Here is a 72089-nt window from a genome sequence, read left to right on the forward strand (position 1 = left end):
CATCACACATACTCCCTTTTACACATACTCATATGCAAGCACTTCACACATACACCCTTTTGCACATACTCATTTGCAAGCAGATCACACATGCACACACTCAAATGCACGCCCATCACACATACACACACTCAAATGCACGCCCATCACACATACACCTATTTGCACACACTCATATGCAAGCACATCACACATACACCCTTTTGCACACACTCATATGCATGTACATCACACATATGCCCTTTTACACACTCTTTTATGCACGCACATCAGAGCTATGGAAAGAAAACAGTAGCATGTTAAAGGGTCATACATTTTCAACAATTATAAGTATGATGGTGACACTCCAGCCTCTATGAAGAAAATGGACCCACCACAATTCTCAGAGGCATTTAACAGGACACAAGGTTTTTATATATAATTTAACCAAAACAAAATAATTAATACAAAATGAATGCATATATATATATATATATATATATATATATATATATATTTGTGCTTATATATGTTTGTGGGGGGGAGATTTGCTGCCCCAAAGAGAAAAGCACAGATGATTTAATTCCAGGTTATTATCTATCAGACACATGAGCAAGTGAATGTAAGTTAATCATAATTTTTGTTGTATTTTAACTTCTAATTGTAAAGACTTTTTTCCTCAATGCCTGCCATTTAAACACAAGAAAGCTTTGATTGAGCACTTTAATAAAATGCACAGAGTGGGGTTAAAAACTGTTAGAGCCTAAGAAAGATTTAGTTCAGAGATACAGGACCCTTGGCAGAAGAGTGGTGATATAGTTGGCCAGAGCTTAGGGAGATTGAGGCTGGGAGTGTACTCGACCACTCATGCATGCAGCTCACAATATAATAAAAATGTCAAATTAGAACTGACAAAACACAGCTACCGCTGCCCCCTTACTGTAGATCATCTTTTCTCTACTATATCTTCCTGACTGTAAATTAGCTGTGTGCTGTCTCAAGTAGAGAAATACATTATTGACAGGCTCAGCACCGCACGCGCGGGAAAAAAAGTAGGGGAGGGGATGGAAGGGAGGGAAGTAAAACATTTCAGGCTGTTAGTCAGACTGTTTAAAGGAGCAGTGTTGCCTGAGACTGCACCACCGCTCTGAAGTAACTGTGCTGCTGCACCCCAGGAAACAGCCCTGTCAACTAGTCAATTAAGATTAAAAAAAAGTGTTCACCTTTGAACAAAATTTCCAAAATCCTTAATTGATGGCTCTGAGACAGGGACTTTCACTCAACTGCTCTTTAAAATCACTGGTTCTCACAATACCTGCTCTCTTCCCCAGTGGTGCCACGATGTCTGCGTGGACTGCAGAGGTTGTGATTACTGGCTGCATCACATGTTGTGTGCAGCAGTGGGGGATTTTAAGAGCTGGCCCCGGTACTAAAAAGGGGCACTTATTATATGAGATTGCAGAGTGTGAGTAATAAACAGATGGGCGGGGCTATGGCAGCCAGCGGCCCACCGGGCATTTGTCCGGTATGATCGATGGACAGTCCGGGCCTGGCTGAATGTAGTCACCAATAGGCAAGTGCTATTCAGTGGGCTGAACCTAAAATGGGCCGGGTCCTAAGCTTTACATTCCTGCTTTTTAAATAAAGATAGCAAGAGAACAAAGATAAAAGGATAATAGGAGTAAATTAGAAAGTTGATAAAAGTTGCATGCTCTATCTGAATCATGAAAGAAAAATTTTGGATTTAGTATGCCTTTAAAAAAAAGAATAAAAAAATGTATAACCTTGTACCACAAACAATGACTCCTTTTCTTCACAAAACAACAGGTCGGTTAAATTTAGATAGTTGTGTTGTGATTATGTCACCAGTTAAAACTAGAATAATACTAATACATGACATTAAGATATTTCCTATATTATAAAAGGCCAAGTATGTTTGTCTGATGAAGTCATGCTCAGTAGAGACTACAGCGCGAGACAAACATACTTGGCCTTAACCCCTCAAGGACGGCACTGGTCGTTAAGCCCTGGGCCTCACTAAAAGTAGGGAGATTGCGCTATTTCTGCATGTCCCACGAGTGGGGCAGTGCAGAAATAAACGGGCAGAGGTACCGATGCAGAGAGGGTCTGTGTCCGATTGTTGGTGGCGTGGGAGGGTTAGGAGGGAGGCAGGTGGGGGTTATATATATTTTAAAAAAAAAGCGCCCGTGTGTGTCTCAACAAAAAAATTATTGTTACAGGGATCACAGGTACTTACATTTGTGAATAGCACTCTCATGTGCTAGTAGAAGCATGCTGATACTTCATAGCATATCAGCTTGCTGTCTCCCAGTGCCCAGGAACTCCAAACTTCCAGGATCCAAACTAAGATGGTGTGTTCTTGCGGCATCAGTATATCGAATATGTGGCACAAGTCGTAAGTTGTAAAAACGGTTTATTAAAAACAAACATACAAATAAAATACTATTGACATGTGATAACAGGGTATTATAATCATGTACACCCCTGTTGTATGCAACGTGTTTCTCAGCGATTAGATCCACCTTTTCATCAGGCATAACTGGCCATGTAACATGTGGTCTAATATTCAAAACACACTGCTAATCACAAATTGATTAATCACAAAGGGAGCGTATTTGGTCACGTACCAAAAAATTAGTGCCAGATTAGTCAGCCCTCATCTGTATATCACAAGAGGTTAATAACGCCATGTGACTGTAGGGCATGTCCGCCACACTCCATATAATCTGCTGTTGCGGCTGATCCACACCCCTGCAACATCACCCCCAAACCATAAACATTGCAGTCAGCTCAGCTTAACACAGTATCAGTCAAAGGCAATGTAACAGGTAAGCTATATAACCAGTCTAAGAGAGAAAAATATATATATTTAGCCTCTACAGCAGGTCATGTAAACAAAACACAACACAATATTCATCCGTCCCCTACAAATGTTAAACAATTATTGATATTATAAATAATATTGTTTTGTTTACATGACCTGCTGTAGAGCGAGTGGAGTCTAACACACCCTGCACTATAAATCATTATTAATAGTGCAGGGTGTGTTAGCCTCCACTTGGTCTTGTGCAAAGAATAATGCACAATTTGGTATACAAGTGGATGATTAAATATTTTAAACAAACCATCTTAACAAGGTAGAAATGTGAGCAGCACCCTATACTTTCAATGGAAAATACTATTAGTGTTCTCATTGTGCTTGTATTACAAGTGATGAGGTAAATATTGCGCATAAGCACAGTCATTCTATTGATATTATTTGTTGAAGGAGAACAATGTTCTACTGGGAGCTAGATGAACACATTGGGTGAGCCAATGACAAGCAGCTAGTAGTGCATTGCTCGTGAGCCTAATTATGTATGCTTTCCAACAATGGATACCAAAAGAATGAAACAAATTAAATAGAAGAAAATTGGAAAGTTGCTTAACATTGCATATTTTATCTGAATCATTAAAGTTTAATTTTGACTTTACTGTCCCTTTAATGCCATTGCTACCCTGCAAATATATGAACACAGAATCAACTCTTACTAAGTGTGAACAAGCTCAATGAACAGAAGATTGTTTGGAGTGGAATAGATCTGCACAAGGACCTAAGTGTGAGGAGGGAGAGACAAGCAGTAAAAATGAAACATAATGTTATTGTTTTAGTTAAATAAAGCTATTTACATTTTTATTATCTAAGTAATCATAATTTTTTTCTTTCCAATAAAGAACAGCTGAAAGGTTGATCAAATATGAACCTATTAAACTAGAGTTAGTTCACTTCCCAATAATTTCCTTATTTTAATGATCTATATATGAATTTCTAATGGTATAAAACTAAATCATTATTTTCCTGATAACTGGAAAAATAATCTGAATTATTATTATTATTATTATTCTAAAAATATATATAAAACACACACACATACATGCATATGCTTTAAAGAGCTCAAATTATTCTGCAGGATATGTGGAGACACGAAGAACTGGCATACGCGCAGGAAAGGTTGTGATGAGTCATTTAATCTGGCAAAACGATTTGCTGTTATTATTTATCATTTTAAAAATGGTAACATTATTTGCTGGAATAGTGTCCCTGAATAGTTCTAATACTGGTTTTGAAATTACAGATCATTAAAAAAAATAACAACAACAATTTCTGGGAACAATAAATCATTATAATAATGTACGCATTTAATATAATAACTAAGACAGAAAACAAAAAAATGAAAAAATGTTCCTTGTAATATTGGTATAAAAGAAATGATTTAAAGCATTTAACTTTAGATTATTGTTTAGCTTTAAAAGGAAACCATTATCTATAAAGTATATACTTTTTAAATTACTATTAACAAGTTATCACAGTCTACTTATTCATCATGTTGTGCCTTTATTGTAAGACAAACAATTATGAGTTTATCTGTATAATGCTATAGCTCTGTCTTCAGCCTATTAGGTACCGAAACTTTTGTTTACATCAGGTCCACGTGCAGATTAAGGGCTAGATTACAAATGGATTGCCAAATATCACATTTGCGAAAACGATATTTGTGCTCCACTTAGTAATACCAGCGCACGCAAATGTGTGCTTGTATTACAAGTTATGTGCTATGCAAACGTGACCTCACGTGCACATTGTACAAAAGCATTGTGCTAAAGAGAGCGCACTTCTATAGGCTCCAATGGGAGACTCATTCTCATGCCGTCAGACACAGGATGAGAACCTAGTGCAGCAATGGGTAGCAAATTGTTAAATTTATATGTATATGAATATATGAATATATATTTATTTGTTAATATGTGTATATACACATATTAACACATAAATATATATGTACTTTAGCATATACATATATATATATATACAGTATATATATATATATACAGTATATATATATATATATATATATATATATATATATATACAGTATATATATATATATATATATATATACTGTATGTATATATATATATATATATATATATATATATATATATATATATATATATACATATATTTACAGGGAACACACAGTTCCCATAGAGCGCAATATAAAGGCACCCCACACCTGCCAATGTTAAACCCTAAAAACTGCTTAGTGCAGTTTTTTTTTTTTTTTTTAAAAAGTAAAGATGCTATTTTTTTTTTTTTTTTTCATTTTAAATAAAAATATATACTAAGGTTTGGAGGCAAATTGGGCACTTTTGAAAAATAACCAGAGATCTCTAGTTAATTTTCGAAAAGTGCTAATTGCTACCGCGAGTACGCTATATTAAAAGTGTCCTGCTACCTTGATGTGGGGTTGTGCCTTTTCTTCTGTTTTCTACATAGATATTTTTAATGTGAGAGCATAATCAACACGCCCAGAGGAAGAGACAGCAGAGGAATTAGTCTACTGATTGATATGATTCCATTTTGAAGGATTCTTCGTTTGAATTTGACTCGTTACACATTTGGAGGACTGGTAACAGATACATATTTGTTACTGGATGTAACTGTTAGTGGTCTATTAGTTACCTCAGTGGGTTTTTTGGACTCAGACGCCTTGATTTAGAGTTCTGCGTTAGCCGTCAAAACCAGCGTTAAGGGGTCCTAATGCTGGTTTTGTCCGCCCGCTGGTATTTAGAGTCAGTCAGGAAAGGGTCTAACGCTCACTTTCCAGCCGCAACTTTTCCATACCGCAGATCCCCTTACGTCAATTGCGTATCCTATCTTTTCAATGGGATCTTTCTAACGCTGGTATTTAGAGTCTTGGCTGAAGTGAGCGTTAGTACTCTAACGATAAGACTCCAGCCGCAGAAAAAAGTCAGGAGTTAAGAGCTTTATGGGCTAACGCCGGTTCATAAAGCTCTTAACTACTGTACTCTAAAGTACACTAACACCCATAAACTACCTATGTACCCCTAAACCGAGGTCCCCCCACATCGCCGCCACTCTAATAAATTTTTTTAACCCCTAATCTGCCGACTGCACACCGCGGTATCCCTAATCTGCTGCCCCTAAAATCGCCGACACCTACATAATATTTATTAACCCCTAATCTGCCCCCACCAGCGTCGCCGCTACCTACCTACACTTATTAACCCCTAATCTGCCAACCGGACCTCGCCGCTACTCTAATACTCTAATAAATGTATTAACCCCTAAAGCTAAGTCTAACCCTAACACTAACACCCCCCTAAGTTAAATTTAATTTAAATCTAACGAAATAAAATAAATCTTATTAAATTAATCCTATTTAAAGCTAAATACTTGCCTGTAAAATAAACCCTAATATAGCTACAATATAACGAATAATTACATTGTAGCTATTTTAGCATTTATATTTATTTTACAGGCAACTTTGTATTTATTTTAACTAGGTACTATAACTAGGTTAATAACTATTTAATAGCTACCTAGTTAAAATAAGTACAAAATTACCTGTAAAATAAATCCTAACCTAAGTTACAATTAAACCTAACACTACACTATCAATAAATTAATTAACTAAACTATCTACAATTATCTACAATTAAATCAACTAAACTAAATTACAAAAAAAACACTAAATTACAAAAAATAAAAAAAGATTACAAGAATTTTAAACTAATTACAGCTACTCTAAGCCCTCTAAAAAAATAACAAAGCCCCCAAAATAAAAAAATGCCCTACCCTATTCTAAAATAAAAAGTTAACAGCTCTTTTACCTTACCAGCCCTTAAAAGGGCATTTTGCGGGGCATGCCCCAAAGAAAACAGCTCTTTTGCATTTAAAAAAAACATTAAATACCCCCCCGCAACATTACAACCCACCACCCATATACCCCTAATCTAACCCAAACCCCCCTTAAAAAATCTAACACTAAGCCCCTGAAGATCTCCCTACCTTATCTTCACCACGCCGGGAATCACCGATCTGTCCAGAAGAGGGTCTGAAGTCTTCATCCTATCCGTCAAGAAGAGGACATCCAGACCGGTAGACATGTTCATCCAGGCGGCGTCTTCTATCTTCATCCATCTGGAGCGGGACCATCTTGAAGCAGCCGATGCGGATCCATCCTCTTCTTCCGGCGACTCCCGACGAATGAAGGTTCCTTTAAGTGACGTCATCCAAGATGGCGTCCCTCGAATTCCAATTGGCTGATAGGATTCTATCAGCCAATCGGAATTAAGATAGGAAAAATCTGATTGACTGATTGAATCAGCCAATCAGATTCAAGTTCAATCGGATTGGCTGATTGGATCAGCCAATCAGATTGAGCTTGCATTCTATTGGCTGATTGGAACAGCCAATAGAATGCAAGCTCAATGTGATTGGCTGATTGGATCAGCCAATCCGATTGAACTTGAATCTGATTGGCTGATTCAATCAGCCAATCAGATTTTTCCTACCTTAATTCCGATTGGCTGACAGAATCCTATCAGCCAATCGGAATTCGAGGGACGCCATCTTGGATGATGTCACTTAAAGGAACCTTCATTCGTTGGGAGTCGCCGGAAAAAGAGGATGGATCCGCGTCGGCTGCTTCAAGATGGTCCCGCTCCACGCCGGATGGATGAAGATAGAAGACGCCGCCTGGATGAACATGTCTACTGGTCCGGATGTCCTCTTCTTGCCGGATAGGATGAAGACTTCGGACCCTCTTCTGGACGGATCAGTGATACCCGGCGTGGTGAAGATAAGGTAGCTTCAGGGGCTTAGTGTTAGGTTTTTTAAGGGGGGTTTGGGTTAGATTAGGGGTATGTGGGTGGTGGGTTGTAATGTTGGGGGGGGGGGGGTATTGTATTCTTTTTTTTAAATGCAAAAGAGCTGTTTTCTTTGGGGCATGCCCCACAAAAGGTCCTTTTAAGGGCTGGTAAGGTAAAAGAGCTGTTAACTTTTTATTTTAGACTAGGGTAGGGCATTTTTTTATTTTGGAGGTCTTTGTTATTTTTTTAGGGGGCTTAGAGTAGGTGTAATTAGTTTAAAATTCTTGTAATCTTTTTTTATTTTTTTGTAATTTAGTGTTTGTTTGTTTTTGTAATTTAGTTTAGTTGTTTTATTAGTAGATAATTGTAGATAGTTTAGTTAATTAATTTATTGATAGTGTAGTGTTAGGTTTAATTGTAACTTAGGTTAGGATTTATTTTACAGGTAATTTTGTACATATTTTAACTAGGTAGCTATTAAATAGTTATTAACTATTTAATAGCTATTGTACCTAGTTAAAATAAATACAAAGTTGCCTGTAAAATAAATATAAATGCTAAAATAGCTACAATGTAATTATTCGTTATATTGTAGCTATATTAGGGTTTATTTTACAGGTAAGTATTTAGCTTTAAATAGGATTAATTTATTTAATAAGATTTATTTTATTTCGTTAGATTTAAATTAATTTTAACTTAGGGGGGTGTTAGTGTTAGGGTTAGACTTAGCTTTAGGGGTTAATACATTTATTAGAGTAGCGGCGAGGTCCGGTCGGCAGATTAGGGGTTAATACTTGAAGTTAGGTGTCGGCGATGTTAGGGAGGGAAGATTAGGGGTTAATACTATTTATTATAGGGTTTTTGAGGCGGGAGTGAGGCGGTTTAGGGGTTAATACATTTATTATAGTGGGGGCGAGGTCCGGACGGCAGATTAGTGGTTAATAAAGTAATTAGGTAGCGACGACGTTGGGGGGGGGCAGATTAGGGGTTAATAAATATAATATAGGGGTCAGCAATGTTAGGGGCAGCAGATTAGGGGTACATAGCTATAATGTAGGTTGTGGCGGTGTACAGAGTGGCAGATTAGGGGTTAATAATAAAATGCAGGGGTCAGCGATAGCAGGGCGGCAGATTAGGGGTTAATAAGTGTAAGGTTAGGGGTGTTTAGACTCAGGGTACATGTTAGGGTGTTAGGTGCAGACTTAGGAAGTGTTTCCCCATAGGAAACAATGGGGCTGCGTTAGGAGCTGAACGCTGCTTTTTTGCAGGTGTTAGGTTTTATTTTCAGCTCAAACTGCCCCATTGTTACCTATGGGGATATCGTGCACGAGCATGTTTTTGAAGCTGGCCGCGTCCGTAAGCAATGCTGGTATTTAGAGTTGAAGTGGCGGTAAATTATGCTCTACGCTCCCTTTTTGGAGCCTAACGCAGCCCTTCAGAGAACTCTAAATACCAGCGTTGTTTAAAAGGTGCGGGCGGAAAAAAACATGCGTAGCTAACGCACCCCTTCTAACGCAAAACTCTAAATCTAGGTGAGAGAGTGGGACATTTTATCTTATACCTTTTCTGTATTTATTTTATTCTGTTTTCCATTTTTGAGTTCTCCATACTCTATCTGTAGGTCTAGCCAGCGCTGCAGATTGAGTTGTGTGTATATAAGAATTAGAAATACAGTAACATAGTATAAAGTAGAGGATTCATGTTTTCGTTGTGAGTGTAAGTGAGCTGCAATTATACAAAACTAGTAAAGAACTATAACATAAGCAACTAAACACTATTATACAGATTTTATTTAATTATACAGAACTAGTAAAGAACTATAACATAAGCAACTAAACACTATTATAGCCAGATTTTTCCTTAAGGTATAATATAGAGTGTTAAAACATGTTAGGTCATACAATAATTATAATAGCACACTCCCTATATTTAAAGGCTTATAAATCCATTATGCAGAGTGTATAGGCCAGAGGGTAGCTCATATCAGTCCTTGAAAAAATGTGGTAATGCAAAGAGACGCTTTAACAACAGTGTGAAATAATGGATTTGTCCCATCAATACAGTCTTGTCAAGAGAAAAAGGAGTCTACATGCAAAAGTCCACAGGTTCACTTAACTGAAACGTGTAGCAGCAAAACAGTGCCAAATGCTTGTAGAAGTCCACATGAGACTAATAATAAAAAAAAAAAAACTGTGTGAAACAGGGAAACCAATGTCAGGGTAAAATACAGTACATCTTGTGATAGTCAGTGACACTAAGAGGTTGATATGAAGCCGTCTATATATACTGTATATATATATAGAATCGGTGTGGAAACGGCACACTTAACATCAGCAATCACCTGGTGCACTGCCATAAGCACATGCAGCAACGAGTAGTGAAGAGTCCAAATGGATGGGATCCGTCTCCAGAGAAACCTCACAAAGCAGGCACAACAGGAATTTGAAATCCGTTTTAATGTGTACAAAAAAACAAACGTTTCAGCCCTCACATGGGCTTTTGTCAATGGTAGTCAGAAGCCAGGACGGACATAACACACAATACTACCCTCCACCTCTAAATACCCACCTCCCCTATGTCTCAACCAATCAGAACACCCAAGCAACACACCCACATGTAATGTGCGGCCGAGACAGCTATTTTGAGGCACTAATTCTCTAGAATCCAGGGCACTAGTATCTTCTCTATGTAAATAACTTTGGGACAATTTTGGGAGATTTTGGCAAAAGCCATAACCAGTGAATGCTCCAGTGTAGTATAAATAATGATTTTGTCCGTTGTAGATAAATGTATTGTTTATTCATTTGTAAAATGTCTCTTCTTTGAATATATGTATTTTATGCAAGTAGATAATTCTGTGATACATATATTTCACATTTCCACTAGGTAGCACTATATATGTGTAATTCATGTACTTATAGGTAGGTGGGGATGGGACTTATAATGGTATTTAAAGGTGATGTCATTACAAGTAAAATCTTGTCTTTGTTGAATTGTTTGGGGTCAACGTGCATAATCCCTATAGTGTGCACACCTGTTGTAATCTTTTACAGGTGCTGGATATTCTGGATTTGCCAGTGTAGTAAAATGATTGTCAAGGATCTGTAGGATTTTCTCCTCCCACTCACCTCTCTGCATTATTATAAAACAGGTCAATTATTAGATAGTTTATGAATGAAAGGTAGAGTCGTAGTATGCTCTTCTTAAGGAAACGTTAGGCAGATACATAACAATGCAGGCAGTGATTTGCAAGAAAACATTACTAGTAACAACAGAGACATGAAGGCACTCTGCCGGGGGTCAATTAGGAGGCCTCAACCTCTGAAGTTTTCCAGAAGGCTGAAACTAGCTCCACATTTGCAAAAAATAACTTTGTTCTAGAGAGTATTCTCCATTGTAAAATATATGGATGATAAAGATTAATTTTTGTGAAAATTATGTCCAAAGTCTGGAGCAGCAAACAATCATGCGACCTGTCATGGCCGCCACCCGGAAGTTACCCCGCCAATTATTGTTTTAATCAAGGGGTATGTCATTATGCTTTTAATATATAATTGTGTGTTCCTGTTAACCTATGACAGTGGTCCCCAAACACTGAAACTAGAGAGGAAATACCTATAGGGAATATTTTTTTTGCTATGCACAAATTGTGTTTTCAACTTAGCCAATAGACATGTGCAGAATTTAGATTATTGCCATTTGTCTTAGAAACTAATGCGTAATATGGCCACGGACTGTGGCATTCAACTATTTTCTGTGCCAAATTTATTTTTATAAAAGTGCAACAAACAAATATCTAGATTTGCACAGGTATTTTACATTTATAAATCCGGTGCCAAAAATTGCCAAATTAGAAATTTTTCTCTAAAATGAATGTTGGATAACAAATTTATGTCTTTTGGCAACTAATTAAAGATCAGTTTAATTTCTTACCTGGGCTGTCCATGTTATTTTGTTGTTAAATAACGCCTAGATTTAGAGTTTGGCGGTAGCCATCAAAACCAGCGTTAGAGGCTCCTAACGCTGGTTTTTACCGCCCGCTGGTATTTGGAGTCAGTCAGGAAAGGGTCTAATGCTCACTTTCCAGCCGCGACTTTTCCATACCTCAGATCCCCTTACGTCAATTGCATATCCTATCTTTTCAATGGGATCTTTCTAATGCCGGTATTTAGAGTCTTGGCTGAAGTGAGCGTTAGAAATCTAATGACAAGACTCCAGGCGCAGAAAAAAGTCAGAAGTTAAGAGCTTTCTGGGCTAACGCCGGTTCATAAAGCTCTTAACTACTGTGCTCTAAAGTACACTAACACCCATAAACTACCTATGTACCCCTAAACCGAGGTCCCCCCACATCGCCGCCACTCTATTAAAAAATTTTAACCGCTAAACTGCCGACCACACACCTCCGCCACCTATGTTATCCCTATGTACCCCTAATCTGCTGCCCCTAATACCGCCGACCCCTATATTATATTTATTAACCCCTAATCTGCCGCCCCCAACGTCGCCTCCACCTACCTACCTACAATTATTAACCCCTAATCTGCTGACCGGACCTCACCGCTACTATAATAAATGTATTAACCCCTAATCCGCCTCACTCCCGCCTCAATAACCATATAATAAATAGTATTAACCCCTAATCTTCCCTCCCTAATATCGCCGACACCTAACTTCAAGCATTAACCCCTAATCTGCCGACCGGACCTCACCGCTACTCTAATAAATTTTTTAACCCCTAAAGCTAATTCTAAACCTAACCCTAACACCCCCCTAAGTTAAATATAATTTAAATCTAACTAAATAAATTAACTATTATTAAATAAATTATTCCTATTTAAAGCTAAATACTTACCTGTAAAATAAACCTTAATATAGCTACAATATAAATTATAATTATATTGTAGCTATTTTAGGATTAATATTTATTTTACAGGCAGCTTTGTATTTATTTTAACCAGGTACAATAGCTATTAAATAGTTAATAACTAACCTAAGTTACAATTAAACCTAACACTACACTATCAATAAATAAATTAAATAAACTACCTACAATTATCTACAATTAAACCTAACACTACACTATCAATAAATTAATTAAATACAATACCTACAAATAAATACAATGAAATAAACTAACTAAAGTACAAAAAATTAAAAAAGAACTAAGTTACAAAAAATAAAAAAATATTTACAAACATTAGAAAAATATTACAACAATTTTAAACTAATTACACCTACTCTAAGCCCCCTAATAAAATAACAAAGACCCCAAAATAAGCCCCTGAAGATCTCCCTACCTTGTCTTCACCACGTCGGGTTCACTGATTGATCCAGAAGAGCCTCCAATGTCTTGATCCAAGCCCAAGCGGGGGGCTGAAGATGTCCATGATCCGGCTGAAGTCTTCATCCAAGCGGGAGCTGAAGAGGTCCATGATCCGACTGAAGTCTTCTATCAAGCGGCATCTTCAATCTTCTTTCTTCCGGATCCATGTAGTTCATCCCGCCGACGCGGAACATCCATCTTCCTTTAAGGGACGTCATCCAAGATGGCGTCCCTTGAATTCCGATTGGCTGATAGGATTCTATCAGCCAATCGGAATTAAGGTAGGAATTTTCTGATTGGCTGATGGAATCAGCCAATCAGAATCTAGTTCAATCCGATTGGCTGATCCAATCAGCCAATCAGATTGAGCTCGCATTCTATTGGCTGTTCCGATCAGCCAATAGAATGCGAGCTCAATCTGATTGGCTGATTGGCTGATCCAATCAACCAATCAGATTGAGCTCGCATTCTATTGGCTGTTCCGATCAGCCAATAGAATGCAAGCTCAATCTGATTGGCTGATCGGATCAGCCAATTGGATTGAACTTGAATCTGATTGGCTGATTCCATCAGCCAATCAGAATTTTCCTACCTTAATTCCGATTGGCTGATAGAATCCTATCAGCCAATCGGAATTCTAGGGACGCCATCTTGGATGACGTCCCTTAAAGGAACCGTCATTCGTCGGGAAGTCGTCAATGAAGATGGATGTTCCGCGTCGGCGGGATGAACTACATGGATCTGGAAGAAAGAAGATTGAAGATGCCGCTTGATAGAAGACTTCAGTCGGATCATGGACCTCTTCAGCTCCCGCTTGGATAAAGACTTCAGCCGGATCATGGACATCTTCAGCCCCCCGCTTGGGCTTGGATCAAGACATCGGAGGCTCTTCTGGATCGATCAGTGAACCCGGCGTGGTGAAGACAAGGTAGGGAGATCTTCAGGGGCTTAGTGTTAGGTTTATTTAAGGGGGGTTTGGGTTAGATTAGGGGTATGTGGGTGGTGGGTTGTAATGTTGGGGGGGTATTGTATGTTTATTTTTTGTAACTTAGTTCTTTTTTATTTTTTGTACTTTAGTTAGTTTATTTCATTGTATTTATTTGTAGGTATTGTATTTAATTAATTTATTGATAGTGTAGTGTTAGGTTTAATTGTAGATAATTGTAGGTAGTTTATTTAATTTATTTATTGATAGTGTAGTGTTAGGTTTAATTGTAACTTAGGTTAGGATTTCTTTTACAGGTAATTTTGTAATTATTTTAACTAGGTAACTATTAAATAGTTATTAACTATTTAATAGCTATTGTACCTGGTTAAAATAATTACAAAAGTTGCCTGTAAAATAAATATTAATCCTAAAATAGCTACAATTATCTAATAAAATTATTTTTTTTTTAAATATTGCACAAAAAAATTATCAGGTGTTAGAAAAAAGGACTGCAAAGGGTTTTAACATAGAGATACATACATACACATGTTATTTATTATTATTATCAGGTATTTTTAGATTGAAATAGTTGTTATTGAAAAAATAATTCAACAATGTACATACAGTATAATGCAAACCTATTTCATTCTCAATACTTTGGAAGTAAAGGCATTAAATCCATACACATTGTAATTTATAAACCATTTATGATGAATACCTTTATAGATTCTCACTCTTTCTGGTGTGGAATTGATACTTCTATCTTATTTTCCAATTAACATTTGACAATATTTTCACATGAGAGATTAACATAATTTTTGTTATGAGTTGTAATAAAACTAAACAAATCTAACCTAAAACAAAGTAAAAAGAAAACCGTGTCACCAAACTATACATAGGCATATACTTATCAAGCCGTCAAGCGCATATACGCTGGAATTCCGCAGCGTATTTGTGTGGAGCCTGATTCGCCTTAGTTATCAAACCCTACAAACTGGCAAAAGTAGAATTTAGTGACGTAACATACGATCCGCCGGACTCAGTCCGACACAGATTGATGCTTACGTCACTCCAGATGTTCCGAATGCAAGTTCGGCACTATCTGACTACTTTTGCTAGTTATCAAATAACTAGCAGGTACGCTCGGCACTATTCCGGCCCAGCGACCAGTGTACCTGGTTTTGAATCCTCCCCCTGGAGGCGGCGGATGCTATAGGAATCAATGGGAGTCTGAAAGCAGCGAAAGCTCATGTTCGCTGCTGCCTGATATCCCATTGATTCCTATGGTAATGTTTACACCTAACACCCTAACATGTACCCTGAGTCTAAACACCCTTGATCTGCCCCTCCTACACCGCCGCCACCTACATTATACTTATTAACCCCTAAACCGCCACTCCCGGAGCCCACCGCCACTCGAATAAACTTATTAACCCCTAAACCGCCGCCCCCAGACCCTGCCGCAACTAAATAAAGTGTTTAACCCCTAAACCGCCGCTCCTGGAGCCCACCGCCACCTATATTATATGTATTAACCCCTAATCTGCCCCCCTACACCGCCGCCACCTACATTACATTTATTAACCCCTAATCTGCCCCCTACACCGCCGCCACCTACATTATATTTATTAACCCCTAATCTGCCCCCCTACACCACCGCCACTATATTACATTTATTAACCCCTAAACCTAAGTATAACCTTAACACCCCCTAACTTAAATATCATTTAAATAAATCTAAATAAATATTCCTAGCATTAACTAAATTATTCCTATTTAAAACTAAATACTTTACAAAGATATATATAGGAGCGCCAAAGGCTAAGGTATACAACAGGTTAATACTTCAACAACGCCACTGGAAAATCTATATGTGTGGAATAATTACAATATAATCCACCAAAAGTTATATAGGTAATAATTTAATTCATATTTAACAAACCATTAAAAACATTACATACAATATAAGAAACAGTTTATAAAACTAGATGTACAGATCTATCTGGATGGGATAGGAATCAAACTTATATATAAACTTATATATCAAACTTATATATATATATATATATATATATATATATATATTTATATATATGATCAATATGAGGTTCAGATAATTATTACTATCTCAGAGAATGGTCACAACAATAATATAAATCTTACAATGGTGATCAAAAACAAAGTGTAGATCAAGTGAAAGCGCAAATGTAGGTCAAAGCATGAGTATGATTGTGAAAAATGATAAATTGAAATAACAAATTTAAACGATGTATAAAAAATAGTGTATTAAAAATTGGTGAATAAAAATAGTGAACAATTCAAATAAGGTCAGGAAAAAACTATACCTAACCCAAAATGGGATCAAATACCGGTATGATCAAAAAAATTGAGAAGTAAAAATGTGTTCAAGTGTGACACCACTATAACATTGTATATCACAATCCTAGTAGTGACAGTGTTGTCTCCAATAGATAACTAAAAACTAATCAAAGAAATCTCATAAAATTCCCTATTGGATATAGGATGAACAAAGTAAAAGTGTTCAAGTGTGAAACCGCTACAAAACTGTATATCACATTCTAGTAATGACAATATAATCCCTAAAATATATATAAATACTAAACAAAGAGATCTCTTACAAATCCCTATTAACAGATAAAATGGACAATGATATCTATACAATCGGTCTAACAATATTAAAAATGAACAAGTAATGACAAGGATATCGATACAATTGATGTCACAATATTAGATTAGCATCTGCAAGATTTATGGGTGATAGGTATCAATCCAACACTGTTCCCCAAAAAAATCAAATTGATTAGCGCATAAGTTCCCAAATTAGTCCTATATTAATCTGGGGAATAGCTGTTAATCTTGAAGATGAATAGATATGGTCCTGGATTCCCAATCCGTTAAAAACAAATTCCTGTGGAAAAAACAAAGTGCACTAAATACAGAGGCCTATGGGGACTGGTCTATTGGTACATAGACTTACTCAAGTGCCGTGGTCCTAGGAGTATATGAGCCTCGCAAATCTGCTTCAAATCGTCTACGCGTTTCAGCCCTTAGATAGGGCCTTTTTCAAGACATGCTGAGGCTCAATACTAACTAACCTTAAATACCTGGTATTGTGGGAGTTTCTGGCGAAAAAAGGGCGCCAAACTGGGTCTGTTGTGATCAAGTGAGCCGTCATTGTCTGCCACACTTCCGTTACTCTAACTGGAAGTTGATTTGTCCGGTGTTTCCGGTTCATCACTTCCGGTTGTTGCAACTCCATTTTGTTATAGGGCGTATTCGGGGCAAGTATGGGCAGGCGGTGGGGGCCAATATATCATTTATTTGTTATATATGTATTTTAATAGATGACAATTGGGATGGTTATAGTTAACTCTTGGATCCAAGAAAAAACTTGAAAAAACTTGAGAAATATTTCCAAGATAATTGTAAACAGTGGTGATAGTCTCTAAATTGACTATGCGAAAAAATAGAATAAAATAAAATAAATAAAGGATTATTTATCCAAATGTGCAGATTTATCTTCACTAAAGAGTAAATCTTTTGTTACAGATATGTGTCAACTCATATATGTTGACAATATCAACTCATCAATTTGTATCTATTGTGATGTTTTGGTATGGTTAACTCTTTTAGATTTTAAGCTCATATACTCCAGGACTTACATATTTTCAAATACATATATAAATAAGTGATCGATAGAAACAACCTTGTATAAAAAATACCCTTTATGGGGATATGTTAAAAGACATGTTAAAATATATATATATATTAAACCCATAGTTAGAGTTATGAATACATTAAAATGATGCGTTAAAATGATGGATTATATTCCGAAATGGATACTGGCTCCAATATGAAATACTTATATGTATTTAATATAAGCCGTTAATTATATAAGCAGCAGAAATAGCGCAAAGGATACATATAAAATACTTGTATGAATTCAATATAAGCAGTTAGTTGTATATGTAGCAATAATCACGCAAAGGGTACATATCTGACTAATTACAATCTTAGTTTAGGGTAAATGTAAAGAGATTTCTAATATGGCATGTCCCTGACAGCTGGTTATAAAATTTGGCAGCTAACAGCTGATACTAGAATTTTGGACACATTTCTGACAACTGGCAACAAGATACCTCCTACGTGTATGTATTTTGATGGAGGTAGTATCTTAAATTTCTCTCGAGGATATTAGAGTTACTAGGGAGGTTTCTTTCCAAATCTTAGACATATGGAATATAATTTAATGGTGCTAAAATAGATGTACCATTTCAAAGTTGGCATTAAGCCCTTTAGGATGGATACAATCCAAGTTGAAGATCCATTTGGATTCAGTTTTTAACATTCTTAATTCCATATCGCCTCCCCTCCAATCTTTATAGTTAATTTACATATCCCCATGTATTTGAGGCTTTTGTCACTACCTCCATGCACTTCTTTGAAGTGTTTATATAGGGGTAGATCTACTTTTTTCCACTTGATCTGTAGTAAGTGTTCATGGATCCTATCTCTTAATTTCCGTGTAGTCTGACCCACATACTGTAAACCACAGCCGCATTCGATCAGATATACAACAAATTGATCAGTACATCTTATGGTCTGTTTAATGTTGATTTCTTTGTTAGAAACCTTAGACTTGAAGACGTCAGTTCTCATCCCGTGGGTGCAAGCTTTACATAAATGGCATGGGTAAAAGCCATGCAGCTTCTTCCCCAAGACTCCTATAGGATTTGTGGATGTTTTATTCTTTGGGATGCTGGGGGCCAGGATTGACTTTAGGTTGTTGGCCTAAACAATCTTGGCCTAAACAATCTTCGGTATTGAAGACCAGATTCCTTGAAAGAGGTTATGATGAATCACTTATTGATAAGACCATCAAAGAGATAAGCAACATAAAAATAGACACCCTCCTGACTTACAAATCAAAATACGACAAGATCAATGATGGCCCTGAAGGTCTAATGGTTCCTTTCATTACCCAATATAGTGAAAGAAAAAAATCCATTGAGGGCATAATAAAAAGATACTGGCATCTCCTCAAACACGATGATATCTTGGGTGAACATCTCACAGTACATCCACGTTTCATTTATAGGAAGGCCAACAACCTAAAGTCAATCCTGGCCCCCAGCATCCCAAAGAATAAAACATCCACAAATCCTATAGGAGTCTTGGGGAAGAAGTTGCATGGCTTCTACCCATGCCATTTATGTAAAGCTTGCACCCACGGGATGAGAACTGACGTCTCCAAGTCTACGGTTTCTAACGAAGAATTCAACATTAAACAGACCATAAGATGTACTGATCAATTTGTTGTATATCTGATCAAATGTGGCTGTGGTTTACAGTATGTGGGTCAGACTACATGGAAATTAAGAGATAGGATCCGTGAACACTTACTACAGATCAAGTGGAAAAAAGTAGATCTACCCCTATATTAACACTTCAAAGAAGTGCATGGAGGTAGTGACAAAAGCCTCAAATACATGGGGATATGTAAATTAACTAAAAATTGGAGGGGAGGCGATATGGAATTAAGAATGTTAAAAACAGAATCCAAATTGATCTTCAACTTGGATTGTATCCATCCTAAAGGGCTTAATGCCAACTTTGAAATGGTACATCTATTTTAGTACCATTAAATTATATTCCATATGTCTAAGATTTGGAAAGAAACCTCCCTAGTAACTCAAATATCCTCGAGGAAAATGTAAGATACTACCTCCATCAAAATACATACACGTAGGAGGTATCTTGTTGCCAGTTGTCAGAAATGTGTCCCAAATTCTAGTATCAGCTGTCAGCTGCCAAATTTTATAACTAGCTGTCAGGGACATGCCATATTAGAAATCTCTTTACATTTACCCTAAACTAAGATTGTAATTAGTCAGATATGTACCCTTTGCATGATTATCGCTACTTATACAACTAACTGCTTATATTGAATACATACAAGTATTTTATATGTATCCTTTGCGCTATTTCTGCGGCTTATATAATTAACGGCTTATATTAAATACATATAAGTATTTCATATTGGAGCAAGTATCCATTTCGAAATATAATCCATCATTTTAACGCATCATTTTAATGTATTCATAACTCTAACTATGGGTTTAAGGTTGTTTATATTGATCACTTATTTATATCTGTATTTGAAAATATGTAAGTCCTGGAGTATATGAGCTTAAAATCTAAAAGAGTTAACCATCCCAAAACATCACAATAGATACAAATCGATGAGTTGATAATGTCAACATATATGAGTTGACACATATCTGTAACAAAAGATTTACTCTTTAGTGAAGATAAATCTGCACATTTGGATAAATAATCCTTTATTTATTTTATTTTATTCTATTTTTTCGCATAGTCAATTTAGAGACTATAACCACTGTTTACAATTATCTTGGAAATATTTCTCAAGTTTTTTCAAGTTTTTTCTTGGATCCAAGAGTTAACTATAACCATCCCAATTGTCATCTATTGAAATACATATATAACAAATAGTGATGTCCCGAACTGTTCGACCGCGAATGGTTCCCAGCGAACATAGCTTGTTCGCTTTCGCTGCTGCAGGCGAACACATGACGATGTTCAATCCGCCCCTATGTGTCATCATTGAGGAAACTTTGACCCTGTACGTCACAGCCGTCTGACACATTAGAGCCAATCAACATCAGACCCTCCCCCACACAGACCCTCCCAGCTACTCGGAAGCTGCCATTTTAGACTCATAACGACCTTGCTTTCTTAGTGAGAGGACGTGTTGTGTTTGTGCTCCTGACATTATAGGGAAATACATAGCTAGGCTAGTGTATTTAGTGTCCACTACAGTCCAGAAGAACTCCACTCATCTCTGCTGCAAGGACAGCACCCCAAAAAGCCCTTTTTAGGGCTATATTTCGTGCCGTTTTTTTTTTTTCCCGTATTTTTATTAGCATTTGCCTGGCTTTCAGTCTGTGTGTTTAAGGCTCACAGCATATGCTGTGATTACTGCCACCACTGATATCTCCCTAACAACATTAGTTTAAATTTAACTAACCAAAAATTTTAATAATTTTGCTAGTGTAATTTTTTTTCATTTTCTATCAGGCCTGTGTCACACAGCATATACTCTGGTTCATTGCTCTGTGCCAGCCACCTTTGTTAATATCCGTTTATAACATTATTTTAAATTTAAAAAAAAATAAAATAATAATTTTGCTAGTGTAATCTAATTACATTTTCTATCAGGCCTGTGTCTGTCAGGTTCACTCAGCATTAATATACCTAATTTTTTTTCAGTCTTTTGGTTAATTGGTCTGTGCCAGGCAGCCACCACTCATATCTTCTTCACCTTAATTTAAATATAAAAAAAAAAAGTTTAAATTTTTTTGATAGTGTAATCTAATATCATTTTCTATCAGGCCTGTGTGTTTTACTGACATACAGAGCCTACTGTGTTTACTTGCTGCCCTCCCTAGTCTATGAGCCACTACTTATATGTGTTTAACCTTTTTTTAATTTCCCCCCCAAAAAAATAATTTAAATCATTTTTCTAGTGTAATCTAATAGTATTTTCTATCAGGCGTGTGTGTATCTGACTTACAGAGCCTACTGTTTTTAATAGCTGCCCTTCCAAGGCTATCAGCCACGACTCATATGTATGTGCTTAACCTTTTTCTTTAAATTCCCAAAAAATTCTTTAAATCATTATGCTAGTGTAATCTAATTTTATTTTCTATCAGGCCTGTGTCTAACTGTCTATCTGACTTACACAGCATACTGTTGTTAATTGCTGCCATACGTAGCAGCCAGCCAGTGCGACCACTCATATGTGCATTGCACTTCTTAACATAATTTTAATATTAAAATCTAAAATTTTAAAATATTTTGCTAGTGTAATCTAACTTAATTTTCTATCAGGCCTGTGTTTTTGTCACTTACACAGCATACTGTGTTAAATTGCTGCCCTACCTACCATCCACGACTCATATCTGCCAGCCTGTGTGCCAGGCCCAACTAGTCAATTAGTGGCACCAATCATAATTCTTGTAACAGTATCAAAAAAATTAAAATTCATAATTTTTTGTACTGCAAATATTCAGTCTACTAGTGCCATTGAATTGCAGTTTCCTCCTGCCTGGCAGCCTGTGTGCCAGGCACAAACTAGCCAATTAGTGCCACCAATCCTAGTTGTTGTAAAAGTATTGTTAATCTTTAAAATTCCAAATTGATCGCTTGTGATTCATCAGAATTGCACTTTCCTCCTGCCTGCCAGTGTGTTTTCCAGGCCCAACTAGCCAATTAGTGGAACCAATCATAATTCTTGTAACAGTATATAAAAAAATAAAAATCATAATTTTTTGGACTGCAAATATTCAGTCTCCTAGTGCCATTGAATTGCATTTTCCTCCTGCCTGCCAGCCTGTGTGCCAGGCCGACTTTCAAAATATTTACACCAATCATATTTGTTTTCACAGTATTCTTAATAATTAACAATTACAATTTTTGGTAATTGTTTTTCTGAATCCTCAGTTTGCTCGTGCCATTGAATTGCACTTTCCTCCTGCCTTGCAGCCTGTGTGCCAGGCCCACCTAGCCAATTATTCCCAGCAATCATATTTCTTTTAACAGTATTGCAAAAATTGTCAATCATCACTGTTTTGACTGTCAGTATTCAGTCTCCTAGTGTCCTTGAATTGCATTTACCTCCTGCCTGCCAGCCTGTGTGCCAGGCCGTCTTGCCAACTATTTACACCAATCATAATTGTTGTCACAGCATTGTTACTAATTAAAATTAAAAGTTTTTTGATTGTTGTTCTTAATCCTCAGTTTGCTCGTGCCATTGAATTGCACTTTTCTCCTGCCTGCCAGCCTGTGTGCCAGGCCGACTTTCAAAATATTTACACCAATCATATATGTTGTCACAGTATTCTTAATAATTAAAAATTAAAATTTTTGGTAATAGTTGTTCTGAATCCTCAGTTTGCTCGTGCCATTGAATTGCACTTTCCTCCTGCCTTGCAGCCTGTGTGCCAGGCCAACCTAGCCAATTATTCCCAGCAATCATATTTCTTTTAACAGTATTGCAAAAATTGTCAATGATCACTTTTTTGACTGTCAGTATTCAGTCTCCTAGTGTCCTTGAATTGCATTTACCTCCTGCCTGCCAGCCTGTGTGCCAGGCCGTCTTGCCAACTATTTACACCCATCATAATTGTTGTCACAGTATTGTTACTAATTAAAATTAAAAAAAATTTGATTGTTGATCTTAATCCTCAGTTTGCTCGTGCCATTGAATTGCACTTTTCTCCTGCCTGCCAGCCTGTGTGCCAGGCCTACTTTCAAAATATTTACACCAATCATATTTGTTGTCACAGTATTCTTAATAATTAAAAATAAAATGTTTTGGTAATTTTTGTTCTGAATCCTCAGCTTGCTCGTGCCATTGAATTGCAATTTCCTCCTGCCTTGCAGCCTGTGTGCCAGGCCCACCTAGCCAATTTTTCCCAGCAATCATATTTCTTTTAACAGTATTGCAAAAATTGTCAATGATCACTTTTTTTACTGTCAGTATTCAGTCTCCTAGCGTCCTTGAATTGCATTTACCTCCTGCCTGCCAGCCTGTGTGCCAGGCCGTCTTGCCAACTATTTACACCCATCATAATTGTTGTCACAGTATTGTTACTAATTAAAATTAAAAAAAAATTGATTGTTGATCTTAATCCTCAGTTTGCTCATGCCATTGAATTGCACTTTTCTCCTGCCTGCCAGCCTGTGTGCCAGGCCGACTTTCAAAATATTTACACCAATCATATTTGTTGTCACAGTATTCTTAATAATTAAAAATAAAAAATGTTGGTAATTTTTGTTCTGAATCCTCAGTTTGCTCGTGCCATTGAATTGCACTTTCCTCCTGCCTTGCAGCCTGTGTGCCAGGCCCACCTAGCCAATTATTCCCAGCAATCATATTTCTTTTAACAGTATTGCAAAAATTGTCAATTATCACTGTTTTGACTGTCAGTATTCATTCTCCTAGTGTCCTTGAATTGCATTTACCTCCTGCCTGCCAGCCTTTTGGGTCAGGCCATCTTGCCAACTATTCACACCAATCATAATTGTTGTCACAGTATAGTTACTGATTAAAATTAAACGTTTTTTGATTGTTGATCTTAATCCTCAGTTTGCTTGTGCCATTGAATTGCACTTTTCTCCTGCCTGCCAGCCTGTGTGCCAGGCCTACTTTCAAAATATTTACACCAATCATATTTGTTGTCACAGTATTCTTAATAATTAAAAATTAAAATGTTTGGTAATTGTTGTTCTGAATCCTCAGTTTGCTTGTGCCATTGAATTGCACTTTCCTCCTGCCTTGCAGCCTGTGTGCCAGGCCCACCTAGCCAATTATTCCCAGCAATCATATTTCTTTTAACAGTATTGCAAAAATTGTCAATCATCACTGTTTTGACTGTCAGTATTCAGTCTCCTAGTGTCCTTGAATTGCATTTACCTCCTTCCTGCCAGCCTGTGTGCCAGGCCGTCTTGCCAACTATTTATACCAATCATAATTGTTGTCACAGTATTGTTACTAATTAAAATTAAAAGTTTTTTGATTCTTGTTTTTAATCCTCAGTTTGCTCGTGCCATTGAATTGCACTTTTCTCCTGCCTGCCAGCCTGTGTGCCAGGCCTACTTTCAAAATATTTACACCAATCATATTTGTTGTCACAGTATTCTTAATAATTAAAAATTAAAATTTTATAAGAACAGAACTACCAAAATACAGCCAATGAAAAGCCTTATGAAGACAGAGCCAAGGTTGTATTGTAGTATTTGGTTTGGCTAATCATGATGGCCATGTAGACCACCACCGAGAGTCCTGGAAGTAACAGGGATGACATGAAAGTGCTAAGAATAGTACTGCTTGAAACAACCGAGTTAGCCATGGGTGTTAATCCAAGACCTCTTGGCTTTATTTTTGTTTTGGGTGCGGCTAATCATGCAGGCCATATAGAGCTGCCACCATTCTCTGTTGTATCAGCTATTAAACTAATAAGAACAGTACTACCAAAATACAGCCAATGAAGGGCCTTATGAAGACTGAGCCAAGTTTGGATTGTAGTATTTGGTTAGGCTAATCATGATGGCCATGTAGACCACCACCGAGAGTCCTGGAAGTAACAGGGATGATGAGATGAAAGTGCTAAGAATAGTACTACTTGAAACAACCGAGTTAGCCATGGGTGTTAATCCAAGACCGCTTGGCTTTTTTTTGGGTTTGGGTGTTTGAAGGCCAGATAGACATGCCACCATTCGGTGTTGTAACAGGTATTAAACTGCTAAGAACAGTACTACTGAACACAACCTAGTTAGTTACCATGGGTCCCAGAGCATATGTTTTGTTATTATATTTTGTAAGGGTAATCATGCAGGCCATATAGAACTCCACCAATAGGGTGAGTAACAGGTATTGAAATGCTAAGAACAGTACTACTTAACACAAAGTTATCATGGGTCCTAGAGCATATGTCTTATTATTATATTTTGTTAGGGTAATCATGCAGGCCATATAGACCTCCCCCGATAGGGTGAGTAACAGGTATTAAAATGCTAAGAAGAGTACTACTTTACACAACCTAGTTACCATGGGTGCCAGACCGCATGCCTTGTTATTCTATTTTGTAAGGGTAATCATGCAGGCCATATAGACCTCCCCAGATAGGGTGAGTAACAGGTATTAAAATGCTAAGAACAGTACTAATTAACACAAGCTAGTTATCATGGGTCCCACACCGCGTGTCTTGTTGTTATACTTTGTCAGGGTAATGATGCAGGCCATATAGACCTCCCCCAAAAGGGTGTAACAGGTATTAAAATGCTAAGAACAGTACAAATTAACACAACCTAGTTACCATGGGTCACAGACCCAGAGCAGATGTCTTATGATATTTTGTATGGGTAATCATGCAGGCCGTATAGACCTCCCACGATAGGGTGAGTAACAGGTATTAAAATGCTAAGAAGAGTAATACTTAACACAACCTAGTTACCATGGGTCCCAGACCGCATGTTTTGTTATTATATTTTGTAAGGGTAATCATGCAGGCCATATAGACCTCCCGTAACAGGTATTGAAATGCAAAGGAAATTACTACTTAACACAAACTAGTTACCATGGGTCCCAGACCGCATGTTTTGTTATTAAATTTTGTAAGGGTAATCATGCAGGCCATATAGACCGCCACCGATAGGATGAGTAACAGCTATTAAAATGCTAAGGACATTACTACTTAACACAACATAGTTACTATGGGTCCAAGACCCAGAGCAGATGTCTTATTATTATATTTTGTATGGGTAATCATCCAGGCCGTATAGACCTCCCCAAATAGGGGGAGTTACAGAGATTAAAGTGCTAAGAATGGTACTACTTAAAACACAACCTAGTTAACATGGGTCCCAGACCGCATGTCTTATTATTATATTTTTTTCAGGGTAATCAGGCAGGCCATATAGACCTCCCCCGATAGGGGGGGGGGGGGGGGTAACAGGTATTAAAGTGCTAAGAAAATTACTAATTAACACAAGCTAGTTACCATGGGTCCAACACCGTGTGTCTTGTTGTTATACTTTGTCAGGGTAATCATGCAGGCCATATAGACCGCCCTTGATAGGGGGAGTAACAGGGATTACAGTTCTAAGAATAGTACTACTTAAACACAACCTAGTTACCATGGGTTCCAGACCAGATGTTTTCTTATTATACTTTGTCAGGCTAATCATGCAGGCCATATAGAACTCTAACAAAAGGGTGGGTAAGAGGGATTCAAGTGATAAGAAAAGTTTTACTTAACACAACAAAATTACCATGGGTCCCAGAACGCGTGTCTTGTTGTTATACTTTGTCAGGGTAATCATAACCGCCATATAGACCTCCACCAATAGGGGGAGTTACAGGGCTGAAAGTGCGAAGAATAGTACTACTTAACACAACCTAGTTGGGTCCAAGACCGCATGTTTAATTATTAGACTTTATCAGGGTAATTATATATCTAAAAAATCTATCTATTTTTCTGCTGTCGATTCTATCTAACTATCAATCTATGTATATCTATCTATCCTATCGATCGATCTATCTTCTGTCCGGACTGTTTTGAGACAGTTACTTGTGTTTCTGACAAATTTGAAGTAGGAGGACAGAACAATTATCTTCTTCCATCTCCCGGTTCCAAAAATGAAGGCCATATAGACCTCAACTGATTGGGGGAGTAACAGGTTGTAGTAAAATGTTAAGAATACATGTCTTATTGTTATACTCTGTCAGGGAAATTATATATATTTCAAATCCATTTTTTATATATCAAATGGATCGAACTATCAAACGTATCGATCAAATGTAGATTGCATCTTTTGATCGATGTAATTCGTATCTATAAAATGTATATTACATATTTTGGTTAATGTCATTCGTATCTATAAAATGTATATTGCATCTTTGATTCCATAACATTCGTATCTATCAAATGTATATTGCATCTATTGATCGATGTAATTCGTATCTATCAAATGTATATTGCATCTATTGAGCTATGTACAGTGTATCGATCGTATGTATTTTGCATCGATTGAGCTATGTAATCTATGTATCTATCTATAAAATCTACCTATCTCGTGGTTCTGCAAGTGGACTGTTTGCGTTTGATTGTGGTGCGTTACACTTGGAGTTTGCTCTGTCACTGTGATGCGGCCGTAACCCTTACACTACCTGATAGATATGACATCATTACTGATGTTTTAAAGCACGTTATTGCAAACAATTTGGGAATGTTAGGTGATTTAGGCCCTTTATGGGTTAAAAGCAGACTCTGCATAAACTATGTAATTTTACATGGGAGTTTTGCCAGGGATCCCCCTCCAGCATGCCACAGTCCAGGTGTTAGTAACCTTGAAACAACTTTTACATCACTATTGTGGCCAGAAAGAGTCCTTGTAGGTTTTAAAATTCGCCTGCCTATTGAATTCAAATTTTAAGTTCGCAACATCACTAATAACAAATAGACAATATATTGGCCCCCACCGCCTGCCCATACTTGCCCTGAATACGCCCTATAACAAAATGGAGTCGCAACAACCGGAAGTGACGAACCGGAAACACCGGACAAATCAACTTCCGGTTAGAGTAACGGAAGTGCGGCAGATGATGGAGGCTCACTTGATCACAACAGAGCCAGTTTGGCGCCCTTTTTTCGCCAGAAACTCCCACAATACCAGGTATTTAAGGTGAGTTAGTATTGAGCCTCAGCATGTCTTGAAAAAGGCCCTATCTAAGGGCTGAAACGCGTAGACAATTCGAAGTAGATTTGTGAGGCTCATATACTCCTAGGACCACAGCACTTGGGTAAGTCTATGTACCAATAGACCAGTCCCCATAGGCCTCTGTATTTAGTGCACTTTGTTTTTTCCACAGGAATTTGTTTTTAACGGATTGGGAATCCAGGACCATATCTATTCATCTTCAAGATTAACAGCTATTCACTGGATTAATATAGGACTAATTTGGGAACTTATGCGCTAATCAATTTGATTTTTTTGGGGAACAGTGTTGGATTGAATCTATCACCCATAAATCTTGCAGATGCTAATCTAATATTGTGACATTGATTGTATCGATATCCTTGTCATTTCTTGTTCCTTTTTTTTTTTCTTTTTTTTTTAAATCATTTTTATTGAAGTCATAAACAAATACAATATATGATGGGAATGCCTCAAAACATTTGCAGATAAATGTATACACAATACGAATAGAAGAGTAATGCATTCAAATACCTCTAGAGTTACTATAAAATGTAGGCTATCTTATAAAGAGACTTCGGTTTTACTATAAAGTTTCATAAAAGTAATATCAACAAAGATGGTCCTCTCCTAGCTAAATAAAAAGAAGATTAGGGTATCTGTTCAGATAAGATTAGGGCTAGGGAGGAGGTAGCTCTAAGGTTTTATGGGGAAGGGGGATGCAGCGGGCGAGAGACGCTCAAAGTAGAGAAGGGGGGGAGAGGGGTGGAGGGCGGAGTCAGTGAATATGTTAAATTTGTAAAAGTACCAAGAACTCTGAGCTTATAAATGCACCACTACTAAACAAAATTATCCTTTAGTAAATTTAGGCTAGGATATGTAAAAATAACATAAGGGTAGCGTCCTACTAAGGATACAAAACTATAGGAGTCCTATCTGCAGAGGGGCACATACTCGTTTACATAGGAGTAGGAAGCTATTACTTACAAGTTGCTATCAATGGGCCAATATGATAGGTGCTTATCGTGGGTAAATGGGGGTATAGCTTAGAAGATCAGCCAGAGATAAGTCTATACTGCTAATAGAACTACCCAAGGCAAGGGACATTAGTATGGATGAAATATATGGGACTTCCAGGCAAACCCCTCCCCTAGGGAAATACCAGCTATAGGTGATGTGGGAGAAAGGAGTAAGGGTATGACCCGCAGGCAACCAGTACCGGCGGGAAAGGAAGGGGAGGTGCTCACCAGAAACAGATAATTTGTACTAATATTAAACTCAACATAGGTAATATCATGTCCTAGGCATATAAATATAATAAAGCATAAGTAAATACGTTCAGTGTGCCCACTAGCGCCTAAACTAAAACACATCTTTGTGGGCGAATGAATAAACAGACTATGTCTTAGCTAAGTCTTTGAACTTGTGGTCAAAAGATTTGACCCTCTTAGATAAATATGTTCAAATAGATAATATCATTGGATTAACACTGAATAAAGTGATCACATTATACTTAAGATGTTTAGATAAGAAAGAGATGAACATATATATATACCACATGTTCTAGACTCATACAACCTGGAGGAAGTGAAGACAAATTAAACAGTCTATCATGATATGGCTAAACAAGGAAGGGATCCCAAACGTTAAAACCCGTAATGAACAGTTGATGTCCTATGGAGAGAGATAAAAAAGCATAACATTTACATTAACTAATAGTAGGACTGGACACTTCCGCCTAAACAGCAATAGTTAATAAAACTTTTGGCAAAAATATAGAGGTAACTATGGGAGTAACCCTAATGGTTTTAGGAGCTCACATTTCAATATACAAAAAGCAAATCAACCTCGCCATGGGTAGTAGTGTAATAATATAATAGGATATTAGGGTGGCCAGTGCCAAAAAACTATGTGACATTAAGGGGTTAAAGCCGGCGGGCTGTAAAGGTTAGCCAAGCGTTGATAAAATGAAAAATCTGAACCTATTAGGAGATCTCAGCAAGGGAATTCCCATTCCTTGTAAGCTTAGATTAACCCTAAACACAAGAGGACTAAGACGTAGCGTAGCTCACTCTGAAAGCCTGAGGGATTGTACCAAGGCAATGAAATATAGGTAGGGGTATGAGTGTAATGTAAAACAGAAATATAGAGAACCACTAACTAGAACACAGCTAAATTTAATAGAAGCCCCAAACACGTGTATAACATAGCACTTCAATGGGCACTTGAAGACAACGGTCCTCAGTGCATAGTTGGAGTCCTTTAGAGTGCTCTTAATTATAGAACAGAGTAATGGGATATCATAGCAGCCAACTTAGCTCACTTTAAGGCACCCAACCATATGTTGCGTGTAATAAACCTCGTCTAGCAGACTTACTAACGCCCTGCAGCATCTAGACATATTGAAAGGTAACTAGGGCTACTTACTAGTAACTAACAAGCCAAAAAAAACTAAAACACAGATTGGAACAAGTAACGGCTAACTACAGCAAGTCAAATGCCTAATATGCATAAGTAATGTCCAGGGTGATGGAGGAGGTGACGGCTGGATCTTTTAACCAGCTCCCGTTATTGGGAACCCAAGGGGTACAGTCATTAGGAGGCTTAAACAGTCCAATGAATAATATAGGTTTCCGGTGCATATTGTGAGGTCATGTCATTATTTTCATAGTATACCTATTAGGTGGAGGCAATGTTTAGACAAAGCAAAGCTGTGTAGAATGAGATACTACTGTCACAAAAACCTGGTATCTCTCGTTGCGCTATGTAGTTAAGTAGGACAACTAGAAAGTGAAGTATCCTCCTGGATCGAAAGGTCCCACTAGCAACCCATAAACTGCTACGGGAACCAGTACTCCGGATCTGTGTAACAGTCTCAGCGCTACCGCCCCAGGCATGTCTTTGCTGGATCTTCCTAGCTTAGTGAGAGTGCAGTCCTGGTTTAGATAGAGTCGTACCTTCTTCTTGTATATAACGACCCCCTGCATATCATGGAGTTTCTCATAGCTAAGATGCATAGTTCCTTTAGTGCAGCCTCCATACTCCAGGTCTCTCAAAATTGCGATCGTCACCTGCTGATAGGCGCCATGAGAGAGAACCACACTGTACCATGGCTGGCGCATAGCTCTGCACTGTGAGGCTGACAACTCTCCGGTCTCCCAAGCGTAGGCAGACGCAACCTCCCCCACGGCAGCAAGCGGCAACTCCACTCCGCACTGGTCCGGCAAGTTATGTACATGATGTATAGTGCTCCACTTTGACTCATTCCACAGCAGGTCATAAGATTTTGTGGCTGTGGTAGAAAGTGTCGACTCCAGACTCACTGGCTCCATGGTAGTAGCGGCTTGTATGTGGAGCAGGTCAGCTGTGCTTGGGAGCTGCAGCTTACTGCTTACAGGTCCAGGGAGACTGAGGGGCCTAGTTATCAAGCCGTCAACCTCAAATACGCTGTTCCGATCAGCCAATAGAATGCGAGCTCAATCTGATTGGCTGATTGGATCAACCAATCGGATTGAACTTGAATCTGATTGGCTGATTCCATCAGCCAATCAGATTTTTCCTACCTTAATTCCGATTGGCTGATAGAATCCTATCAGCCAATCGGAATTGAGGGGACGCCATCTTGGATGACGTCCCTTAAAGGAGCCTTCATTCGTCGTAGTCCGTCGGTGAAGAAGGATGTTCCGCAGCGGCGGAAGGAAGATTCAAGACCCGGCTTGGAAGATGACATCGCCCGGATCGAAGACTTCTTCAGCGCCGCCTGGATGATGACTTCATCGGATGGAAGATTTCTTCAGCGCCCCTTGGATGATCACTTCTGCCGGTCCGGATGTCCACTTGGGTTCCATCGCTGCTCGGCTGAGTGAAGACGACTCAAGGTAGGATGATCTTCAGGGGATTAGTGTTAGGTTTTTGTAAGGGGGGTTTGGGTTAGATTAGGGGTATGTGGGTGGTGGGTTTTAATGTTGGGGGGGGTTTGTATTTTTCATTTACAGGCAAAAGAGCTGAACTTTTGGGGGCATGCCCCCACAAATGGCCCTTTTAAGGGCTGGTAAGGTAAAAGAGCGTTGAACTTTATTTAATTTAGAATAGGGTAGGGCATTTTTTTATTTTGGGGGGGTTTGTTATTTTATTAGGGGGCTTAGATTAGGTGTAAGTAGCTTAAAATTGTTGTAATATTTGTAAAATGTTTGTAACTTATTTTTTTATTTTCTGTAACTTAGCTTTTTTTATTTTTTGTACTTTAGTTAGTTTATGTAATTGTATTTAATTGTAGTTATTTGTAGGTAGTTTATTTAATTAATTTAATGATAGTGTAGTATTAGGTTTAATTGTAACTTAGGTTAGGATTTATTTTACAGGTAATTTTGTATTTCTTTTAGCTAGGTAGTTATTAAATAGTTAATAACTATTTAATAACTATTCTAACTAGCTAAAATAAATACAAAGTTAACTGTAAAATAAATATAAATCCTAAGATAGCTACAATGTAATTATTAATTACATTGTAGCTATCTTAGGGTTTATTTTACAGGTAAGTATTTAGTTTTTTTTTTTAAAATAATTTTTATTTGAGGTTTTTTTTTTAAAAAAAAAAGGCATACAAAAATCTTGAAACAGTAATACAGAATAGCATTGGGTTACAATAGTAATATGCAATTTAAACATACATGTATGAAATGCCTAGTACTCAACCTTCCTCCAAATTCACACACGAGACCACTCTTGGGCCTCAAGCAAAAATATACCAAGTTTAGGAGGTTATTGCTATCTGGAGAGACCACTCACAGGCCTCAATGACAAACCTCTTTTTATATTTAAGATAGGTTACAATATTTAAGATAACACCTTGAACAAATAAACTTGAAACATCTTTCTCATTACTTAATAGGCCACTTTTGGACCTAACCTATATATTTACTCAAGGTAGGAGAGAAGAAGTATTTAAGTATAGGTACCCTTTGTTTGCGAGAGTCAGTGTATAAGAAATATAAGTCCCCAAAAGGAAAATAATGGCCACTCTTGGACCATTCACATTAGTATGTGTTAGTAGAGGGACATAGCAGGGGTCACTTGTAGACAGTAGGATAAGTAAGTGGGTACGTTGTATCTAATAGGATATATTATATAGATAGTTATGGTGGTAGTTATGATAATTAGGTAGATAAGTTATGGCATAGGAAAGAGAAGCCATATAGTTAACCCTCCTAAATTAGGAGGTGTATTATTATGGGGGGGGGGGGGGAGGTGGTAAATTATATATGGTGTGAAAAACATACAGCTTGGGAAGCTTTTTATATCATACTTCAAAGTAAGCATTCAGTAACAAAACAAGGTACCACAACAAAGCGAGAGATCAACTAAGAACATGGATTGTCAATATGAACGTGAAAGGAACCAAGTGTACATCGTACCATTGCAAGAGCCGACATACCAGGGCTTAAAAAAAATCTTAGGGAATATGTTAAATGGAAGTTACATAGATCAATTCTGGCATCCTGGGGAGGGAAACCGTATATAAAGCAGGACCAGCCTGCAATAACAGACATGCTAAATGCACAGATGGTAGATTGCACACAGTAATATATGGGTATTAATGAAGAGCAAAACTATGACAAAATGTAGCTGTAAGGTGACTATAATGGAGGCTCATATGTAGCATAGTATATAAACTTAGTGCCAACTTTAAGCAGACATTGTGGAGTAGTACATTTATAACCCTGTGGGGAAGAATCCCATAAGTTAAGCACATATACAGTGTAAAAGAAAAGTGCTCTTAAGTCTTTTAAACATAAAACAGTTCTAAATAATCATACCAGCTAACGTCTCCAGGGGGTAAATCTGCAAAATACATAACAAGGGACATTTGGCCGGCATAAAAAAACACAATTGAGTTTTAGCGCTAGAGTTCAAAGGCGCGCTTGCTTAGACCTAGGGGTCACTTATGTGAATGGTAATAATCTATTTACGGATAGTAGTTATAGGCTAATCTCACATAAACATAGAGTGTAGTGGTTTAGTTACTTCTATGCAAGCAATAGCATTGTCATGAGATCTTCACTGATGTTAAGTGAAACAGAAGGGCAGCTATTTTCAAATTGGGAAGCACATATTTCCTATTTAATTAGTAGAAACCTGGTGATTGGGCATGGGCCCTATGCCCATCACACATGATCCCACATAGGAAGAGGCTATATAAAGATATATGAGGGGAGGGAAAAAGAGTTTGAAGGAACCCTGCGCAAGTGCAAATGTACCAAAGGATAACAAGGAGAATAAATAATAATACACTGCAGCCTAAATATTGTCGTCATTATATGCCCCCCTAGTGTAGCAGAGTGAGTGAGCATTGCAGAGGTAATATTCCTGGTCTTCACAATCAGTAAATAAATGGCTTAGAAACATGACTCAGAAATAATTCAGTAAACATTTCCCACCTGAGTATCAACTTGTACTTATTTATGACTTTATACACAAATCTCTAAGTATATCAAGCAGACTATTAATGTCATGTGTTGGATCACTGCAAGTAGTTAAGAAGAGTCTCTGTTATGAATAGACCTCACATATTAATCTATTTATAAACATACAGTATGTTTGCAGTATTGAACTAATTGATGAGATCATATGCGACTAAGTAAGTTATTATATCAACTAAACTATTAATAATAGCGATACCCATTAGACTTTAGCAGCCAACACCTGGTTGTTATATCTATACATACGGTACAACTTTTCAGAACAACTATAACATCAGAGCTGCGTAGCTTAAAAGTCCAGGAAAGTACAGTCCTAAGGAGACTTTAACCAATGCCTTGTCTAGAGACATTTCGGGGTGAGGGGTTATAATATTGGATCTCCCCAGGCAGGGCTCCAGGAATATCAGCAAGCAGTTCTGATTCCGTATATAATGCTTGCTTGCTGGCTTCACTGCTCTGTGGTTCTCCTAAGGTCTCCTCAGTTGTGCGCCCTACATATGCAGCCACTGCAGGCGATCCTGTGCTGAGCTGAATCCTAATAGGGCCTGAAACGCTGGGAAGCCTAGAAGCCGGTGCGCTCCCCACTAGACTTGTCTCAATGCAATTATGTAGTGTACGGTCTCCCTTTAGTGTTCTACTCTTCTCACTCTTGCTAAGGCCGGCTGGAGATTTCAGTTGATGAGAGACCGGAGGACCCAGAAAGCAGGCAGCGTGATCTGTCATCGTAATAGCATACACACTCCGGTGATCCTCACAGGCAGTGTCGTGGGGCCAAAGTGGGCTGGAATCACTATCAGATGAGGCTGTGACCTGAAAATGGGTATCTTGTGCAGGAGCAATAGCCTCCTTGACTGCTTCAGCAGCCATGTCCAAAACAAGAGCTTGGTAGAGCTGTTTCTCTAGGTCAGCAAAATGGCGGAACAGGGTATTGCGGATCTCAGCCTCCCATGCGTCACCTGTATCCAAAGCCCCCATAGCAATAGGCTTCCTGTCCATGTTTCCGAGTCTATAGTAGCTATGGAGCTCTTCTGTAGTTGGCAATATATAGCTCCTCCAGAAGAGAACAGTTGCTGGGTCTAGTTGCGATAGAGCGGTGCAGTCGCCATTTTATTTAGGCATCAATTAGAAGATACGGTCACAAAATGTGCCCTCATGCTTCTCAGTATGTCAAAATGTTATTCCTGGCTTGATCATTTAAAGGTCGATAAGAAAGTTCCCTTGGTGGTTGAAAATAGCTTCTTTTTCCCCCCTTGTTGAAAAAAAAAATCAGTATTATGTCTCTTAGTCTCAGAAGCTCCACATAACACGTCTTGCTGCAGCGGTAGCTGGCTCCGCCCCAAGTATTTAGTTTTAAATAGGAATAATTAGTATAGTGTAGTGTTAGGTGTAATTGTAACTTAGGTTAGTTTTTATTTTACAGGTAAATTTCTCTTTATTTTAGCTAGGTAAGCTATTAAATAGTTAATAACTATTTAATAGCTATTGTACCTAGTTAAAATAAATTGAAAGATGCCTGTAAAATAAAAATAAATCCTAAGATAGCTACAATATAATTATTATTTATATTGTAGCTATATTAGGGTTTATTTTAAAGGTAAGTATTTAGTTTTAAATAGGATAAATTTAGTTAATAAGAGAAATATTATTTAGATTTATTTAATTAATATTTAAGTTAGGGGGGCGTTAGGGTAAATTTTAGACTTAGGTTTAGGGGTTAATAAATTTATTACAGTGGCGGCGTCGTAGTGGGGGGCAGGATAGGGGTTAATAAATTTATTATAGGTGGCGACGGTGTAGGGGGGGCAGGATAGGGGTTAATAAATTTATTATAGGTTGCGGCGGGTTCAGGGAGCGGCGGTTTAGGGGTTAAACTATTTATTTAGTTGCGGCGAGGTGCGGGATCAGCAGGATAGGGGTTAATAATTTTATTATAGAGGGCGACAGTATAGGGGGGGCAGGATAGGGGTTACTAGGTATAATGTAGGTGGCGGTGGGCTCCGGGAGCGGCGGTTTAGGGGTTAATACATTTATAAGAGTTGCGGCGGGGTCTAGGAGCGGCGGTTTAGGGGTTAGTAACTTTATTGAGTTGCGGGAGGCTCCGGGGGCGCCGGTATAGGGGGTAGAACAGTGCAGTTTAGTGTGGGTGCTTAGTGACAGGCTAGCAATAAAGCTGGGAAAAAGCCGAAGAGCAGCGAGATCGGATGAGTGATAACTGTCACAGTCCGCTGCTCATCGCCCCGCGGCTTTTTGATAGCTTTATTTGATAACTTAGGCGTATTTTTTCAGGTCTGCGGCGGCGAAGGTAGGCGAGCTTAGGCGGGCGTATTGGGCCGGCGAAGCCAGAAAAGTAGACGGCTTGATAACTACCCCCCTATAAATTAAGCTCTGTCCAGATTGCCGTTCCAGTGGGCGATCAATAGAATGTTGCAAAAGTAGTGAGTCTGCCGCCTGAGCCGTAACGAGAGGGTCATAGCTGGGTAGGACGGAGACGCCATCTTTATTGCGTATCTCCGAAATTGCAGACCTCAAGCTAAAAAACTGACTGTCCGCCTTAACAATCAGGTCTTCTAATAAAGAAATAAAGTATGCAGGGAGCTTCTCCATCCTGAGGGCAATGTAGGGAAAAGATATATAGGCTCCCAAATCGGCAAAAAGCAAAGGTTTAGTAGTTAAACATCAGGAGCTCTATAAAAGTGTGTCTTGGCGCTTTGGTAGTTGGCTCCGCCCTCCCCTTGTTCATTTTTAATATTGTTAGACCGATTGTATAGATATCCTTGTCCATTTTATCTGTTAATAGAGATTTGTAAGAGATCTCTTTGTTTAGTATTTATATATCTTTTAGGGATTATATTGTCATTACTAGAATTGATATACAGTTTTTTAGCGGTTTCACACTTGAACACATCTTTCCTTTTTCTTTGTTCATCCTATATCCAATAGGGATTTTTATGAGATTTCTTTGATTAGTTTTTAGTTATCTCTTGGAGACAACACTGTCACTACTAGGATTGTGATATACAATTTTATAGTGGTGTCACACTTGAACACATTTTTACTTCTCAATTTTTTGATCATACCGGTATTTGATCCCATTTTGGGTTAGGTATAGTTTTTTCCTGACCTTATTTGAATTGTTCACTATTTTTATTCACCATCTTTTTATACACTATTTTTTATACATCGTTTAAATTTGTTATTTCAATTTATCATTTTTCACAATCATTGTACTCACGCTTTGACCCACATTTGCGCTTTCACTTGATCTACACTTTGTTTTTGATCACCATTGTAAGATTTATATTATTGTTGTGACCATTCTCTGAGATAATGATAATTATCTGAACCTCATATTCATCATCTTATATATATATAAGTTTGATATATATAAGTTTGATATGTAAGTTTATGTAAGTTTATATATAAGTTTGATTCCTATCCCATCCAGATAGATCTGTACATCTAGATTTATAAACTGTTTCTTATATTGTATCTAATGTTTTTAATGGTTTGTTAAATATGAATTAAATTATTACCTATGTAACTTTTGGTGGATTATATTGTAATTATTCCACACATATAGATTTTCCAGTGGCGTTGTTGAAGTATTAACCTGTTGTATACCTTAGCCTTTGGCGCTCCTATATATATCTTTGTATTGCACTTTCTCTACGACCTGATTAGGGGGTCTATTTATAGTGTAGCAGGTACACTTATCTAGGCGCTAGTTGCTTATTCCTATATTCTAAAACTAAATACTTACCTATAAAATAAACCCTAAGCTAGCTGCAATATAACTAATAGTTACATTGTAGCTAGCTTAGGGTTTATTTTTATTTTAGAGGCAAGTTTGTATTTATTTTAACTATTTAATAACTACCTAGCTAAAATAAGTACAAATTTACCTGTAAAATAAAACCTAACCTAAGTTACAATTACACCTAACACTACACTATAATTAAATTAAATCCCTAAATTAACTACAATTAAATAAAATTAAATAAAATTATCTAAAGTACAAAAAACAAACAAACACTAAATTACAGAAAATAAAAAAATTAAAAGATTTTTAAACTAATTACACCTAATCTAATCCCCCTAACAAAATAAAAATGCCCCCCCAAAATAAAAAAGCCCTACCCTACACTAAAGTACAAATAGCCCTTAAAAGGGCCTTTTGCGGGGGAATTGCCCCAAAGTAATCAGCTCTTTTACCTGTAAAAAAAAGTACAAATCCCCCCCCAACATTAAAACCCACCACCCACACACCCAACCCTACTCTAAAACCCACCCAATACTCCCTTAAAAAAACCTAACACTAAATCCTTGAAGATCACCTTACCTTGAGAAGTCTTCACCCAACCGGGCTGAAGTCCTCAACGAAGCCGGGCGAAGTGGTCCTCCAGACGGGCAGAAGTCTTCATCCAAGCCGGGCAGAAGAGTTCCTCCAGATGGGCAGAAGTCTTCATCCAGACGGCATCTTCTATCTTCATCCATCCGGCACGGAGCGGCTCCATCTTCAAGACATCCGACGCGGAGCATCCTCTTCTTGAACAATGACGGGTCCTTTAAGTGACGTCATCCAAGATGGCTTCCCTTCAATTCCAATTGGCTGATAGAATTCTATCAGCCAATCGGAATTAAGGTAGGAAAAATCCTATTGGTTGATGCAATCAGCCAATAGGATTGAAGTTCAATCCTATTGGCTGATCCAATCAGCCAATAGGATTGAGCTCGCATTCTATTGGCTGATTGGAACAACTTAGAGAGTTTTGACCACAAAGCTCTAACTCCTGGGCAATCCCACCACATATGAAGATATGTGTCAATTATCTCGCATCCACTATAGCAGTATCTAGAACCTCCATTAGGTAGATGACATGTTTTGAGGGGTGTAAGATACCACCGAAAAGTGTTTTTGTCTGATATTTTCTCTTAGATCTGCACTTAATAAACCTCTACTTAACTGGAAAAATATTAGTTCCCAAACTGTTCAGTCTTCTTCTCTTGCTAAATCTTTTTCCCACTTGCAAATAACAGGGATTTAGTGCTATTCTTAGCAGTTTGGATACTAAAGTATGGAAGTGATATCGCATGCTTTGGTCTATCTCGAGAGAGACATACATGCTCCAAAGTTATTGCAGGTTGAGTTGTTGTGTCTGAGAAGTAGCTCCTTATAGCTGTAGTGATCTGCAGATATAAAAACCAGTGCAGGGGCAAGTCATCTAACCTTTGTTGTAGCTGTGTGTATGTGAGGGGAATTCTATTGGATACAAAATCTGCTACTCTATAAAGACCCTTGTTTTCCCATTTGTCTACAAGGGGTCAACAATCTCTTGGTATAATACATTTTATTTTGAAATAGTTTTTATTAAGTTTTTATAATAATAATAACATTCTCAAGCATGTACAATCAATAGATCAGTGTAATCAGCAATTTTCCATTTTAGTCTATTCTCTGTAGACCTTAGTAACTCTTCAACAAGGTAATAGGTAGGTAATAGGTAATAGGTCCCGGCTCTCCGTCATATTCTTAAACTTACATTACATAGCTATTATAAAGGTTCATTATCTCTCCACCCTCTAGCTTCATGGTGCATAATGTATGGTTCCCATTGTATAACAAAATTTTCCTTAGTGTTTAGAGTTTCTGCTGCCATGCTTGCCATTTCATAATGGTGTGCTATCTTTTTTTCAATAAACCCAAAACTAGGGGGTGTAGATTTCCAAAACTGTGCCACACCGTTACCACTTGACAGATTGTCATAACTAACTTTTTGTGTCATTTCAGTATATGTGACAATGGGAAGTGTAATAACGCATGTTCAGGAGATAATGTGACTTGCTTCTGGAAAATGGAACTAAGGAGATCTGAAGTTCGCTCCCAAATCCCTCTAATTTTTTCGCAATGCCACCACATGTGCATATTTGTTCCTCTATCGCCACACCCCCTATAGCAAAGCTTTGGGGATGAGCCCTCGGAACTCCCGAACCTAGTAGGGTGCAAGTACCATCTAAAGGCCACCTTGAGGTAGTTTTCTTTAAGCACAGCATTATGTGAAAATGATAGTCCCTTGGCTAAGCTTGAGTTCCAGCCAGGTCTTATCCAAATCCTGTTCCCATTTCATAATAGTTGGTGATTTAACCTCTCTAGCTATTGTTAAATGTAGGGTATAATATAGTGATCGTACCATGTGTCAGGTCCTTAGCTAAACATAAGGATTCACATATAGTGGATGTCGGTGTCCTGAAAAGACCCGTCACCTCTTGAACTCTGGATTTCAGTTGCAGATAGTGATACCATATGTTTCTGTCATCAGGATCAATGGCTTTATATTGCTCATATGAGATGAAACTGTCACCCACAAACACATCAGCTATTCTATAAAGCCCCTTGTTGGCCCATTTCTGCTGTGTAAGTGAATCTATTGAAGTTTGTGGTAGTATCAAAGGTGTTAGTTTAGAATTGTCCTGGATTAAGGGAAATTTAGCAGTCAGTTTATTCCACATAAAAATAATGTGTGATATTATTACATCTTATATATTAGAGGCTGTCTATGTTTTTTTGGAGTCCATAATAATCTGGAAATCTGATCTGTGTCAGCAACTGCAGATTTAATTTGTGTCCATAAAGGCTGATGTGCACTGTTGAACCAATGTAACGTCTGGGCCATTCGTGCCAAGTAATAATAAGAGGTTAGATGTGGGAGACCCCCCCCATCTCTCCTATGAGTGCTAATAATCTTCTTATTAATCCTAGCTCTCCTCCCCTGCCAAACAAAATGCAGAAGGTCTTTCTGAAGAGCATTAAGCTCAGCTATTGGAACAGAGATCGGCAAAGATCGAAATAAATATAGTAATTTTGGTAGCAGAGTCATTTTAGTGGAAACAACTCTTCTATAAAAAAAAGATATATTGAGCCTTAGCCACTTAGTGATTAAATTTCTGATATGTGCAAACATAGGGAGATAATTTACTTGGTATAAAGAATAAATATTGTCTGGAAGGTATATTCCCAGGTATTTAAGGTTTTTTTGAGCCCATTTGAAAGAGAAGTTAAGTTCTAAAAGTTTTTTAGTGTGTTGGGGTAAGTTGATGCTGAGCGCTTCACACTTATCCTCATTTATTTTATAACCAGACAGAATTCCATAATGGTTAATTGTTCAATATAGTGGTGGGAGGGAGATTAGTGGTTTAGTTAATGATAGTATTATATCGTCCGCAAATAGCGAAACTTTATATTCATTAGTCCCTACCCTGAGTCCAGATATGTCAGGGTCACGTCTGATTTAAATTGCTAGTGGTTCAATACATAGTGCGAATAATAGTGGGGACAAAGGGCAACCCTGCCTCATCCCATTCCTGATCTGTATTGGCTTGGATTGATATCCTGAGAGTTTGACAAAAGCTGAAGGGTACGAGTAAACGGTGGCAAGAGCATCGTGAAAAGCTCCAGTGATACCTGTTTTTTCGAGTACCGCAAATATATAGTTCCAATTGATTCTGTCAAAGGCCTTCTCTGCGTCCAAAGAAAGGGAAAAAGTGAAGGTGTTTTTCCAACCGTGGCTACATTAATCAGGTCAATAATCTTACGAGTGTTATCTGGGGCCTCTCTGTTTCTTATGAACCCCACTTGGTCTGAGTGGATTAATGTTTTGAGAATGGGATTAAGTCTATTTGCCAGAATTTTTGTAAAAATGTTTACGTCTTGATTTATCAATGAGATGAGCCTATAATTTTGACAGTGCTGTTTATTCTTTCCCGGTTTTGGTATAACTGCTATTCTGGCCATGATATATAAAAGACAAAACAAAGGGGCGCCTCATGTGTAGTATCATCAAATAAGCATAAAGCCACAGAAAAAAAGCCAAATGGGTACTCACAAGGCTCTGGAGCACACCTATGTGCTTGTAGGGACAGGCTGCAGATTGTATCAGGTGTGACAGCTCACCCACAGAGGATATCAGTCATTAACTGTAGTAGGAAAATAAAACACAGGAAAAGCACCAAATTGTGCAGATCACAAAGGATATGGTGTTTGACTTAGCACAAAGAAAGATTGGGTACTCACATATTAGATGAGCACACTTATGTGCTAGTAGGAGCAAGCTGGCATATTATGGTAAGGTGTGTCAGCTCACCACCAAGGGACTTTTCCTTAAGATGCAATATCCAAAAGTGGCAGACTTCAGTGTATTAGGTTCCACTCCAAGCAGGTGCAGGCAGGCAAAATCACTCACAAGAGTATTTTTTAAAAATTTAAAAGTTCTTTTTATTAAAAACAAATTAAAATACATATACAAAGGAGTGAACTAGGGGCATACAGTCAAGCCCCCTGTAAATGCAACGCATTTCTCGGCTCATACGCCGTTTCCTCAGGCATATTTTTTACCCTGCTACCGCCCTGCTTTATATACCTACTATCTAGTGCTAACTAACATTTTTCCTCTCTATCCTGGACCATTGTTGGTGAGGAGGAGGCTGCCATCATTGGGAAGAAAGATACACTTCTTAATCTGAAATTGAACTTTCCTTTAACATGCCAAATTGCTGGCAATTCTAATTGTATTTACATGCTTATATATCATTGAGGTTATCACTAGCTATTTATTAGCGCTCACCCTTTTGTTGTGTAGATTGTTTGGTTTGCAATATTTTTGTGATATTGAGGGGTGCTGCTTTTTAACATGTTGTCTATATCTGAAAGATCATCTAGGAGACTCTCTTATGAAAGTAATACTAATCAGGGATTATATGTAACACCCATAGATACATCTATAGAGGGGTTATTTACTACACTTGAGGGCCTTCTGAAAACTGAAAACAGACATTGGTGGGATTTAGACACCCTGAAAAAATATAAAGAGAAAAAACAAATTCCAAGAGGATTACGAGTACATAAGAACTGCTCCTTTAAAAATAATAATGAACTTTTGGAAAAATGGTTCTCTGTTTTAGACAACTGTTCTTTTCAACTAATAGATCTATTAATCCATCATAGACAACAATTAGTTGATGAAACTGCCAAAGAAATTGAAAAAATTCAGAAAGAACTTGATAATTTAAAGGGCCACACAGAATATTCTAGACTTAATAGTCAGACAATTAAAGCATCTGATGATTTTCAGAGAGAGCTCATTGAAAGGAAAAATTCTAAATTAGCAAGGGATGATGAAGATTACACTAAAGGGATTGTATATACCTATAATAATAATAAGAAGAAATCTGAATCAGATGACATTGAGAATAAAGACCCCACTTGGATAACAGTACAAAGAAATAAAAATAAAAATAAGAATAGATCTCAAAATAGTGGGAATGCTAATCACTATCACCAAGTTGGGAATCAACAAAACAAACAGCATTTCATTGATCAAAGATCACATTTTAATTATGAAAATAATGCTGTTTCCCATACTGGGAATAGTGATTAGAGAAAACAAGGGTACCAACCATACAATAGCAATGGAATGCATAATAGACATAATCATAATTGGAGACCTGTACACCAAGAAAAGGTTAACAGACAGCAAACTAATTACAACCAATCATATGAATATAACTCTCCTCCACATCAGAGACCAAATGAGAGAATACACCAGGGACCAAATGGAAGAAACAATTGGAGACATCAGGGTGACTATTATAGTCACCATGAAACCCCTTTGCCAAATAGATTTCATCCACCACCTAATGATGGTAGTAACTCATCAGATAGAACATGTGAACCACGAACTATGCGTGAAGAGAGACCCTCTACCTCAGCTGGGAATAATTTTTTAGGGGACAGACCCCTGGCCCCTTTATGGGACAAAACAAAATTAGCCCAAAACCACAAAAAAAGATCTTTCCCAAATGAGGGAGAAGAGGGAGAGGGCACACCCTCAAAAAAACAAAACTACAGAAACTAAAGGAAGACATTTTTAACTTGTCTTCACATGACCTATCTGACGATGAAATAAGAATTTTGGGTAGGGGACTATCTTATTGTCCCCCTTCCCAACCTAACATGTTTAATATTTTTGTTGATATTAATTCATTTACACGTGAATTATCACTACAAAGATATTTCGCGGCTAAGGAGCTTAGAAAACATAGACTGGAAGGGACACCCATACTAAGTAATGAAATGAATCCTAGAAATTTAGAATTAGTAGTTTACACAGAAACAAATGATCTGGCTGATAATCTACTTGAACAGATAAAACACACCACACTAGCACCATTATCCACCTTCAACCCCCCCAGAGAAGAGGGTTCATATATTGACCTCTTCCAACAATTAGTATTAGATGATCTAACTAAAGCATTCCAAAGTAAAACCTATATTAAAGGAGCACGTAACATTAAACGGATTTGGCCCAATGAAGTACACGCCCTTAACAGCTTAATGAATGACAAAAACTTGGTGATACGCCAAGCTGACAAAGGCGGAGGAATAGTCCTTCAGGACTATGAGGATTATGTAATGGAGGCTAAACATATTGTATGTAACACTGAATATTACATTAAACTTAGAAGTGACCCAACACCGCTATATGGAAGAATTCTTAGGGATTTGATTTTAGATGGGTTTGATAAAGGTATTCTTAATAAAAAAGAAAAATTATATTTACTACCTGACCATCCCAGTATCCCCTTCTTATATCACCTCCCTAAGATAAACAAAAATCGCACCAGACCACCTAGAAGAGCTATCATTGCAGGGATAAATAGCCTAACGGATAAACTATCAGAATATATCGATCTCCAATTACAAAAGTATGTTATCAAACTATCTTCATACATTAGAGACACCACTGAACTGTTGAATAAATTAGCAATGATAAAGAAAAAAGGTGAACAATGTCTATGGATAACATGCGATGTTGGATCGTTGTATTCTAATATAAACCATCAGTTGGGTCTAGATGCTGTGGGAAGTTATCTTGAAGACGATATATACTTACCATTGAGGCAACAAGAGTTTATTCTAACGTGTATTGAATATATACTATCACATAACTATTTCCAGTTTTTAGATGACTATTACTTACAGATCAAAGGAAACGCCATGGGTACCAGCTTCGCCCCCAGCTTCGCCAACTTATTTATGGGCAGATTTGAAGAAAGATACATTTATGCTTCTAGCTGGGTGGCAAATCTGGTATTCTATGGCCGTTACATAGATGATCTGATCTTCATATGGAATGGTACCTCAGAGAATGCAATATTATTTTTGGATAGTCTTAATTCAAACAATATGGGTATATCATTTACTCATAACATACAAAAAGAAACAATTGAATTTTTAGATGTAAATCTAAGGTGGACTTGTATGGGGGATGTTAAGTCTTCCACCTATTTCAAGGCGGTAGATAGCAATAATTTCCTCCATTTCTCGAGTAATCATTTGAATAGCTGGAAGACCAACATCCCCTATAGTCAGTTCAGACATTTTAGAAGAAACTGCAGCACTATGGCCTCATATGATAACCAATCTGAAATTCTAATTGAGAGATTTAAAGAAAAGGGCTATCCGAAAGACTTAGTTATTGACAGCTATATGAAGGCTAGAAATGAAGATAGGAATGTTATCCTTATGCCGGCATCAGAAGAGCATGATATTTCTAAAGATGAGAAACAACCCAAGGGCCCTATATTCATTACACAATACAATTCAGAACACAAACATATTAGACACATTTTAAACAGACATTGGCCTATCATTCTTAAAGACCCTATTCTCAAAAACAGCATAGAAAATAAAAATTCTAAAGTAGTCTTTCGCAGAGCACCCACGCTTAAACAGAAACTTGCTCCAAGTAAAGTGGTCATTTCAAAGAAAAAGAATATACATAATCCAATTTATCAGGCCAATAAAGAGAGAACAGGAACCTATAGATGCAATAAAGCCAGGTGCCACATGTGTAAGCACATCACACATGGGAGCAAAGCTATAAAATGCCACACCACAGGAGAAATTATTGACATAAAAAACAGAATTGACTGTGGCACCTGTTATGTAATCTATGTGCTGACGTGCAAATAGATACTGCAATATTTGGGCCGCACGTGCAGGAATTTTCAAACTAGGTGGAGCGAGCATTGGAGAAATATAAAAGCTCGCAACATGAAACATACTGGGGGGTAGTTATCAAGCCGTCAACCTCAAATACGCTGGAATTCCACAGCGTATTTGTGGCGAGGCTGATTCGCCTTAGTTATCAAAGGCTAGAGACCGGCAAAAGTAGAATTTTGTGACGTAAACTTCGATCCGCCGGACTCAGTCCGACACAGATCGATTCTTACGTCACTCCAGATGTTCGGCACACAAGTGCGGCACAATCTGACTACTTTTGCTAGTTATCAAAAAACTAGCAGGTACGCTCGGCACTTTTACGGCCCAGCGTACCTGGTTTTCAAACCGCTACCCTGGAGGCGGCGGATCCCATAGGAATCAATGGGAGTCTGACCATAGTGAAAGTACAAGTTCGCTGCTGCCAGACATCCCATTCATTCCTATGGGAGCTGTCTACACCTAACACCCTAACATGTACCCCGAGTCTAAACACCTCTAATCTGTCCCACCCTACACCGCCGCAACTAAATAAAATGATTAACCCCTAAACCGCCGCTCCCGGAGCCCACCGCAAGCTACTCTATACCTATTAACCCCTAAACCGCCGCTCCCGGAGCCCACCGCCACCTACATGATACCTAGTAACCCCTTATCCTGCCCCCCCTATAATAAAGTTATTAACCCCTATCCTGCTGATCCCTCACCTTGCCGCAAATAAATAAATAGTTTAACCCCTAAACCGCCGCTCCCTGACCCTGCCGCAACCTATATTAAATTTATTAACCCTAATCTGCCCCCCCTACACCGTCGCCACCTATAATACATTTATTAACCCCTATCCTGCCCCCCACTACACCGCCGCCACTGTAATAAATTTATTAACCCCTAAACCTAAGTCTAACACTAACCCTAACACCCCCCTAACTTAAATATTAATTAAATAAATCTAAATCAGATTTCCATTATGAACTAAATTAATCCTATTTAAAACTAAATACTTACCTTTAAAATAAACCCTAATATAGCTACAATATAAATAATAATTATATTGTAGCTATCTTAGGATTTATTTTTATTTTACAGGTACCTTTCAATTTATTTTAACTAGGTACAATAGCTATTAAATAGTTATTAACTATTTAATAGCTGCCTAGCTAGAATAAAGAGAAATTTACCTGTAAAATAAAAACTAACCTAAGTTACAATTACACCTAACACTACACTATACTTAAATAAATTATTCCTATTTAAAACTAAATACTTACCTGTAAAATAAACCCTAAGATAGCTACAATATAATTAATAATTACATTGTAGCTATTTTAGGATTTATATTTATTTTACAGGTAACTTTGTATTTATTTAGCTAGTTAGAATAGTTATTAAATAGTTATTAACTATTTAATAAATACCTAGCTAAAAGAAATACAAAATTACCTGTAAAATAAATCCTAACCCAAGTTACAATTAAACCTAACACTAAACTATCATTAAATAAATTAAATAAACTACCTACAAATAACTACAATTAAATACAATTACATAAAATAAATAAAGTACAAAAAATAAAAAAAGCTAAGTTACAAAAAATAAAAAAAAACAAGTTACAAACAATTAAAAAAATATTAAAACAATTTTAAGCTACTTACACCTAATCTAAGCCCCCTAATAAAATAACAAACCCCCCCAAAATAAAATGCCCTACCCTATTCTACATTAAAAAAGTTCAAAGCTCTTTTACCTTACCAGCCCTTAAAAGGGCCTTTTGTGGGGGCATGCCCCAAAGAATTCTGCTCTTTTGCCTGTAAAAGAAAAATACAACCCCCCCCAACATTAAAACCCACCACCCACATACCCCTAATCTAACCCAAACCCCCCTTAAAATAACCTAACACTAATCCCCTGAAGATCATCCTACCTTTAGTCGTCTTCACTCAGCCGAGCCACCGATGGAACTGAAGAGGACATCCGGACTGGCAGAAGTGATCCTCCAAGCGGCGCTGAAGAAATCTTCCATCCGGGCGAGGTCATCTTCCAAGAGGCGCTGAAGAAGTCTTCTATCCGGGCAAGGTCATCTTCGAAGCCGGGTCTTGAATCTTCATCTCACTGACGCAGAACACCCTTCTTTCCCGACGGACTACCGACGAATGAAGGCTCCTTTAAGGGACATCATCCAAGATGGCGTCCCTTCAATTCCGATTGGCTGATAGGATTCTATCAGCCAATCGGAATTAAGGTAGGAAAAATCTGATTGGCTGATGGAATCAGCCAATCAGATTCAAGTTCTATCCGATTGGCTGATCCAATCAGCCAATCAGCCAATCAGATTGAGCTTGCATTCTATTGGCTGATCGGAACAGCCAATAGAATTGAATCAGAATTGAAGGGACGCCATCTTGGATGACGTCCCTTAAAGGAGCCTTCATTCGTCGGTAGTCCATCGGGAAAGAAGGATGTTCTGGGTCAGCGGGATGAAGATTCAAGACCCGGCTTCGAAGATGACCTCGCCCGGATAGAAGACTTCTTCAGCGCCTCTTGGAAGATGACCTCGCCCGAATGGAAGATTTCTTCAGCGCCGCTTGGAGGATCACTTCATCGGATGGAAGATTTCTTCAGCGCCCCTTGGATGATCACTTCTGCCGGTCCGGATGTCCTCTTCAGTTCCATCGGTGGCTCGGCTGAGTGAAGACGACTAAAGGTAGGATGATCTTCAGGGGATTAGTGTTAGGTTATTTTAAGGGGGGTTTGGGTTAGATTAGGGGTATGTGGGTGGTGGGTTTTAATGTTGGGGGGGTTGAATTTTTCTTTTACAGGCAAAAGAGCTGAACTCTTTGGGGCATGCCCCCACAAAAGGCCCTTTTAAGGGCTGGTAAGGTAAAAGAGCTTTGAACTTTTTTAATGTAGAATAGGGTAGGGCATTTTTTTATTTTGGGGGGGTTTGTTATTTTATTAGGGGGCTTAGATTAGGTGTAAGTAGCTTAAAATTGTTGTAATATTTTTTTAAATGTTTGTAACTTATTTTTTTTATTTTTTGTAACTTAGCTTTTTTATTTTTTGTACTTTAGTTAGTTTATGTAATTGTATTTAATTGTAGTTAATTTATTTTATTTAATTTATTTAATGATAGTGTAGTGTTAGGTTTAATTGTAAATTAGGTTAGGATTTATTTTACAGGTAATTTTGTATTTCTTTTAGCTAGGTAGTTATTAAATAGTTAATAACTATTTAATAACTATTCTAACTAGCTAAAATAAATACAAAGTTACCTGTAAAAAAAATATAAATCCTAACGCCTAGATTTAGAGTTCTGCGGCCAAAGGGGTGCGTTAGCTACGCATGCTTTTTTCTGGCCGCACCTTTTAAATACCGCTGGTATTGAGAGTTCACAGAATGGCTGCGTTAGGCTCCAAAAAAGGAGCGTAGAGCATATTTAAGGCAACTTCAACTCTCGATACCAGCGGTGCTTACGGACGCGGCCAGCTTCAAAAACGTGCTCGTGCACGATTCCCCCATAGAAAACAATGGGGCTGTTTGAGCTGAAAAAAAACCTAACACCTGCAAAAAAGCCGCGTTCAGCTCCTAACGCAGACCCATTGTTGTCTATGGGGAAACACTTCCTACGTCTGCACCTAACACTCTAACATGTACCCCGAGTCTAAACACCCCTAACCTTACACTTATTAACCCCTATTCTGCCGCCCCCGCTATCGCTGACCCCTGCATATTTTTTTTAACCCCTAATCGTCCCTTCCGTAAACCAATGCTACTTACATTATCCCTATGTACCCCTAATCTGCTGCCCCTAACACCGCCGACCCCTATATTATATTTATTAACCCCTAATCTGCCCCCCACAATGTCGCCTCCACCTGCCTACACTTATTAACCCCTAATCTGCCGAGCGGACCACACCGCTGTTATAATAAAGTTATTAACCCCTAATCCGCCTCACTCCCGCCTCAATAACCCTATAATAAATAGTATTAACCCCTAATCTGCCCTCCCTAACATCGCCGACACCTAACTTCAAACATTAACCCCTAATCTGCCAACTGGAGCTCACCGCTATTCTAATAAATGTATTAACCCCTAAAGCTAAGTCTAACCCTAACACTAACACCCCCCTAAGTTAAATATAATTTAAATCTAACGAAATAAATTAACTCTTATTAAATAAATTATTCCTATTTAAAGCTAAATACTTACCTGTAAAATAAATCCTAATATAGCTACAATATAAATTATAATTATATTATAGCTATTTTAGGATTTATATTTATTTTACAGGTAACTTTGTATTTATTTTAACCAGGTACAATAGCTATTAAATAGTTAAGAACTATTTAATAGCTAAAATAGTTAAAATAATTACAAAATGACCTGTAAAATAAATCCTAACCTAAGTTACAATTAAACCTAACACTACACTATCAATAAATAAATTAAATAAACTACCTACAATTATCTACAATTAAACCTAAAACTACACTATCAATAAATTAATTAAATACAATACCTACAATTATCTACAATTAAACCTAACACTACACTATCAATAAATTATTTAAATAAAATATCTACAAATAACTACAATGAAATAAACTAACTAAAGTACAAAAAAAATTAGAAAAATATTACAACAATTTTAAACTAATTACACCTACTCTAAGCCCCCTAATAAAATAACAAAGCCCCCCAAAATGAAAAATGCCCTACCCTATTCTAAATTAAAAAAGTTTAAAGCTCTTTTACCTTACCAGCCCTGAACAGGGCCCTTTGCGGGGCATGCCCCAAAGAATTCAGCTCTTTTGCCTGTAAAAAAACACATACAATACCCCCCCAACATTACAACCCACCACCCACGTACCCCTAATCTAACCCAAACCCCCCTTAAATAAACCTAACACTAAGCCCCTGAAGATCTCCCTACCTTGTCTTCACCTCTCCGGGTCCCGATCTGTCCAGAAGAGCCTCCGATGTCTTGATCCAAGCCCAAGCGGGGGGCTGAAGAGTGACGCCCATCCTCGGGCTGAAGTCCGGATCCAAGCGGCGGCTAAAGAAATCCATCATCGGCTGAAGTCAGAAGTCCATCATCGGGATGAAGTCTTCTATCAAGCCGCATCTTCAATCTTCTTTCTTCTGGAGCGGAGCGGAGCCATCTTCTTTCCAACCGACGCGGAACATCCTCTTCAACCGACGCCTACTCGCCGAATGACGGTTCCTTTAAATGACGTCATCCAAGATGGCGTCCCTCGAATTCCGATTGGCTGATAGGATTCTATCAGCCAATCGGAATTAAGGTAGGAATATTCTGATTGGCTGATGGAATCAGCCAATCAGAATCAAGTTCAATCCGATTGGCTGATCCAATCAGCCAATCAGATTGAGCTCGCATTCTATAGGCTGTTCCGATCAGCCAATAGAATGCGAGCTCAATCTGATTCGCTGATTGGATCAGCCAATCGGATTGAACTTGATTCTGATTGGCTGATTCCATCGGCCAATCAGAATATTCCTACCTTAATTCCGATTGGCTGATAGAATCCTATCAGCCAATCGGAATTCGAGGGATGCCATCTTGGATGACGTCATTTAAAGGAACCGTCATTCGGCGAGTAGGCGTCGGTTGAAGAGGATGTTCTGCGTTGGTTGGAAAGAAGATGGCTCCGCTCCGCTCCAGAAGAAAGAAGATTGAAGATGCGGCTTGATAGAAGACTTCATCCCGATGATGGACTTCCGACTTCAGCCGATGATGGATTTCTTCAGATGCCGCTTGGATCCAGACTTCAGCCCGAGGATGGACGTCACACTTCAGCCCCCCGCTTGGGCTTGGATCAAGACATCGGAGGCTCTTCTGGACAGATCGGGACCCGGTGAGGTGAAGACAAGGTAGGGAGATCTTCAGGGGCTTAGTGTTAGGTTTATTTAAGGGGGGTTTGGGTTAGATTAGGGGTATGTGGGTGGTGGGTTGTAATGTTGGGGGGGGTATTGTATGTGTTTTTTTTACAGGCAAAAGAGCTGAATTCTTTGGGGCATGCCCCGCAAAGGGCCCTGTTCAGGGCTGGTAAGGTAAAAGAGCTTTGAACTTTTTTAATTTAGAATAGGGTAGGGCATTTTTTATTTTGGGGGGCTTTGTTATTTTATTAGGGGGCTTAGAGTAGGTGTAATTAGTTTAAAATTGTTGTAATATTTTTCTAATGTTTGTAAATATTTTTTTATTTTTTGTAACTTAGTTCTTTTTTATTTTTTGTACTTTAGTTAGTTTATTTCATTGTAGTTATTTGTAGATATTTTATTTAAATAATTTATTGATAGTGTAGTGTTAGGTTTAATTGTAGATAATTGTAGGTATTGTATTTAATTAATTTATTGATAGTGTAGTGTTAGGTTTAATTGTAGATAATTGTAGGTAGTTTATTTAATTTATTTATTGATAGTGTAGTGTTAGGTTTAATTGTAACTTAGGTTAGGATTTATTTTACAGGTAATTTTGTAATTATTTTAACTATTTTAGCTATTAAATAGTTCTTAACTATTTAATAGCTATTGTACCTGGTTAAAATAAATACAAAGTTGCCTGTAAAATAAATATTAATCATAAAATAGCTATAATATAATTATAATTTATGTTGTAGCTATATTAGGGTTTATTTTACAGGTAAGTATTTAGCTTTAAATAGGAATAATTTATTTAATAAGAGTTAATTTATTTCTTTAGAATAAAATTATATTTAATTTAGGGGGGTGTTAGGGTTAAAATTAGCTTTAGGGGTTAAAAAATTTATTAGAGTAGTGGTGATCTCCGATCGGCAGATTAGGGGTTAATACTTGATGTTAGGTGTCGGCGATGTTAGGGAGGGCAGATTAGGGGTTAATACTATTTATTATAGGGTTAGTGAGGTGGGAGTGAGGCGGATTAGGGGTTAATAACTTTATTATAGTAGCGGTGCGGTCCGCTCGGCAGATTAGGGGTTAATAAGTGTAGGCAGGTGGAGGTGACGTTGAGGGGGCAGATTAGGGGTTAATAAATATAATATAGGGGTCGGCGGTGTTAGGGGCAGCAGATTAGGGGTACATAAGGATAACGTAGGTAGCGTCGCTTTGCGGTTGGCAGATTAGGGGTTAATTATTGTAGGTAGCTGGCGGCGACGTTATGGGGGGCAGGTTAGGGGTTAATAAATATAATATAGGGGTCGGCGGTGTTAGGGGCAGCAGATTAGGGGTACATAAGGATAACGTAGATAGCGGCGCTTTCGGTCGGCAGATTAGGGGTTAATTATTGTAGGTAGCTGGCGGCGACGTTGTGGGGGGCAGGTTAGGGGTTAATAAATATAATATAGGGGTCGGCGGTGTTAGGGGCAGCAGATTAGGGGTACATAAGTATAACGTAGGTGGCGGTCGGCAGATTAGGGGTTAAAAAAATTTAATCGAGTGGCGGCGATGTGGGGGGACCTCGGTTTAGGGGTACATAGGTAGTTTATGGGTGTTAGTGTACTTTAGAGCACAGTAGTTAAGAGCTTTATAATCCGGCGTTAGCCCAGAAAGCTACTGACTTTTTTCTGCGGCTGGAGTTTTGTCGTTAGATTTCTAACGCTCACTTCAGCCAAGACTCTAAATACCGGAGTTAGAAAGATCCCATTGAAAAGATAGGATACGCAATTGGCGTAAGGGGATCTGCGGTATGGAAAAGTTGCGGCTGAAAAGTGAGCGTTAGACCCTTTCCTGACTGACTCCAAATACCAGAGGGCGGTAAAAACCAGCGTTAGGAGCCTCTAACGCTGGTTTTGACGGCTACCGCCCAACTCTAAATCTAGGCCTAAGATAGCTACAATGTAATTATTAATTATATTGTAGCTATCTTAGGGTTTATTTTACAGGTAAGTATTTAGTTTTAAATAGGATTCATTTATTTAATGATAGTGTAGTGTTAGGTGTAATTGTAACTTAGGTTAGTTTTTAGTTTACAGGTACATTTCTCTTTATTTTAGCTAGGTAAGCTATTAAATAGTTAATAACTATTTAATAGCTATTGTACCTAGTTAAAATAAATTGAAAGGTGCCTGTAAAATAAAATTAAATCCTAAAATAGCTACAATATAATTATTATTTATATTGTAGCTATATTAGGGTTTATTTTATAGGTAAGTATTTAGTTTTAAATAGGATAAACTTAGTTCATAATAGAAATATTATTTAGATTTATTTAATTAATATTTAAGTTAGGGGGGTGTTAGGGTTAGTGTTAGACTTAGGTTTATGGGTTGATAATTTTATTACAGAGGCGGCGGTGTAGTGGGGGGCAGGATAGGGGTTAATAAATTTATTATAGGTGGCGACGGTGTAGGGGGGGCAGGATAGGGGTTAATATATTTAATATAAGTTGCGACGGGGTCAGGGAGCGGCGGTTTAGGGGTTAAACTATTTATTTATTTGCGGCGAGGTGCGGGATCAGCAGGATAGGGGTTAATAACTTTTTTTTTTTTTTTTTTTTTTTTTTTTAACTGACTTTATTGAAAGAAAAAAAAAAGGCATATTTGGTACAAAATGGGAGACGCAGCTGCCTTTGGTACAACAATCATGTCAGTGAGTTTTACATAATATCCAACAATAACAGAAAAAAGAAATAAACCTCATTATACTCTAAGATTGTGTAAGATATTACTATTAAATAGAGGTTAAGAAAAAAAGGAAAAAGGAGAGAGAGAAAAAAAAAAAAAAAAAAGAAAAAGGGGAGGGGTGTGAAAGTGGGAATACCCAAAGAAGGGTATCTGGGAAAAAAGAAGATGCTGCATGACCCTGTCCACAAAAGCATATTGAGTTCAGTTTTTAGAAAAATTTATATCTGTTTTAAGGTTAGTTAGTATATGAAATTGGATTTGCTATAGTTTATTTAGGGATATAACTTATTGCTAGAGTCCGTCTCTAAATATTGATCCCATGTGGCACTAATCTCTGCGTAAGTATCCATTTTATCGTTTACCATGTAGAAGTATTCTTGTAGATCTAGAAATTCCGAAACCCGGCGGGACCACATTTCTAATGTTGGGGCGGTTCTACTTTTCCAATTTTTGGCTATTAAGTATTTGACACTATTTGTCATAATATAAAATAATTTATAATAGGGTTTATATTTTATTTTAGGTGGGTAACCTAGCAACCATATTAATGGGTCTAGGAGAAAAGTAGTCTCTAAAATTTTCTCCATCTCTGCTATGATGGTTCTCCAGAAAATCTGAATCGTATTACACCACCACCACATGTGCGCCGCGTCACTGCCCTTGTGGCCGCAACGCCAACATTGGTCTGGTCTATGATTAAATAAGCGGTGGAGTTTTCGAGGGGTGAGGTACCACCTGTGAAGTAGTTTAAGGTTAATTTCCACTATTGAAAGTGAGATTGATGATTTAGTTATGTTCTGAAAGATGGATAAGCATTTTTGTGGGAGAACAATAACACCCAGGTCGTCTTCCCAACTCTCCATAAAAGGGAGTATATAGCCTGGAGGGTTAGTGGATAACAATTTATATATCTTTGAGAGAGTGTGTGATAGGGGGGGGGGGGTTCGAGTACAAAGAACTTCGAAGTTTGTTAAGGGTCTTAGCATGTTTCTATAGTGTTCATGGCGGGTAATGTATTGATGTACACGATGATAGTTATACCAGTTATGAAAGTATATGAATCCCTTTTCCACTAGCTCAGGTTGAGAGAGGACTTTCTCATTGGATGAAATCATATGTATAGTGAGATCACAAATGTTACTATCTGGTATGATGTGGTTGCTATTGGGTCCAAGTGAGAATTGGTTGTTATCAATGAGGGATGTTAATGGAGATGGCTTGGATGAGATATAGATGTTGTGGGACAGAGCATTTTCCCATATAGCATAGGTTTCTATCACCATGGGTGGTATATGGGAATGAGTGTTTTTTGTTGTCTCCAAACTCCAGCACTGTCTCCCCAAGTGAGAGGTGTTAGATATTAGGTGTTCCAGGAGTACCCATCGCTTATGGTAATAATGTATATGCCAGTCTACTATTCTTTGTAAAAAGATGTCTTGTCTATAGAGAGAGATGTTAGGTAGTCCGAGGCCGCCTTGGGATTTAGGAGATTGCATAATTTTAGCATTAATCCTCGGTCGTTTTCTGTGCCAAACAAAGTCGCTAAATGCTTTCTGTAAGCTGGGGATATAACTTTTGGGTAAGGGTATTGGGAGTGCCTGAAGAACATATAATAACCTGGGAAAAATGTTCATCTTGATGACATTTATTCTGCCAGACCATGATAGTTTTTTTGATAGCCATGATGAAAGGTCCCTAATGATATGTTTTTTGATCAGACCAAAGTTTTTCTCAAAAGTTACTTCTGCTGAGGCTGCTAACTCTATTCCTAGGTAATGTAGAGACCGTCTACACCAAGTAAAGGGGGTTATCTTTTTAACTGCCTGTAACGTGTTGCCATCTAGATTAATGTTAAGCACTTCAGATTTGGTGGAGTTTATTTTAAAGTTGGAGAGTGAGTTGAATAGTTCAAATTCTTGTAATAGGGGGGGGATAGATGCTTCTGGGTTAGTCAGTGAGAACAGTATGTCGTCCGCAAAAAGAGAAAGGACAAAGTCGTGTGTGTCAATCTTCACACCTGTAATATAGGGATTTTGCCTAATTTTGGTTGCAATAGTTTTGATAAAGCATGCAAATAAAAGAGGGGACAGCGGACAGCCCTGTCGGGTACCATTTGAGATGGCAAAGGGTTTAGAAAGGGTTCCATTAATTAACAGTTTAGCGTTAGGGTTTGAGTATAGGGAAAATATTCTATCTAGCATTTTAGGGCCAAAACCCATGTGGGTCAGAGTAAGGCGCAGAAATTCCCAATCAACACGGTCAAAGGCCTTCTCTGCATCTATGGACAGTAAAAATGTCGGGATGTTCTTATCTTGTGCAAAGTAGATGAGATTTAAGGCCCTGACCGTGTTATCTTTGGACTCACGTTGCGGGATAAACCCCACCTGGTCCCGATGGATTATATCTGATATGAGGCGGTTCACCCGGTTTGCTAAGACTTTTGCATAAATTTTTATATCAGAGTTTAAGAGTGAAATTGGTCTATAGTGCGAGGGGTGATCCAGGGATTTATTTGGTTTTGGAAGTAGTATAATATGAGCTTCTAAAGCTCTTGGAGATAATATTTTAACTTCATCTATATGGCGGAAAAATTGGGTAAGCTGTGGCACCAATTCCTCCTGGAACAGTTTGTAGTACTTATTGCTAAATCCATCAGGACCAGGAGCCTTGCCACTTGGGAGATCTTTTAGAACCACCTTAATTTCCGTTGCTGATATGGGTTCCTCTAATTGGTCTTTTTGGGGGGGAGACAAGTGAGGGAGATGGAGTGAAGACAGATATGTATTAATGGCATTGGTTTTTATCATCTGATCTGAAGGATTTAATTTGGAGATGTCTTTTAGGTTATATAGTTTTTGGTAGAAGTTCCTGAAAGTGTTTGAAATAGCCTTGGAAGAAAAGTGTTCTGTGTTCTTATCGTCTTTTATGCGCATAATATAGGATTTGTGTGCTTTTTGTTTAAGGTATCGTGCAAGGGACCGTCCAGCTTTATTCCTCCCTTCATAGTGTGTTTGTTGTAGTCTAAGTGATTGTCTTTTGTGTTCTTTATTATAGTGTGAGGATAATTTTTCTCGTTCAGCTTGTAATGCTAAAAGCAACGTGTGGTCAGATGGGGATTTTTTATGGTTTTGTTCTAAAACTTCTATATTGGATAGTAAGGATGCTAAGTAAATACGCTTCCTCTTAAGAATAGCTGCCTTGATACCTATAAGTTCTCCCCGTATCACGCATTTATGTGCTTCCCAGACATCGAAGGGGGAGATATCAGGGGATACGTTATTGGTAAAGTATTCTGTGATTAACTGTGATATTTGCTGCTCTACCGAAGGGTCTATTAAAAGATAATCATCCATTTTCCAAATAAAATCTTGTATGGGTTTGGTTGGCCGATAGGGGTTAATAACTTTATTATAGAGGGCGACGGTATGGGGGGGCAGGATAGGGGTTACTAGGTATAATGTAGGTGGCAGCGGTGTCCGGGAGCGGCGGTTTAGGGGTTAATACATTTATAAGACTTGCGGCAGGGTCTAGGAGTGGTGGTTTAGGGGTTAGTAACTTTATTTAGTTGCGGGGGGCTCCGGGGGCGCCGGTATAGGGGGTAGAACAGTGTAGTTTAGTGTGAGTGCTTAGTGACAGGCTAGCAAGAAAGCTGTCAAACAGCCGAAGAGCAGCGAGATCGGATGAGTGATAACTCACAGTCCGCTGCTCATCGCCCAGCGGCTTTTTGACAGCTTTACTTGATAACTTAGGCGAATTTTTTCAGGTCCGCGGCGGCAATGTGAGGTGAACTTAGGCGGGCGTATTGGGCCAGCGAAGGAAGGAAAGTTGACACGTTGATAACTACCCCTAATATATCAAGACACAGCACAGTCCAACACAATGGTGACCACCAAACATATCGAATTACCCCTCTGGAATACATTGCCCCCAGAGCGGGTGTGAATAGATACATTCGGTTACGCCAGAGAGAGACATTTTGGATTTACAGATTCCAAACATTGTATCCCTCTGGTTTAAATGAAGTAATCAATCTAGCTGCTTTCTGATATGGTAATTAATTGAGATATGTTTTTGTTATATATTACTACTTAGAATAGTTTGCAATGACTCTTTTGTCACTCACATATTTAGAATATATTTATTGATGAATAGGCACTAAAATATTCCTAGTTGTATCACATAGGTTAATTTTATTAGTTGCTATAAGCATTACACATAATATAGATTTTTTTGTTATACATCAAAATACTACTTACATAGTATACACAGTACAGGAATGATTATCATTCACCACTATAGGACAGTTCACTTATCTGTCTATATTTTTTATATAGCACATTTAGATGCTTCTACACTAGATTTAATCACTATTATGTTATGTCAAGTACACCTTATTTTGGAGTTGTTTATTATAGTGATTTAGATGTTTACAGGACGTATCATTTATTTATTTATTATATTTATTTTTTACACTTATATCAGTGGTTATTATAGAAGGTCCCAATACCTAATGCTTCATTAAATATAGGGGTACATTGTGATGCATAATATTTTTACACATTGATTTTTTGGTCATATCAATTTTATTTATACCATAGCAATTTTTAGTATAAGATTTATTGTCCATTATAGGAAACCTTAATGCATATTTAGATAGTTCATTGAGGCATAGATAAATATAGTTATGACAAATAATAATTCCTGATAATTATAAACTCTTGGATTTAAATAACCTTTATATCTAGACTCCTTAAGTATTATTCTACAAATTGGTTATTAGGTCAGAACATAAGTTTGATATAAAAGTGTTGGTTGTGCAGGAATGGGGCATGGGTAATGTAGTGATTGTCTGTCTTTTGAAACAAATTCAGGTAGACTGTCCCTTTAAATCTGAGCCTAATTGGTCAGAGCAAAGGAAACCAGGAATATTGATTCCACCAGGATTTTCAATGTGTGTATCTCTGAACTGCTCTCTATTTAAAGACCTTTAGAATTTAATAGCATTTTGCAATATACCTCCCTTAGTAAAAAACCTTCTAGTAAAAGATATGACTGATTTCCAGTAGCACATTTTCAGTGAGAAGCTCAATCTGAATCATGAAATAAATATTTGAGGCTTCATGTCCCTTTAATATGGATTATGAGGAAAGTAAAACTAAAGGGACATGAAAGCCAAAATAAAATGTTAGTTAGCACTGGATAGTAGGTATATAAAGCAGGACAGTAGCAGGGTAAAAAATATGCCTGAGGAAACGGCGTATGAGCCGAGAAACGCGTTGCATTTACAGGGGGCTTGACTGTATGCCCCTAGTTCACTCCTTTGTATATGTATTTTAATTTGTTTTTAATAAATAGAACTTTTTAATTTTTAAAAAATACTCTTGTGAGTGATTTTACCTGCCTGCACCTGCTTGGAGTGGAACCTAACACACTGAAGTCTGCCACTTTTGGATATTGCATCCTAAGGAAAAGTCCCTTGGTGGTGAGCTGACACACCTTACCAAAATATGCCAGCTTGCTCCTACTAGCACATAAGTGTGCTCATCTAATATGTGAGTACCCAATCTTTCTTTGTGCTAAGGCAAACACCATATCCTTTGTGATCTGCACAATTTGGTGCTTTTCCTGTGTTTTATTTTCCTACTACAGTTAATGACTGATATCCTCTGTGGGTGAGCCGTCACACCTGATAAAATCTGCAGCCTGTCCCTACAAGCACATAGGTGTGCTCCAGAGCCTTGTGAGTACCCATTTGGCTTTTTTTCTGTGGCTTTATGCTTATTTGATGATACTACACATGAGGCACCCCTTTGTTTTGTCTTTTATATATCATCTCTGGACCATTGTTGGTGAGGAGGAGGCTGCCATCGTTGGGAAGAAAGATACACTTCTTAATCTTAAATTGAACTTTCCTTTAACATGCCAAATTGCTGGCAATTCTAATTGTATTTATCACTAGCTATTTATTAGCGCTCACCCTTTTGTTGTGTAGATTATTCTGGCCATGAGCATTTCTTTAGGAATTTCTTTACCCTGCATTATTGAATTAAATACCAGGGAAAGTTGGGGCACTATAACATCCTGCAAAGATTTATAGAAGATACCTGAGTATCCATCAGGGCCTGGTGCTCTGGCTTTTCATGGCTTTTATGGCTAATTTAATTTCTTCCTGAGATATAGGAGCATTTAGGTTGTTGTGCTCTTCGTCTGAGATTTTGGGAAGTGTACTGGGTCCTAAGAATTTGTCTAAGTCCTCAGATCTATTCTCTCCTTTCTTATGTGAAGGAAGGTTGTAAAGATCGTGATAGAAATCAGCAAATATATTGGCGATACTAAGAGGGTCGTTGGTGCTTCTATTATAAAATAATTGAAGTTGTGAGACTGTGGTATTTCTAGTGAGTTCCTTAAGCTTGTTTGCTAACATTTTGTCGGCCTTATTCCCATATATGTAGTAATGCATGTCTACTAGTTTAATAGACCTAACTGCCTTTTTGTTGAGTCATTTATCTATCTCGTCATTTATGTCCCTCAATTTTTTCCTATTCTTCTTGCTCGTATTCAGGGTGGCCTGAGAGCGCAACTCATTTGCTTCAGATTGTAATTGTGATAATTTAGCTTTATATTGTCTGTTGCATTTACTTGACTCTGCTATCAGGATGCCTCTAACAAAAGCCTTTAGTGCTCCCCAAACATAAATAGGATTGGATGTGCTACCATTGCTAAAGCTTATATATTCTGATATTTGTTGTTGGAGCTTTTGTAATACTATGGTATCTTTTAGCAAACTAACATTAAGGGACCAAGATTTAGTTCTATTCGGATTTAATACTCCAGATATAGTTGCCTCCACAATAGAGTGGTCCAACCAAGGGCAATTTAAAATTTTGGAGGGATTTTAGGAGGGATAACAGTATTTGACTCATGAAAATGTAGTCCAACCTAGACTGTGTATGATGCATTGGGGGGAAATAAGTATAATCCCTATCATTCCTGTTTTTGAATCTCCAATAATCAATCAGGTTATGGTCCAGAGAGAAGTCTTTTAAGACGTTCTGGGGGAAGCTAGAGGGTGTCAATTATGTTGCCCTCATCGTAGTTCTAAGTGAAAGGTTAAAGTCGCCCCCCATAATAGTCATATCTTTTCCATTGGGTCAGTAATTTGCTTAATTTTGTTAAAAGAAGTGCTTGGTGTTCATTGGGGGCATAAATGTTAACAAGTAGAATTGGTGTATTTTGGATTAAACCCCTTATCAGCAGAAATCTCCCTTCTCTATCTCTAATTATTTCCTCTTATTTAAAATTTAGTGAAGAGTGTAGGAGTACTGTGACCCCACATTTATTTCCCCCGCTAACAGCATGGTATTTGATTGGGTACAATCTGTCCCAGTATTTCGGTGTGTAATTTGTTGTAAAGTGGGTTTCTTGCAGCATGACTATTTGAGCTTGCAATGATTTATATGTAGTGATTGCCTTTTTCCTTTTGATATTCGAGTTAAGACCTCTGACGTTATGTGAACTTATTTTTATAGACATTTTAAAAGTTTGGTAGGGTAGTTATCATGTGAGCAACTAAGTATAAATTATAGATAAAAAGCTTAAGGCACCTCTGATATAATACTGTATGAGATTGAGAACCCTAAGACATCTACTTATCAAGCCATCAACCTCAAATACACAGAATTCTGCAGCGTATTTGTGGTGAGCCTGATTCCACTTAGTTATCAAGCCCTACAAACTGGCAAAAGTAGAATTTTATGACGTAACATACGATCCACCAGACTCAGTCCGACACAGATTGATGCTTACGTCATTACAGATGTTCCGAATGCAAATTCTGCACAATCTGACTACTTTTGCTAGTTGTCAAATAACTAGCAGGTACGCTCGGCACTATTCCGGCCCAGCGTACCTGGTTTTCAATCCGCCACCCTCGAGGCAGCAGATGCCATAGGAATCAATGGGAGTCTGAAAGCAGCGAAAGCTCATGTTCGCTGCTGCCCGATATCCCATTGATTCCTATGGTAATGTTTACACCTAACACCCTAACATGTACCCTGAGTCTAAACACCCCTAATCTGCCCCCCTACACCGCCGCCACCTACATAATACTTATTAACCCCTAATCTGCCCCCCCTACACCGCCGCCACTATATTAAATTTATTAACCCCTAAACCTAAGTCTAACCCTAACACCCCCTAACTTAAATATACTTTAAATAAATCTAAAAAAATATTCATAGCATTAAATAAATTATTCCTATTTAAAACTAAATATTTACCTATAAAATAAACCTTAAGATAGCTACAATATATATACATTGTAGCTATTTTAGGATTTATTTTTATTTTACAGGCAAGTTTGTATTTATTTTAACTAGGTAGAATAGTTATTAAATAGTTATTAACTATTTAATAACTACCTAGTTAAAATAAATACAAATTTACCTGTAAAATAAAACCTAAGGTAAGTTACAATTACACCTAACACTACACTATAATTAAATTAATTCCCTAAATTAACTACAATTAAATAAAATTAAATACAATTATCTAAATTAAAAAAACAAACAAACACTAAATTACAGAAAATAATAAAAAATTACAAGATTATATACATCTATGCCTGTATATAATCATATATATATATATATATATATATATATATTTAAGAATAAATAGATATTTATATATATATATATATATATAAAAGATTTTTTAAATATGACATATTATCTTCTTATGTTGCACTTTTAAATAACAGCAAACCTGTTTTCACGAATTGTGGGTGTGTTTTTTTTTTCAAACTTTTCCGGCTCTATTGAAATATATGGGGGAATGAGATTCTCAAAGTCTATTTGTTACCGCGACTTTACGAACACGTGGATGCACACTGTTTACTTTCAACTCATAATACGAGTGTGGATCTCCAAGAGAAAAAAAATACGTGAACGCAAACTACCATTCCACTCGTAGTCTACCTGTAGTGAGCAACTAAAGAGCTATATGACGTCCAAGAGCAGAATCTTGAAAATTACAGCTGTGATGAAGCAGATGTTTCAGGTGTAGCTAGTTAAAAATTTAGGTTCAGTAAATCTAGGCCAGGATTTCGGGCCTACTCATTATGGAATGGGCTACATTTGCTACCTCCAGTGATGGACTGTTTACATGCACTCTAAAATAATTGTTCTGACCACTAATCTACTAAAATCTAGCTCAGCACTTCTCTCTGGAAGTAAAATAAAATATCCATTCATTATATAACATAACAAAATTACCGGTTACGCTTCTTCCACGCCATGGAGCCAATTTATAAAAGCACAGCGGACATGATCCGCTGTAGAGTATCATGTCTGCCGCACATCGATAAATGCTGACAGCATGCGCTGTTGGCATTTATCATTGAACAAGCATTTCTAGTGAAATGCTTGTGCAATGCCTCCCCCTGCAGAATTGCGGCCACTAGCAGGGGGTAAAGTTGCCACCTGTCCCTTAAAATACAGAACACTTAAAAGTTACACATGCTACAGGATGTGCAGGGAGGAATATGAATAGTGCTGTCCAGAAACACAATACATGTTCCTCCCTGCACACCCTGCAGCATGTGTAACTCATAAGTGTCCAGGAAAACATGGCTGAGGTGGCAACCCTAGCAGAGGGTGTCAATCAACCCGATCATATGCCTGAAGGCTCGCGCGGAAACAGGTGTATAAGGCCCCATTCGGGCCGTGATAAATCAGCCCCCATGTATTTATTTTGTACCTCATAAAAATAAAACGAACATGCTTTCACACTATATTAAAAGAAAGGGCCCACAGAGCTGGAATTACTTTTAAATACAAGAAAATAACATTGACAAGTTCAAGCAATACAAGTAGAAAATCTGCTGTATAATACCTCCATGATGTGGTGCATAAACAGGGTTTCTAAGGAAAATTTAAAGGGATATGAAACCCAAAAAAATGATCTTTTAATTTATACATAGCATACTATTTAAAAAAAAAAAAACATATTATCAAATTTGCTTAGATTTTCATGATATTCTGTGTTGAAGAGATACCTAGGTAGGTGTGTGGCGCACTACAAGGCAGAAAATAGGGCTGCCATCTAGTGCTCTTGCAAATGGATTACATTGTTGCAAAACTGCTGCCATCTAGTGCTCCAGAAATGTGCAGGCTCCAAAAAATGTCCCTGCTTTTCAAGAAAAGGATGAAAAATTGATAATAGAAGTGAATTAGAAAGTTGTTCTAAATCACATACTTTATCTGAATCATGAAATAAAAATGTAGGGTTTTATATCCCTTTAATACGGGCCTTTGAGGTCACAGCATACCAACAAGTGATAATCTGTTTTATGCTGACATCAACATGTAGTAACATGGACTGTGAAATTAGTAAAGGTTTTACTCATCTAAAAATAAACCACATACAATAAAACAATTATCTAGTGGGTGAATGCCGGGTTAACTCTTCCTTATATGCTTCAGCTGAATTTTTTTTATGAGGCTCAATTTATAAGAAAAGTGTTTTTCTTTAAATTACTCTTTAAACCATTTTTATTGAGTTGCTACTTTATGGCTATCCATTGACTTGGCTCTTCCTCACAAGGTGCAAAACCTTTATTCTTTCCTTTATGAATAAGCCAGCAAATTCAACAAACTGCTGCCAAAGACAGATCATAATTACATGCCCTGACTCATAGAAACGTCATTGATATGAGTATCTGGCCTACTTCCTTTACTGTGAAATTTGAGTCCATGTTTGGCATTGGGCGTTTACATTTTCAAATAACGGTGTTAAATTAATTACAAAGACTCTTAAAAACTTACGCCTAGATTTAGAGTTTTGCGGCCAAAGGGGTGCGTTAGCTACGCGTGTTCCCCCCCCCCCCCGCACCTTTTAAATAACGCTGGTATTTAGAGTTCTCTGAAGGGCTGCGTTAGGCTCCAAAAAGAGAGCGTACAGGCATATTTACCGCCACTTCAACTCTCAATACCAGCGTTGCTTACGGTAGCAGCTAGCTGGAAAAACGTGCTCGTGCACGATATCCCCATAGGAAACAATGGGGCAGTTTGGGCTGAAAGAAAACCTAACGCAGCCCCATTGTTTCCTATGGGGAAACACTTTCTAAGTCTGCACCTAACACCCTAACATGAACCCCGAGTCTAAACACCCCTAACCTTACACTTATTAACCCCTAATCTGCTGCCCCCGATATCGCTGACACCTGTATTATATTATTAACCCCTAATCTGCCGCTCCGTACACCGCCGCAACCTACATTATTCCTATGTACCCCTAATCTGCTGCCCCTAACATCGCCGACCTCTATATTATATTTACTAACCCCTAATCTGCCGCCCCCAACTTCGCTGCTACCTACCTACACTTATTAACCCCTAATCTGCCGACCGGACCTCGCCGCCACTATAATAAATGTATTAACCCCTAAAGCTAAGACTAACCCTAACCCTAACACCCCCCTAAGTTAAATATAATTGTAATCTAACAAAATAAATTAAATATTATTAACTAAAGTATTCCTATTTAAAACTAAATACTTATCTGTAAAATAAACCCTAATATAGCTACAATGTAACGAATAATTATATAGTAGCTATTTTAGGATTTATATTTATTTTACAGTCAACTTTGTATTTATTTTAACTAGGGACAATAGCTATTAAATAGTTATTTACTATTTAATAGCTACCTAGTTAAAATAATTACAAAATTACCTGTAAAATAAATCCTAACCTAAGTTACAATTAAACCTAACACTACACTATCAATAAATAAATTAAATCAATTAAGTACAAGTACCTAACCTTAAATAAACTAAACTAAATTACAAAAAAAAACAAACACTAAATTACAAAAATAAAAAAAGATTACAAGAATTTTAAGCTAATTACACCTACTCTAAGCCCCCTAATAAAATAACAAAGCCCCCCAAAATAAAAAAATTCCCTACCCTATTCTAAATTAAAATAGTTAACAGTTCTATTACCTTACCAGCCCTTAAAAGGGCTTTTTGCGGGGCATGCCCCAAAGAAATCAGCTCTTTTGCCTGTAAAAAAAACACAATACCGCCCCCTTAAATAAACCTAACACTACCCCCCTGAAGATCTCCCTACCTTGAGTCGTCTTCACTCAGCCGAGCACCGATGGACCAAAAGAAGACATCCGGAACGGCAGAAGTCTTCATCCTATCCGGGCAGAAAAGGACATCCGGACCGGCAGACATCTTCATCCAAGCGGAATCTTCTATCTTCATCCATCCGACGAGGAGCGGCTCCATCTTCAAGACCTCTGGTGTGGAATATCCTCTTCCTACCGACGACTACCGACGAATGAAGGTTCCTTTAAGTGACGTCATCCAAGATGGCGTCCCTTGAATTCCGATTGGCTGATAGGATTCTAATCCGATCAGCCAATAGAATGCAAGCTCAATCTGATTGGCTGATTGGATCAGCCAAATCCGATTGAACTTGAATCTGATTGGCTGATTCAATCAGCCAATCAGATTTTTCCTACCTTAATTCTGATTGGCTGATAGAATCCTATCAGCCAATTGGAATTCGAGGGACGCCATCTTGGATGGCATCACTTAAAGGAACCTTCATTCGTCGGGAGTCGCCGGAAGAACAGGATGGATCCACGTCGGCTGCTTCAAAATGGTCCCGCTCCACGCCGGATGGAAGAAGATAGACGATGCCGCCTGGATGAAGATGTCTACCGGTCCAGATGCCCTCTTCTTGCTCATCTTGGATGACGTCACTTAAAGGAACCTTCATTCATTGGTAGTCGTCGGTACGAAGAGGATGTTCCACGCCGGAGGTCTTGAAGATGGAGCCACTCCTCGTCGGATGGATGAAGAAAGAAGATTCCGCTTGGATGAAGATGTCTGCCGGTCCGGATGTCCTCTTCTGCCGGGATAGGATGAAGACTTCTGCCGCTCCGGATGTCTTCTTTTGGTCCATCGGTGCTCGGCTGAGTGAAGACGACTCAAGGTAGGGAGATCTTCAGGGGGGTAGTGTTAGGTTTATTTAAGGGGGCTTTGGGTTAGAGTAGGGGTATGTGGGTGGTGGGTTGTAATGTTGGGGGGTGGTATTGTGTTTTTTTTTACAGGCAAAAGAGCTGATTTCTTTGGGGCATGCCCCGCAAAAAGCCCTTTTAAGGGCTGGTAAGGTAATAGATCTGTTAACTATTTTAATTTAGATTAGGGTAGGGAATTTTTTTATTTTGGGTGGCTTTGTTATTTTATTAGGGGGCTTAGAGTAGGTGTAATTAGCTTAAAATTCTTGTAATCTTTTTTTTTTTTTGTAATTTAGTTTAGTTTATTTAATTGTAGGTACTTGTAGTTAATTATTTTAATTTATTTCTTTATAGTGTAGTGTTAGGTTTAATTGTAACTTAGGTTTTTATTAGAGTGGTGGCAATGTGGGGGGGCCTCGGTTTAGGGGTACATAGGTAGTTTATGGGTGTTAGTGTACTTTAGAGCACAGTAGTTAAGAGCTTTATAAACCGGCGTTAGCCCAGAAAGCTCTTAATTACTGACTTTTTTCTGCGGATGGAGTCTTGTCGGTAGAGGCTCTACCGCTCACTTCAGCCAAGACTCTAAATACCAGCGTTAGGAAGATCCCATTGAAAAGATAGGCTACGCAATTGGTGTAAGGGGATCTGTGGTATTGAAAAGTCACGGCTTGGAAGTGAGCGTTAGACCCTTTCCTAGCTAACTCTAAATACCAGCGGGCGGTAAAAAGCAGCGTTAGGAGCCCTTAACGCTGCTTTTGACGGCTAACGCAGAACTCTAAATGTTTGCGATACTGTTAATTCCATATATTTAAAAGGTAGACCAACATTCCAATAAGACATTCCAAGGCAAAAAAAGCATCTTCAGAATAGTTAAAGGGACATTGAACACTTTGAGATGGTAATATAAAATGATAAATTGTATATATAAAACAGCTCTGCAATATATTTTCATTATTTATTTTTTCCTCTTTGCCTGTAATTCCATTCTGAAATTGTGAGCTTTTCAGTTCCTGTTAGAAATGGAAGTACAGAACACTGTTAAATCCAGCACAACCATTGGCTGCACACTCTAGTGACCTATGTATAACTGTCCCTAATTGGCCACAGCAGAGAAGGTAACACAAGTTACAACATGGCAGCTCCCAGTGTTTTATAGACACTAAAACTTTATACTTATTTTGTCACTTTTTAAACAACTAATGAAACTTTAAAAAATACATCTACATGTTAGTCATGGACTAATCTTTTCTTTTAATGTATCATTCTATCTAGCATGTATTTAGTGTTTAATGTCCCTTTAAACATATCATTTTTTGCCCTACTGACAATAGCTAACTGTGGCCTAAATTACAAGTGGAGCACAATTAGTAAAAAAAAGGTTAATCAGGTCATCTTAAAGGGACATAAAACAGCTGGATACATCTACGGTAGCAGGGTTACTACTGACCATGCTCTTGTTTTTCTTTATGTGCCTGCAGCTCTCTTCTTATTTTAACTCATTACAGAAACCAGTTGGTAAAGCTCTGTATTTTTACTGGGCAGTGGGCAGCACCATCTTGTAGCACTCGCATTGTTGCATCATGTGACAGAAGCAGTGCACTTTCACAGATCTGTAATGTTACTGGCTTTTTGACAGTTGTACCTTTCACTTCAGTTTAGCTCACATAATAGAGAGCAGAAGTGTTACATTTTTATGGGTTTTTTTGCACAGTTTAAAAGTGAAATAACAAACAGTAGCATGGTGAGTAGAAACCATTACATTGTATATGTACTCAGAAATTTAATGTCCCTTTAACTTAACGGTTATTTTTTTTAAGCATGCCCTATTGTCTTAATTGAGAGTGCGCTTGAGCACAATACAAAATACAGCTGAAAAAAATTTTGTACTTTTGGAGACAGTGGGCTCCATGTACTAAGCTCTCTGCGAGGTCTTCGTCACTATTTCCGTCTAAATTTCTGCATGCGGATCAATAACCGTATGTACTATCCCACGAATCCATTGAAAACCTTATATTAACAAACGTCGAGCGAACTTGCCCGCAAATCTTGAATTCTCGTCTTTTTTGTAGCTAGAAAATACTCGCTCGACATAAATCTCGCACAAAACAGTAATTACTAAACTATCTATTTATACGCTCGTAAATTTATCCGCACCTACCTCGTTAAAAATCCCTCGTCAGCTAATAAGTGGCGAGCACCATAATAAACAATAGGGTCTATCAGATCAACGCCTACAATTGATTTAAAAGAGGTGTACAATTGAATGGTTACTCACTTTTGATCCTGTCAAAAGTGAGTAACAAAAATCTAGCAGTAATCTGCATTGATTTAACGTAATCAAAATTGACGCACCAAAAAATTGATTTGACAAAATATCTTTACAAGATAGATATTTGGATAAACCAACTCTAATGGATAATTACAATATGATCAACATTCAATTTAAATAATAGTAATTCGATAAATGTTTTACCTCTTAGGTCGCTATCACAATCATCTGTGATTCCGACGATTACTTCTGGGGATAGACGCTGCACCAGTCTCTGCTCGTAATCATTAAGATCAGCGACATAAGCTGTTCCACCTCCGGTAGCACGAGTTGAATTTTTTTCTTTTGCCAATTTGGCTTTTGCAAATCGTTTGATGTCGTTGTACCGTTTTTTGATTTGGTCAACGTCCTTTTTCCCAGGTCCCTGAGCACTGACAGCATCACTTATCCGGGTCCATATACTTTTTTTACGGATACTAGAAGTTTGCTTTGCACGACAACCAAATAAATAGTCATACGAGTCTAGCACCATATCGACAAGAACCAGGTTCTGCTGATGTGAAAAGTGGGGATTCTTCGATTTGGACTGTGAATCAGATCGAGATGTAGCCATACTTAATTTATCGATAAGAATAACAGTCAGTAAAGCTTCAAGTTCTTGAAATATGCAGTCTGAAAAACTTTATTAAATCGAGTTTATATAGTGCTACAATATGTTCCCGCGACAAAGCTGACGTTTCAAACACCTTGCAGTCACGTGGGACAAACATGACTGACAGGTTGTAAGCGATTAATAGTACATTCGCAAATAGCGAGGCGTCATATGTATGAATCATTCGCCAGTGCTCGATGCGGATTAGACGCGCCTTTTTTTTGGATAGTTTTTAGTACATATGGCGGGCGGGCAACATCTTGCTAGCTCCGAGTTCAAGCGAGTCGAGAAGACACGTTGTCGGTGAAAAAATTGATGCTTTAGTACATGGAGCCCAGTGTGGCCAATTTATAAAGCTGTCAACCATCTTATTCCCTGCGACCCTTAAGGCTCGCCGAAATCAGGAATTAAGAAGCAGCGGACATAAGACTGCTGCTCCTTAACTCGTCCGCCACCTCTGAGGTGGCTGACAGCAATCAGCCCGATCGGATATGATTGGGTTGATTGACACCCCCCCTGCTAGCAGCCGATTTGCTGTGAATGTGCAGGGGGCGGCATTGCACAAGAATTTCACTAGAAATGCTTGTGCAATGATAAATGCCGACATCGTATGCTGTTAACATTTATCGATGTCCTCCTGCATATTGATAAATCTACCCCCTTAAAGGGACACAAAACCCAATTTTTCTTTTCCAAATTTTTTTTCTTGATTCAGATAGAACATTCAATTTTAAACAGCTTTCCAATTTACTTCTATTATTTAATTTGTG

Source organism: Bombina bombina, chromosome 2, assembly GCF_027579735.1.
Source record: "Bombina bombina isolate aBomBom1 chromosome 2, aBomBom1.pri, whole genome shotgun sequence".
Classification (NCBI taxonomy): Eukaryota; Metazoa; Chordata; class Amphibia; order Anura; family Bombinatoridae; genus Bombina; species Bombina bombina.